Genomic DNA, 72,089 nt, shown 5'->3' with positions numbered 1-72,089 from the left:
ATTCACAAGCACAATATATGATTATAAAGGAACCAGTAATGTGGATGAGCTTATAAGCATATAGAAAACATACATCTCTATGTGATAATGCTATAGCTTTGTGATAAGTGCATGGTTCTGCACGTAGAGATCCCAGGTTTGAATCCTGGAAGAGACTTACATTCTCTCTCATTTAACTCATAAAAAAATAATATATATATATATATCTATATATATATAGATATAAATATATACTAAAATATATAATAATCATAAAAGGCCTTACTAGATTGAGAAGTGTGTGTTTTTATTCTTTTTTGCTTAGAAACCTGAAAACTATTGCTGGTTTATTCACGGGCACAATAGGTTTTAGGTCTTTACCCCTAAGAGAAAGTGAATAATGATATGACTGTTATGTGCTGCTGTCATTAGATTGTTCTGTTGCTTCAGCCATATAAAAGAACTAACACTAGGAAGAAAAGTTTTGAATAATATAGAAACCACATGGAATGGTTATAGATACCATAGCTCCAAGGAGAAGTGTCAGAGGCTGCTTTCTACAGTCCAAGAGTCATTGAGGCAGCAAAGGAGGGAAACTTCATGTATATGAGAGAGAAATAGAGCTGCTAGAGGGGCTATAGGCAAAAGGAGTTGTTATTGCAGATGGAGCCACAGGATTGAGAAGTTGAATCTGCCATTCAGGGAGCCAGGTACACGGAGAGAGTAACGGGTCATAAACTGGAGCAATGAGGGTGCCGGGCCAGAAACTTTGGAGATCCACAGGTGGATGGAGGTAAGGGGGCTCCCCTCTATCATTGTTAGATACCACCAGATGAAGAAAGAGCACACACCCGGGCCTGTGCATCAATCACTGGGAGCTTGAAAGGATACATGACTGAGCAGTTGGAGAAACCCAAAGCTAATGAGCACACTGGGACTAGAAAAATGCCTTTGGCATACCCATGCATCAGGGTTTGGTTGCTAATTTATGGTAACCAAGGACTGAGCCTAACTGAGAAAATGCAAGGAGAATGGACAGTGTAAATATGTAGATGAAACAACCATGCTTTATATGCCTGAGTACTGAGTAAAATATGTTACGTTTCCGCATATGAACTATGCCACTTGCCATTTATTTCAAGCCATTCAAAGATCCTGCATGAAACACGGGGGGTTGCACATATTACATATTAACATACTTTACATGGCAATATACTATGTACCGTATGTTAAAATTGTTCTATGATGACAATATATCTTTTAAAGAGCATAACTAGTTCACAGCCTTTTGCTAAGAAATAATCATGCATTTTGTACCATATTTTTTTTTCTAGTAGATATAAATGCCAGCACCTTTTCCTGTTTAACTTTGAACATTTAACTTCTATCCTATACAAACCCTTACTTAAGCTGCTCCCTAATCCTGTTATAAATTCATTCCCTTTCATTTTATTTAAATCCTTCAATTTAATTCTATCCTGTACAGACCTGTCAACTGATTTATATTGGATGGCCACACAAGGACTTAATTTGCTACTTTTGACTGTTTTCTACAACAGTAGACATATGGATCAGTAGCTATGTAGTAGATAAGCTTTTTAGGTGCAAAAGTGCACACGACTGCAAGAGTCAAAGCTCAATCACTCATGAAGGTTTGGTTGACAATGGGATTAACTACCTTAAGAAGTGCATTGGTCTACTGTTTCTGTCTGAGGACATCCATGCTTCATAGAGCAATGAAATATTACATTATAAATTAACTTTGTTTATAATTTTGTCTAGTATAAAAAGTTTGGAATAACTCAAAAGGTTTTATGTTTTTTTCAGCATTTATCTGCTTCCTTTATTTTGCAAAACAGCTTTGCAGCCCTAGGGTCCTGGGTTGAAATCTGATCAAAGACAAGATCTGCATGGAGTTTGTATGTTCTCCCTGTATTTGTGTGGATTTCATCTGGGTTCTCCAGTTTCCTCCCTCACTCTTAAGACTCACTGATTGGGAATGTAGATGGTGAGCTCCACTAGAGAGAGTGAGTTATGACAATGTCTGTAAAGCGCAGCAGTATACAGTATGTCACAACTATATAATCAAAATAAATAAACTTATAAAAGTACTGGTACATTGGCCAAATATTGTAGAAATCATAATAAATGTTCTCCTTCTGAGCGCTCACAACTTTGCAGGCAGTTTTTGCTTGTAGAATCTAGCTTGTAAATGTCTTTAACACTTTCCAGAGTTATGAATGACTTGTTTGATCTTACAGTGAAGCCCATTTCCACTTGTGCTAAGTACAGTTTTCATATATTAGCTGTGCTTGCAGAAGCATTACTAGAATCCAGAAACATGCCTACTTCAGGACTGGTCATCAATATCTGATCGGCGGGGACTGGACTCCAAATACCCCCACCGATTACTTTAATAAAAAGGAGCCATCCCAATGAATTGAATGGGATGGCTAAGATGTAATTACACCTGCTCACTGCTACAGTTACGACAGTGAGCAGGTAAACAATAAGGAGAAGGCAGAGTTTGTATGAGCTGATCGGCAGACGCACCGGGAGTTTGACCTACACTGATGTGATATTGATGACCTATCCTGAGGATACAGTAGGTCATCAATATTAAAAAAGCAAATAACCTACTTAACTGCACATTAAAAACTAGATCATAAGTAGACAAATTTGAAAAAGGATTCTGGAGACAAATAGAGGTCCTCTTTTCAGCTCTTCTTTATTAAATATTTCTTAAAACCGACATGGTCACTGTCCCCACGGCATGGTCGCTGACGCGTTTCGGGTAGGTACCCTTAGTCGGCCCTGGAACACTCCCCAGGGCCTCTGGAGCCGGGACTATATACCATACCAAGGTGAGCTGGATAAAAGTTTTTCTACTAGATCATAAGTAGTAGGCAAAGTTGTATCACCAAAGTGCGAAAAAAAAATAGGGGCTTAAAGGGCATCTGTCATGCTACAGTGTGGGAGGGAAACACCACACCGAGCATAGAAGGGAAGAGGGAAACAGGGAATCAGGCCTGAGAACTAGGTGTCACATGCCAGAAGCCCAAGGCAGACCTCCGGGACGTCATGCAAACAGGACATGGCAAAACAGACCAAGGACTCACAGAGAACTTTATTACTCATGTAATAAAATAACGTGACAGTACACAGCAGGTAAGCAATAGTAGTACCACTACCACAGAACCAATTGCACCGGCAGACCTCAGGCAAAACCCAGAGGGCGGAGAGCCAGTGAGCTCCTGGTGGTTGGGATGAACTGGGCCGAGGGCTCACTGGTCACACCTCCAGGAAGGACCCGGTACACTTGGCCCCTACCTGCAAGGAACCAGGAAGGTGCACGCACCAGTGGAACAGAGAGCAACCGAACTGGAACCCATACAACTGCAGCACATGGAACAGACAAAGACAAACGGGAACCAGCACAGAAGCAGATTCCTGGACCCCAAGAGGAATGGAAGCATGGCGGTCTCAATCAGAGCTGCACACAGACTAGAGATACACAGAGGCTAGAGATTCTCCCTCCGGTGAAGCTCTCATGCAGGCAGAACGTACACGGGAAGCAACAGATACCAGAAGGTACAACAGGCAGGCATGAACAGACAAGGATCAGAAGGCAGTAGGCACTGCCAGGAAGGACATGGGACAGAATACATCAGAAGCAGTTCAGCACTGCCAGGCTATCAGATGCAGTTGAGCACTGCAAGGCAAAACAAGAAACAGAAAAGGATAACAACATCATACAGGGCAGGTACAGATCAGACAAGGACATAACCTCAAACACAATCACAGAACAGGTACAGGGGAACAGATAAGGCAATAGCAACAAACACCAATGAAAAATCAGGCAACAACTTGCAGAAGGGTAGATGGTATAAATCCCCTCGGTCAGCAGCAAGGTCTACACTAGCAAGCCACAGAAAGACTGACCCCTGGGTGAGCAGCGAGGTGCTACACCCAGCAAGACACAAGAGACTGACCACAAGCCCCACAGCTCACAGATGTATATAGCTGGATAACAAGGGCAACAGATCAGCCACACCCAGGACCAGACCAGGGAATGTTAACCCCATCAGAACAGAGTACCAGACCCACAGAAACACAAGGGTTTGCAGTGCAGGACATTGCCCTGCAACCACACACATGGAGTCACCGCAGCCAGTATGCCAGAGCACAAACAACCACCACAGACAAACAGAGTAGCAGACACGGGGAGAGCAAACATTCATAGGCAGCAGTTCACAAAAGACACCGCAGCCAGCATGCAGCCCCAAGCAAGCAGCCTGCATCCAGTACACGCAGTGGCGCACCTACAGGGGGGGTCCAGCGGGTCTGGACCCCCCCTAGAACAACCAGCAAATATATATTTATTTTTATCCCTTCCACTGTGGAAGCGTTTATCTCCATATCCATCTGTATCGCCGTCCTCAGGACAGCGATACAGATGCCTGTGCTGCGGCAGGGCAGGGGAGGGAGAGGCGTGTCCCTCCCCTGTTCTTCTGATAGGCCGCAGGCACTAATTCCTGCAGCCTATCAGAGGCCGGCTCAGGCGGCGCGTGATGTTATCATCGAGCCGCCTGAGCCGGGCAGCACACAGCAGGGACACAGGCCGGAAGAGGCCTGCATCGCATCACTGCTGATGGAGGTAAGTATCAGTGTTTTCTTCTTTTTTTTTTTTTCTTTTTTTTTGGAGGGGGGGAGCTGGCACTATGGGGGCATCTGACAATTCTTACAGCCCAATTTTTTTGGGGGGTGGCACTCTGGGGGCATTTCTTACTGGCACATTATGGGGGGGGGGCACCATGGGGGAGAGGAGCACTATGGGGGGCATCTGGGGGCTCTAAAGGGGCTTTTTTTTTATTGACACATTATGGGGGGCACTATAGGGGAGAACGGCACTATGGGGCATCTGGTGGCACTATAGGGGCATTATTTGGGTGCACTATGGGGGAAGTGGGGGTTCTAAAGAGGACTTTTTTTTCTTATTGGCACATTATGGGGGGCATTATGGCATCTGGTGGCACTAAGGGGGCATTTTTTACTGGCACATTATGGGGGGGGCACCATGGGGGAGAGGAGCACTATGGGGGCATCTGGGGGGTCTAAAGGGGCTTTCTTTTATTGACACATTATGAGGGTCACTATAGGGGAGAACGGCACTATGGGGCATCTGGTGGCACTATAGGGACATTATTTGGGGGCATTATTTGGGGGCACTATGGGGAAGTGGGGGCTCTAAAGGGGCCTTTTTTTATTGGCGCATTATGGGGGCATTATGGCATCTGGTGGCACTAAGGGGGCATTTTTTACTGGCACATTATGGGAGGCACTATAGGGGGGAGCGGCATTATGGGGCACTATGGTGGAGTGGAGCACTATTGGGGCATATGGTGGCACTTAGAAGGGGCATTTTTTACTGGCATATTATGGGGGACACTATGGGGAAGGGCGAGAGGAGCACTATGAAAGCATTTACTGGGGCACTATATAGGGGTATTTTATACTGGCATACATTATGGGGACACTAGCTCAACTGTGGGCACTAAGCGGGGTATTTCATGTACTGTCATATTATAGGAAGAATTATTACTACTAGGGGGTATTAGCTTTACTACTACTGGGGGGCTATGAGGAACATGATTACTAGTATGAGCACTATAGGGGTATTATTACTACTAAGTGTGCTCTGGCAGAGAATTATTTCTATTGGTGGGATTTTGGGGAGCAGTGTTACTTTGGGGGGCACCCTGCCACAGTATCAGCTTAGCACAATAATTTTTGGGGGACATTATCTTTATACTATTAGTGTCTGGGCGCAGTTATTTTTTAGAGCACTGTGTGCCAATAATTGTTGAAGGTGGTATTAGTATTTCCAAGGGGATTTTCTCTGCAGTAGAGTATTGGGGGTGACAGGAAAGGGTGTTCAGAAGATGTGAAGATGATGGAAATGTGGGAAACTAATGTCTGTTTGTTAATCTCTGCAGAGACAGGAGATGGCTGAAAAATCATCTAGGCGGTTTCGTCTGAATGGAGAAGATAAAGAAAGAGAACATCTACAACAAAGGTGACATCACTGGATGTAAGAGGTATGGGGCGCTATGTAGGAGAGGAGATGCTGCGGCTCCTCCCCCTGCCATTTGCAGAGGGAGGATTCAGAGCGGGGTGAGGACTGCCAAAAGGGGCAGTAGGCCACGGGCGGGTGGCAGATGGTAGGGGGGAACCACAGTCCTTGAGCAGGATCTGGGGAGGGAGGAGAGCGGAGGAGCTTCCTGGCTGTAGCTTGCTGTATAAGCAGGCAGTGCAGGCAGGACAGACCCTCCCCTCTCTGTATGATGTGTAGAGACAGGCCTCAACAATAGAATTTCAGCTGTACAGTGTTTGTTGGGCGTGGCCTATTATATGTAGGAGGGGCTTTTAATAATGGGCGGGGCTAAAAATGTGGCGCGCTTTTAGAAATGGCCAAGTAAAAGAATAAGCGCAACACAGTACGCCCCCCCCCCCCCCCCCCCACATCTTTAAATATAAAGGGGGCTTTGAAAAATGGGCAGGCAAAAGAATTGGCACAGTGCACTACACATTCCACATTTTTTTGCCTTTCGTACCCGCCCTAGACAAAATTCCTGGGTGCTCCCCTGAGTACACAAGAGGGAATGCAGTAAGCCTACATCGACACAACTGTCACAGTGAACTGCATTGTTTCCCTTGGAAAGGAAGGTGGACACCTCCTAGTGAAAACCCTAACCAAAATCCTGACTGACTACCAGTATGAACAGACAGGTGAGTTCATAAGCAGGAATACCTAGAGTCCTATCTAGCCCTATAGGACCCTGGTACTAATGGCAGGGACAAGACTACCTGTTCCTCCAAAAGGAAGGACGAACAGGAGTCTACTTCAAACCTAATACAAACAATAGGGAAATGCAACACACAGAACCCAAACAAAATACAAAAGGGAAAGAAAAGAATTTACTTCAAAGAGGCTATGGAAGCACCAGGAACTCAGCCGAGATCAAACAATCCACAGGCACAGACGCTATAAACTGCACAGCATAGTGTGAGAAGCAACTATACATAAGGAAGGTTAAATGACCACTAGTGATGAGCGGCAGGGGCAATATTCAAATTTGCGATATTTCGGGAATATTTGGTGGAATATTCGTCATATATTTGGGAATTCGCAAATTCAACATTATTTTCTTGATGGCGAAAAATCGGCAATGTAATAGTTACGTAATGCATGCGAAATACAGGCGTAGGACACTATAGCTACATTTTTCAAGCTGCTAGAAGTTTCCTGAGATTGGAGAAAATGGTTGGTACGGCCGAACATTACAATAGCTTTATATGCAGATAAAGTGCTCCAATATATTTGCGATTGCGAAATCGGCACTAATGATGCGAATAATATGGCGCAATACGTGCAACTTAACATTTTAACAGGTCTGACTACTAATTAGTGACTGGTGCACTAAGTATTGTTGTGAACTTGTGGCATCACAGCACTATGTATGTATGTATGTATGTATGTAGCATACATACATACATACATACAGTAAAGACCAAAAGTTTGGACACACCTTCTCATTCAAAGAGTTTTCTTTATTTTCATGACTATGAAAATTGTAGGGGATTCAATCAGCACAACCCTATATGCAGGTGCACATCGCTATGGCGAAATACATATACAAAGAAAAAGACACAAATGCAATAGCACTCTGCAACCAGCTTTCTGCCCTGCCTCTATGCTGGATGAGGCATTGGTGTACATTTTGGCCAAAGCGTAATAAGCCACTCACCACGTCAAGGTCGCCTCTATGGAGTGGTCCCTAACACTAGTTCCTACCTGTTTATGGGCCATGACAGCCACACAAAGTCCAGGGAATGCAGGTGCAGCATGCACGCCAAGCACACTCTGCTTCTAACCCCATCCGGTGCCATTACAGCTTTCATTGGATCCAGGGATGCAAGTACCAACATGCATGCTGAGCCCACTATATACTTCTCCTGGAGCCAAATGGCTACTGGTAGGTGCTATATATGCAGACTCAGTTTTATACTGACTTTAAAACCAGCCTCCAGGAACAGGTAGGAACTAGTGTTAGGGACCACTCCATAGAGGCGACCTTGACGTGCTGAGTGGCTTATTACGCTTCGGCCAAAATGTACACCAATGCCTCATCAGCATAGAGGCAGTGCAGAAAGCTGGTTGCAGAGTGCTATTGCATTTGTGTCTTTTTCTTTGCATATGTATTTCACCATAGCGATGTGCACCTGCATATAGGGTTGTGCTGATTGAATCCCCCACATTTTTTCTTTTTAGTATATATTGGAGGCGTGGCGATCTCCATGCAGTCATGCACACCTGACCAGTCAATCTGTCCTGGAGGCTGGTTTTAAAGTCAGTATAAAACTGAGTCTGCATATATAGCACCTACCAGTAGCCATTTGGCTCCAGGAGAAGTATATAGTGGGCTCAGTATGCATTTTGGTACTTGCATCCCTGGATCCGATGAAAGCTGTAATGGCACCAGACGGGGTTAAAAGCAGAGTGTGCTTGGCGTGCATGCTGCACCTGCATTCCCTGGACTTTGTGTGGCTGTCATGGCCCACAAACAGGTAGGAACTAGTGTTAGGGACCACTCCATAGAGTCAACCTTGACGTGGTGAGTGGCTTATTACGCTTTGGCCAGAATGTACACCAATGCCTCATCCAGCATAGAGGCAGGGCAGAAAGCTGGTTGCAGAGTGCTATTGCATTTGTGTCTTTTTCTATGAAAATTGTAGATTCACACTGAAGGCATCAAAACTATGAATTAACACATGTTGAATTATATTCATAACAAACAAGTGTGAAACAACTGAAAATATGTCATATTCTAGGTTCTTAAAAGTAGCCACCATTTGCTTTGATTACTGCTTTGCACACTCTTGGCATTCTCTTGATGAGCTTCAAGAGGTAGTCCCCTGAAATGGTTTTCACTTCACAGGTGTGCCCTGTCATGTTTAACAAGTGGGATTTCTTGCCTTATAAATGGGGTTGGGACCATCAGTTGCGTTGAGGAGAAGTCAGGTGGATACACAGCTGATAGTCCTACTGAATAGACTGTTAGAATTTGTATTATGGCAAGAAAAAAGCAGTTAAGGGAAAAACGAGTGGCCATCATTACTTTAAGAAATGAAGGTCTGTCAGTCAGCCGAAAAATTGGGAAAACTTTGAAAGTAAGGGCTATTTGACCATGAAGGAGAGTGATGGGGTGCTGCGCCAGATGACCTGGCCTCCACAGTCACCGGACCTGAACCCAATCGAGATGGTTTGGGGTGAGCTGGACCGCAGAGTGAAGGCAAAAGGGCCAACTAAGCTAAGCATCTCTGGGAACTCCTTCAAGACTGTTGAAAACCATTTCAGGGGACTACCTCTTGAAGCTTATCAAGAGAATGCCAAGAGTGTGCAAAGCAGTAATCAAAGCAAAAGGTGGCTACTTTGAAGAACCTAGAATATGACATATTTTCCGTTGTTTCACACTCGTTTGTTATGAATATAATTCCACATGTGTTAATTCATAGTTTTGATGCCTTCATAGTCATGAACATAAAGAAAACTCTTTGAATGAGAAGGTCCAAGTGTGTCCAAACTTTTGGTCTGTACTGTACATACATACAGCACTATGTATGTAGCATGTATGTATGGACAGCAGATCCTATCAGCTACACTATATCACTATCTAACCTACACTGACTATCTCCCACTAACTATTTGTATTATATATATAAGCTAACTAACTACACGTAGCTATCTAATGTAATGACACAGGAAAGCAGAGAGCACAGCAATAACACTGCTGTCTCTCTCAGATCTGCAAAATACTGTATACAAGGGCTGCTGGGGAGGTTCTTATATAGTAAGGGGTAGGCAACTTTCCTATTGGTTGCTAGGGATGTTGCTAAGCTCAGATAAAGACATTGCAGTCTTCTCATTGGCCCACAAGCAAGAAAGGAGGTTACTGATGAAAAAAATTCTAGAATATTCAAAATTATGAATATATATCACTATATTCTAAATATTCGCGAATTCTCGAAGTGCCGATATTCGCAATTAATATTCACTATTCAAATATTTGCGCCCAACACTAATGACCACATAAGCAACACCTGGAGGCAAGGGGTGTGGCCATTACCAGAAACAACACAGACATCTATTGATCCACAAGGAAAGCCTGTCAGATCAAACCACGTGTTGCCAGTCTCACAGATCTCCTGCCACTCACCGTCACCGGGACGTCTCTATACGTCCGTGACAGCCTCTGTCAGAAGATTTTTACCTATCAAACTGGATAACCTGCTGAGAACATCATCACACCTGGACCTGTCAATCAAAGTGTAGAGGGTGCAGCACTTGCAGAGACAGCAGAGCCTCTAGGTGTACCGGCAATGCCCTTGTTGCTCTTAGAAGCTCATTTGTATATATTGAAACATTATTTTTCTTAACAATGCGGACACATATGAACATGGGACCAAAACAGATGCCTTCAGCTGCCAAGTGCACATCCAACAGGTCAGCCTGTTTCATGGGTACAAATCTGCTAACAGATGCCCTTTAACTTACAAAAATTACAAATCGTTAAAAATACCGTTCCTACAATACCACTTCTCTACTTTACCTTGTGTTTCTCAATGCATGGGACCATCACTTATAATGACATTGAGCCACATGACTATGGTGGCTATTTGCAATGCATAAGATCAGCATCACATCTGCAGTCTATAAAGACATTGACGCTGAAACATTGTACGTAAATGTGTGAATGACATTCATGTTTATGTTACATTTGGAGTGCTAGGACTTCATCTATGGTGGTCTATTAGCTGCATAAAAAACTATTTCTCTCAAACTGTGCAGACTACAATATAACTATTTAATCTATTGTTTATGAATTGTGTAATCTAAATGAATTATTTATATTTTGCTTAAACCTTTTCTCATTCTAATGAATTTGTCAAATATTTTTTTTTCTTTTACTTTATAGAGGTTATCTCCTAATGATAACCTCTGTGCATATGCCCTATTCTCATCTTCAGTATAAAAGGGGTTGTTGCATGAGTCCCTTTAACAAAGGGAACTATTTTCTTCTAACAGATTTTTTGATCTGACCCTTACCTTCCCTTTAATAAGTATAAACAAACATTAAGAGAAACCTTCAGAGAGTGAGAACAATGATTATGATTTGCATTCTCCCACCAGCAATATTGACATTTATGTGGATGGTTATATAAATGAATGCAAGGTTTCCATGACAACACTGCACCTGGCAGAATACTGGGATGAATGTTATTAGAATTTTGCATTTTTTTCCACATTTTAATGTAACCTGCAAGACAATTTTTAAATGGTTGTTGTCGTTTAACACACCAATGCATAAATCAATAGTACAGGCGAATATAGAAAGACTTTTCAAGATCGTAGAGAAAAATAGCTTGTTCTCCAGCTATCTGCTGTTTTCTTCGACCCCATTTTTCTAAACTAACTTTCTGAAAATAGTGATGTCAATGTGATAACACCAAGAGGACTTCCTGCTTACTGAAGAATTACAGTACATGCTAGAAGTCTATAGAAAGTGGAAGAAGAGCAGGAAGGAAGTGCAGTGAAAAACAAGTAGACAGAAAGAGACTAAGCATTACAACTAGTGTTGATCGAGCACCATAGTGCTCGAGTGCTCTGGCCGAACACATCGGGATGCTCGGGTGCTTTACCGAGCACCCGAGTATAATGGAAGTCAATAGGAGAACCCGAGCATTAAACCAGGCACCCCATGCTCTGAAGAGGGGAGGGTACCTGGTTCATAGGGAAAGGTCAGAAAATAATGGAAACACCACCTAAATGGTTCGGGAACAGCATGGGGAGGATGTCTGGATGCATCTTGGACTCCCAGGTCGCTGCTGGGAACAATGTTGTCCGAGAAGAACGCCACTTTTACAGACTGACAATAATATGCACCAAATCGAAGATAAAATAGATTTTGGAGAAAAAAATTGTTAGGAAACATTCTTTCCTGTATATTTACTTGTATATAAAGTGCAAGTACTGCCAAAAATTACAAGGAAGAGAAGGAAGAGACACTCTGATGCAACCTGTATATCACATAAAGGAGGGTCTCATTCACATTGTGGTACAATTGTTCAGGTAGTGGGACTCCTACACACATAAAGCCTATGCACTAAGTGAAAGGGCTGCCAAAAATTACAAGGAACTGGCACTCCAATACACCCTTTGTTACACATAAAGGAGGGCATCATACACAGCCTTGAAAAATTATGATTGATGGCCTGCTGGTGACCCTCAAAAACATTTGGAGCAAGGGCTGGTGATCTGACCATCTAAAACATTATGGGCGAGGGCCTGCTGCCACTTTGGTGACTCTAGATAACCTGGGGCTAGAGTTGAGAGAACCCAAACTGTAAAGTTGGGGTTCGTACCGAACTTTAGGTTTTTCGGCCCCGGACCCGAACCCGAACATTTCCGTAAAAGTTCGGGTTCGGGTTCGGAGTTTGGCGCTTTCTTGGCGCTTTTTGAAAGGCTGCACAGCAGCCAATCAACAAGCGTCATGCTACTTGCCCCAAAAGGCCATCACAGCCATGCCTACTATTGGCATGGCTGTGATTGGCCAACTGCAGCATGTGACCCAGCCTCTATTTAAGCTGGATTCACGTAGTGCCGCCTGTCACTCTGCTCGGATTAGTGTAGGGAGAGGCTGCAGCTGCTGTCAGGGAGAGATCAGGGAGAAATATTATCAAGAACTGCCTTTTTACTCAGCGATCTACATCAAATGTGTTTTGTGGGTGCAGTGCACAATTTTTTTAAGCCTGCACTGAGCCAACTACTGCTGAAAACGAACTTTTTTTTACTTCAGTTTGTCAATATCAATACATTATCGGCAGCCATTTTATGCAATGATAGTGCACCAGCAGTATCTATCTGCATGTCTGCTTGTCCAGAAATACAGCGTTTTGCTTACTGTGCTTAAAAAAAACTTTTTTTTTTTATGTATTGCACATCTGTGATTACACTTGCATAGGTGATTGTCATATTTAGGCCACAAATAAGGCTTTTAGGATACTGTGGTGAAAAATCCCTCTGATATACTGCACATCTGTGATTACACGTGCATAGGTGACTGTCACATTTAGGCCAGAAATACGGCTATTAGGTTACTGTTGTTAAAAAAAAAACTTTTTTTCATATACTGCACATCTGTGATTACACGTGCATAGGTGACTGTCACATTTAGGCCACAAATATGGCTATTAGGTTACTGTTGTTAAAAAAAACTTTTTTTCATTTACTGCACATCTGGGATTACACTTGCATAGGTGACTGTCACATTAAGGCAACAAATACGGCTTTTAGGTTACTGTTGTTAGAAGAAACCTTTTTTTCATATACTGCACATCTGTGATTACACGTGCATAGGTCACTGTCACATTTAGGCCACAAATACGGCTATTAGGATACTGTGGTGAAAAAAACAACTTTTTTTCATATACTGCACATCTGTAATTACACGTGCATAGGTGACTGTCACATTTAGGCCACAAATACCGCTGTCATATAGAGTTAAAAAAAAATATAGAGTGCAATACCCTACATCAGGGTTTATATTGGCGGTTAATTATTTTTAACATACTTAACCACTTTTTACTTTGCTTTGTGAACGCTAACTATGAGACAAACATCTAATTAGGGATGCGGTCATGGTCGTGGTGGTGGTGTTGGTGGAGCCTCTGGTGCAGGGAGAGGACGTGGCCGTTCTGCCACAGCTACACGTCCTACTGAACCTACTACCTCAGGTCCCAGTAGCCACCAGAATCTACAGCGATATTTGGTCAGGCCTAATGCCATTCTAAGGATGGTAAGGCCTGAGCAGGTACAGGCGCTAGTCAATTGTGTGGCCGACAGTGGATCCAGCACGTTCACATTATCTCCCACCCAGTCTTCTGCAGAAAGTGCACAGGTGGCGCCTGAAACCCATGACCATCAGTCTGTCACATCACCCCCGTGCATATCGGGGAACCTGTCTGAGCCTCAAGCCATGCAGCAGTCTCCTATGCTGTTTGAAGACTCTGCTGGCAGGGTTTCCCAAGGGCATCCACCTAGCCATTCCCTAGGGGTGGAAGACATAGAATGCACTGACGCACAACCTCTTATTTTTCCTGATGAGGACATAGGAATACCACCTCAGCACGTCTCTGATGATGACGAAAAACAGGTGCCAACTGCTGCGTCTTTCTGGAGTGTGCAGACCGAAAAGGAGGTCAGGGAGGAAGACTGGGTGGAAGACGATGCAGGGGACGATGAGGTCCTAGACCCTACATGGAATGAAGGTCATGCCACTGACTTTCAGAGTTCGGAGGAAGAGGCAGTGGTGAGACCAAGCCATCAGAGCCTGAAGCGAGGCATTAATGTTCTGAACCTTAGCACAACCTGCATGACCAGGCATCTACATGCGATACACGGGCTGCAGTGGAGTAAGCACCTTCAAAACCAAGAAAGGGCTCAGGTCCCTCCTGCTCCCTCTTCTGCTGCTGCCTCGGCCTCTTCCTCCGCCTCTGGAGGAACGTTGGCACCTGCCTCCCAGCAAACAGAGGATGTGCCACCAACAACACCACCTCCATCACCAAGCATCACCACCATGTCACACGGAAGCGTTCAGCTCTCCATCTCACAAACCTTTGAGAGAAAGCGTAAATTCCTACCTAGCCACCCTCGATCCCTGGCCCTGAATGCCAGCATTTCTAAACTACTGGCCTTTGAAATGCTGTCATTCAGGCTGGTGGAGACGGACAGCTTCAAACAGCTCATGTTGCTTGTTGTCCCACAGTACGTCGTTCCCAGCCGCCACTACTTCTCCAGGAGAGCCGTGCCCTCCCTGCACAAACAAGTATCGGATAAAATCTTGGTGTTTGGCGCACGTCCTTCTGCTGCCTAGGATTGCAGGGCATCATTCTTTGCCTCCTGTTGCCTCCTCTTCCTTCTCGGCTTCCTCCTCCTCTTCTACCACCTCCTCATCCGGTCAGCGACAGACCTTCACCACCAACTTCAGCACAGCCAGGGGTGAACGTCAGCAGGCCATTCTGAAACTGATGTGTTTGGGGGACAGGCCCCACACCGCCCATGAGTTGTGGCGGGGTATAGAACAACAGACCGACGAATGGTTAGTGCCAGTGAGCCTCAAGCCCGGCCTGGTGGTGTGCGATAATGAGCGAAATTTCGTTGCAGCTCTGAAACTATCCGGTTTGACGCACATCCCTTGCATGTACTGAATTTGGTGGTGCAGAAATCAATTCACAACTACCTCGACATGTCAGAGCTGCTGCGTAAAGTGTGGGCCGTCTGTGCGCGCTTCCAGCGTTCTCATCCTGCCACCACTCGGCTGTCTGCTCTACAGCGTAACGTCGGCCTTCCCACTCACCGCCTCATATGCGACGTGCCCTCCAGGTGGAACTCCACCTTGCACATGCTGGAGAGACTGTGCGAGCAGCAGCAGGCCATAGTGGAGTTTTAGCTGCAGCATGCACGGGTGAGTCGCACTGCGGAACAGCACCACTTCACCACCAATGACTGGGCCTCCATGCGAGACCTGTGTGCCCTGTTGCGCTGTTTCGAGTACTCCACCAACATGGCCAGTGGCGATAAGATAAGATAAGATGCCTTTATTGTCACTGTAAAATACAATGTAATACAATGTACAATACAATGAAATGTTGTTTGGAGCAATCCTAGATGCCATGGGCAGAGGAACAAGAACTGACATTTAAACTAAAAGTATTACACTAGAAAAACAAAACAAAACATTGCACTAGAAAGCATTACTATTCACAGTTCACAGCATATATATACACACTGATCAGACACCACTGCAGACAAGAGCTCATCATGGGTTCATGAATGCAGCAGTCACTTTCAGTCTGTGTTAGTTTCTATCCTTGGAAGGGGCAATAGTCTCTGAGCATTTAGGAGACTGATTGCTTTGGGGTAAAAGCTGTTCTTCAGCCTAGTCGTGCGGGCATGTAGGGCTCTAAGACACCTACCAGAGGGTAGGGGAATGAAAAGGCTGTGGCCGGGGTGAGTTGGATCCCCGCAGATAATTTTTGCCCTGTTGCTGCAGCGAGCAGTGAAGATATCCTCCAGTGATGGTAGCTGAGTACCAGTGATTCTGCCAGCCATTCTGATGATGCGCTTGAGGGTCTTCTTGTCCTCAAAAGAGCAGCCAGAGTACCACACTGTAATGCAGTATGTGATAACAGATTCTATGGTGCACCTGCAAAAATTGACTAGCAGCGGCTTTGGGAGTTGTGCTTTCTTCAGACTCCTCAGAAAATAAATTCTCTGAAGGCCTTTTTTGGTAATTTCTGTTGTGTTTTTTTATCCATGACAGGTCCTGACTAGAGTTGAGCGAACACCTGGATGTTCGGGTTCGAGAAGTTCGGCCGAACTTCCCGGAAATGTTCGGGTTCGGGATCCGAACCCGAACCGAACCTCGTCCCGAACCCGAACCCCATTGAGGTCAATGGGGACCCGAACTTTTGGGCACTAAAAAGGCTGTAAAACAGCCCAGGAAAGAGCTAGAGGGCTGCAAAATGCAGCAACATGTAGGTAAATCCCCTGCAAACAAATGTGGATAGGGAAATGAATTAAAATAAAAATAAAAAATATAAAAATGACCCAATATCAATTGGACAGAGGTCCCATAGCAGAGAATCTGGCTTCACGTCAGCAGAGAATCAGTCTCTTCATGCCATAGCAAAGAATCTAACTTCATGTCAGCAGAGAATCAGTCTCTTCATGCCATAGCAGAGAATCTGGCTTCATGTCACCCACCACTGGAAGAGGCCACTGTCACATATTTAGGCCCCGGCACCCAGACAGAGGAGAGCGGTCCCGTAACAGAGAATCTGGCCATATGTCAGCGCAGAATCTGTATTCATGTCATAGCAGAGAATCAGGCTTCACGTCACCCACCACTGGAACAGGCCACTGTCACACATTTAGGCCCAGGCACCCAGGCAGAGGAGAGAGGTCCCGTAACAGAGAATCTGGCCTTATGTCAGCACAGAATCTATATTCATGTCATAGCAGAGAATCAGGCTTCACGTCACCCACCACTGGAACAGGCCACTGTTACACATTTAGGCCCAGGCACCCAGGCAGAGGAGAGAGGTCCTGTAACAGAGAATCTGGTCTTATGTCAGCGCAGAATCTGTCTTCATGTCATAGCAGAGAATCAGGCTTCACGTCACCCACCACTGGAACAGGCCACTGTCACACATTTAGGCCCAGGCACCCAGGCAAAGGAGAGAAGTCCCGTAACAGAGAATCTGGCCTTATGTCAGCACAGAATCTGTCTTCATGTCATAGCAGAGAATCAGGCTTCACGTCACCCACCACTGGAACAGGCCACTGTCACACATTTAGGCCCAGGCACCCAGGCAGAGAAGAGAGGTCTCGTAACAGAGAATCTGGCCTTATGTCAGCGCAGAATCTGTCTTCATGTCATAGCAGAGAATCAGGCTTCACGTCACCCACCACTGGAACAGGCCACTGTCACACATTTAGGCCCAGGCACCCAGGCAGAGAAGAGAGGTCCCGTAACAGAGAATCTGGCCTTATGTCAGCGCAGAATCTGTCTTCATGTCATAGCAGAGAATCAGGCTTCACGTCACCCACCACTGGAACAGGCCACTGTCACACATTTAGGCCCAGGCACCCAAGCAGAGGAGAGAGGTCCCGTAACAGAGAATCTGGCCTTATGTCAGCGCAGAATCTGTCTTCATGTCATAGCAGAGAATCAGGCTTCACGTCACCCACCACTGGAACAGGCCACTGTCACACATTTAGGCCCCGGCACCCAGACAGAGGAGAGGTTCATTCAACTTTGGGTTGCCCCGCAATATAATGGTAAAATGAAATTAAAAATAGTATTGAATGAGGAAGTGCCCTGGAGTAAAATAATATATTGTTAAGGGGAGGTAGTTAATATCTAATCTGCACAAGGGATGGACAGGTCCTGTGGGATCCATGCCTGGTTCATTTTTATGAACGTCAGCTTGTCCACATTGGCTGTAGACAGGCGGCTGCGTTTGTCTGTAATGACGCCCCCTGCCGTGCTGAATACACGTTCAGACAAAACACTGGCCGCCGGGCAGGCCAGCACCTCCAAGGCATAAAAGGCTAGCTCTGGCCACGTGGACAATTTGGAGACCCAGAAGTTGAATGGGGCCGAACCATCAGTCAGTACGTGGAGGGGTGTGCACAGGTACTGTTCCACCATGTTAGTGAAATGTTGCCTCCTGCTAACACGTTCCGTATCAGGTGGTGGTGCAGTTAGCTGTGGCGTGGTGACAAAACTTTTCCACATCTCTGCCATGCTAACCCTGCCCTCAGAGGAGCTGGGCGTGACACAGCTGCGTTGGCGACCTCTTGCTCCTCCTCTGCCTTCGCCTTGGGCTTCCACTGGTTCCCCTGTGACATTTGGGAATGCTCTCAGTAGCGCGTCTACCAACGTGCGCTTGTACTCGCGCATCTTCCTATCACGCTCCAGTGTATGAAGTAAGGTGGGCACATTGTCTTTGTACCGGGGATCCAGCAGGGTGGCAACCCAGTAGTCCTCACACGTTAAAATGTCGGCAACTCTGCTGTCGTTGCCGAAGTTACGCTGTAGCGCAGACAGGCGAGCAGCGGCAGGGTGTGAACGCCGGACGCGCGAACAGATGGCCCGCACTTTATGCAGCAGCTCTGACATGTCGGGGTAGTTGCGAATGAACTTCTGCACCACCAAATTCAGCACATGCGCCAGGCAAGGGATGTGCGTCAAACCGGCTAGTCCCAGAGCTGCAACGAGATTTCGCCCATTATCGCACACCACCAGGCCGGGCTCACCGGCAGCAACCACTCGTCGGTCTGTTGTTCTATACCCCGCCACAACTCCTGTGCGGTGTGGGGCCTGTCCCCCAAACATATGAGTTTCAGAATGGCCTGCTGACGTTTACCCCGGGCTGTGCTGAAGTTGGTGGTGAAGGTGTGTGGCTGACTGGATGAGCAGGTGGAAGAAGAGGAGGAGGAAGCTGAGTAGGAGGAGGAGGAGACAGGAGGCAAAGAATGTTGCCCTGCGATCCTTGGCGGCGGAAGGACGTGCGCCAAACAGCTCTCCGCCTGGGGCCCAGCCGCCACTACATTTACCTAGTGTGCAGTTAGGGAGATATAGCGTCCCTGGCCGTGCTTACTGGTCCACGTATCTGTGGTTAGGTGGACCTTGCCACAGATGGCGTTGCGCAGTGCACACTTGATTTTATCGAACACTTGTTTGTGCAGGGAAGGCACGGCTCTCTTGGAGAAGTAGTCGCGGCTGGGAACAACATACTGTGGGACAGCAAGTGACATGAGCTGTTTGAAGCTGTGTGTGTCCACCAGCCTAAATGACAGCATTTCATAGGCCAGTAGTTTAGAAATGCTGGCATTCAGGGCCAGGGATCGAGGGTGGCTAGGTGGGAATTTACGCTTTCTCTCAAATGTTTGTGAGATGGAGAGATGAACGCTGCCGTGTGACATGGTTGAGATGCTTGGTGACGCAGGTGGTGGTGTTGGTGGTACATCCCATGTTTGCTGGGCGGCAGGTGCCAACGTTCCTCCAGAGGCAGAGGAAGAGGCCGAGGCAGTGGCAGCAGCAGCAGAAGAGGCCGAGGCGGCAGCAGCAGAAGAGGTAGCAGGGGGAGCCTGAGTGACTTCCTTGTTTTTAAGTTGTTTACTCTACTGCAGTTCATGCTTTGCATGCAGGTGCCTGGTCATGCAGGTTGTGCTAAGGTTCAGAACGTTAATGCCTCGCTTCAGGCTCTGATGGCACAGCGTGCAAACCACTCGGGTCTTGTCGTCAGCACATTGTTTGAAGAAGTGCCATGCCAGGGAACTCCCTGAAGCTGCCTTTGGGGTGCTCGGTCCTAGATGGCGGCGGTCAGTAGCAGGCGGAGTCTCTTGGCGGCGGGTGTTCTGATTTTGCCCACTGCTCCCTCTTTTGCTACGCTGTTGGCTCGGTCTCACCACTGCCTCTTCCTCCGAACTCTGAAAGTCAGTGGCACGACCTTTATTCCATGTGGGGTCTAGGACCTCATCGTCCCCTGCATCATCTTCCACCCAGTCTTGATCCCTGACCTCCTGTTCAGTCTGCACACTGCAGAAAGACGCAGCAGTTGGCACCTGTGTTTCGTCATCATCAGAGACGTGCTGAGGTGGTATTCCCATGTCCTCATCATCAGGAAACATAAGTGGTTGTGCGTTAGTGCATTCTATCTCTTCCACCCCTGGGGAAGAGCTAGGTGGATGCCCTTGGGAAACCCTGGCAGCAGAGTCTTCAAACAGCATAAGAGACTGCTGCATAACTTGAGGCTCAGACAGTTTCCCTGATATGCATGGGGGTGATGTGACAGACTGATGGGCTTGGTTTTCATGCGCCATCTGTGCGCTTTCTGCAGAAGACTGGGTGGGAGATAATGTTAACGTGCTGGATGCACTGTCGGCCACCCAATTGACTAATGCCTGTACCTGCTCAGGCCTTACCATCCTTAGAACGGCATTGGGCCCCACCAAATAGGGCTGTAAAATCTGGCGGCTACTGGGACCTGAGGTAGTTGGTACACTAGGACGTGTGGCTGTGGCAGAACGGCCAGGTCCTCTCCAAGCACCAGAGGGTCCACTAACACCTCCACGACCATGTCCACGTCCGCGTCCCTTATTAGATGTTTTCCTCATTGTTCCCGTTCGCCACAATTTCGAGAATGGCAAATTTGGGAATAGTTTTTCAACCCAGAACAAAAAATGTGCTTTTACGGTCACTACAAATAACTTGACCAGCTAAAACAGTACAGATTTGGTTGAATAGAAATGTCAGGCCTGTTTTTTTTTTGCGCTGTGTGACAGGTATAGGTTTAATCACAGAATTAGACTTCTATCTGCACGGTAGCGTGTGTCTTAGGTTTTTCTGAATGACACTATCAGCACCTTCAATGTAAGATATCCGTTTTGGGATAGCTTTCAAGTAGGCCTCATATACCAGAAACTAGTTATTTTGAGAATGGCAAATTTGGGAATAGTTTTTCAACCCAGAACAAAAAGTCTGCTTTTACGGTCACTACAAATAACTTGACCAGCTAAAACAGTACAGATTTGGTTGAATAGAAATGTGAGGCCTGTTTTTTTTTGCGCTGTGTGACAGGTGTAGGTTTAATCACAGAATTAGACTTCTATCTGCACGGTAGCGTGTGTCTTAGGTTTTTCTGAATGACACTATCAGCACCTTCAATGTAAGATATCCTTTTTGGGATAGATTTCAAGTTGGCCTCATATAGCAGAAACTAGTTATTTTGAGAATGGCAAATTTGGGAATAGTTTTTCAACCCAGAACAAAAAGTGTGCTTTTACCGTCACTACAAATAACTTGACCAGCTAAAACAGTACAGATTTGGTTGAATAGAAATGTGAGGCCTGTTTTTTTTTTGCGCTGTGTGACAGGTATAGGTTTAATCACAGAATTAGACTTCTATCTGCACGGTAGCGTGTGTCTTAGGTTTTTCTGAAGGACACTATCAGCACCTTCAATGTAAGATATCCTTTTTGGGATAGATTTCAAGTAGGCCTCATATAGCAGAAACTAGTTATTTTGAGAATGGCAAATTTGGGAATAGTTTTTCAACCCAGAACAAAAAATGTGCTTTTACGGTCACTACAAATAACTTGACCAGCTAAAACAGTACAGATTTGGTTGAATAGAAATGTGAGGCCTGTTTTTTTTTGTGCTGTGTGACAGGTATAGGTTTAATCACAGAATCAGACTTCTATCTGCACGGTAGCGTGTGTCTTAGGTTTTTCTGAATGACACTATCAGCACCTTCAATGTCAGATATCCTTTTTGGGATAGATTTCAAGTAGGCCTCATATAGCAGAAACTAGTTATTTTGAGAATGGCAAATTTGGGAATAGTTTTTCAACCCAGAACAAAAAGTGTGCTTTTACGGTCACTACAAATAACTTGACCAGCTAAAACAGTACAGATTTGGTTGAATAGAAATGTCAGGTCTATTTTTTAGGCGCTGGGTGACAGGCTCAACTTGCCCCTGATGTAGTATATGGCCAAAAAATAACCACACTGTTGATGGTTAAATGCACTTGGGTGACACAGGCTCAGCCTGCACCAGATGTAGTATATGGCCAAAAAATAACCAGACTGTTGATGGTTAAATGCACTTCGGTGACACAGGCTCAGCCTGCAGCTGATGTAGTATATGGCCAAAAAATAACCAGACTGTTGATGGTTAAATGCACTTCGGTGACACAGGCTCAGCCTGCAGCTGATGTAGGATATAGCACAAAATAACCACACTATTGATGGTTAAATACACTTGGTGATAGCTTGTGCTGGCACACCACAAGTCACAAAATGGCCGCCGATCACCCCAGAAAAAAAGTGATCTAAAAACGCTCTGGGCAGCCTCAAAAAAGTGAGCAAGTCAATATTAGCACTTCAATGATCCACAGCTGCAGATCGATCACAGAATGAAGTCTTTTGGAGGAGTTAATCTGCCTAATCTCGCCCTAACGTCGCAGCTGCAACCTCTCCCTATGCTTGAATCAGCAGTGTTACGTGCAGCGCAACGTGACCCAAGCTTATATAGAGGCTGGGTCACATGCTGCACTGGCCAATCACAGCCATGCCAATAGTAGGCAAGGCTGTGATGGCCTCTTGGGGCAAGTAGTATGACGCTTGTTGATTGGCTGCTTTGCAGCCTTTCAAAAAGCGCCAAGAAAGCGCCGAACACCGAACCCGAACCCGGACTTTTACGAAAATGTTCGGGTTCGGGTCCGTGTCACGGACACCCCAAAATTCGGTACGAACCCGAACTATACAGTTCGGGTTCGCTCATCCCTAGTCCTGACTAATATGTACTCCCAAGAATCTGAAACTTTGAACTATCTCCACGTTTCCACCATTAATGCTAATGGGATGGTGTCCATTTTGTTTCTTTTTCCTAAAATCCAGATGACGCCGTTATCAGCGTTACAATACCACTTTTATGTCTCCTTGAGAAAACACTTAAAGCAATGATGGAAGAGCATGTGGCCCAGGAAGAGGAGGAGGAAGATGGGTCATCTCTAACACTTTCAGGCCAGTCATTTAGAAGTGGCTCAGAAAGAGGTTTTTTGCAACAGCAGAGGCCAGGTAAAAATTTGGCCAGCCAGGGCCCACTACTGGAGGACGAGGAGGAGGAGGATGAGGAGGAGGATGGTAATGAAGCATGTTCACAGCGGGGTGGCACCCAACGCAGCTCGGGCCCATCACTGGTGCATGGCTGGGGGGATACGGAGGACACAGGCGATATGCCTCCCACAGAGGACAGCTTGTCCTTTCCTCTGGGCAGCCCGGCACACATGAGCGACTACATGCTGCAGTGCCTGCGCAACGACTGCAGAGTTGCCCACATTTTAATGTGTGCTGACTACTGGGTGGCCACCCTGCTGGATCCCTGTTACAAAGACAATGTGCCGTCCTTAATTTCCTCACTGGAGCATGATCGGAAGATGCGCGACTACAGGCGCACGCTGGTAGACGCGCTCCTGAGAACATTCCCGACTGACGCCGGCGGACAAGTGGAAGCACAAGGAGAAGGCAGGGGAGGAGGAAGAGGTCGCCAATACAGCTGTGTCAGTGCCAGCACCTCAGAAGGCAGGGTTAGCATGGCAGAGATGTGGGAAAGCTTTGTCAACTCGCCGCAACAACCGGCCCCAACTACTGATATGGAGCGTGTTAGCAGGAGGCAGCATTTGAACAACATGGTAGAACAGTACCTGTGCACACGCCTACACGTACTGACTGATGGTTCTGCCCCATTCAACTTCTGGGTCTCCAAATTGTCCACATGGCCAGAGCTTGCCCTGTATGCCTTGGAGGTGCTGGCCTGCCCTGCAGCCAGTGTACTCTCTGAACGTGTATTTAGCACGGCAGGAGGCGTCATTACAGACAGATGCAGCCGCCTGTCCACAGCCAACGTGAACAAGCTCACGTTCATTAAAATGAAACAGGCTTGGATCCCACAAGACTTGTCTGTACCTTGTGCAGAATAGACATTTATACCACCATCAAACATACAATCTTGTACTCAAGTCAAGTGCAATGATTCTTTGTTTTATTTTTTTTATTTGTCCCAATATTTTGGGGGCTACCTACCCCAATAAAAAAAAAAAAAACATTGTTGGCTACATCCTCCTCCTTTATTTCTGCCTCCTCCTACAACACCACATTCACCGCCTCCTCAACCTCCGACTCCATATCCACCTCGTTCTCTGAGTTGCAGGTTAATAATTTGTAATTTTTTGTTATTTTATTTTATTTTAAGTTATTTCCCTATCCACATTTGTTTGCAGAGCAGTTGCCATGCTCTTAAGCACATTTTACTGCTTTTTACATCCCTCCAGCCTTTTTAAGGACTATTTTAGAGCCATTCTAATGCAAAAAAGTGCCAATTTTAGTGCCCTAAATTGAAAAAACTCTTATTTTCAATTGTAGGGTGACATTTTCCCATTTTTGGCGTATACAAACCCCTGCTGTGCCTGGGTGACAGGGGTCTAAATCTCTCAAAATCGTCTGTTCTATTGCTGGGTGCCATGAACCCCCTTTTGCCGTGAATGAACTCCTGCTGTGCCTGGGTGACAGGTGCCTAAATCTCTCAAAATCGTCTGTTCTATTGCTGGATGACATGAACCCCCTTTTGCCGTGAATGAACCCCTGCTATGCCTGGGTGACAGGGGCCTAAATCTCTCAAAATCCTCTGTTCTATTGCTGGGTGACATGAACCACCTTTTGCCGTGAATGAACCTCTGCTGTGCCTGGGTGACAGGGGCCTAAATATCTCAAAATCGTCTGTTCTATTGCTGGGTGACATGAACCCCCTTTTGCCGTGAATAAACCCCTGCTGTGCCTGGGTGACAGGGGTCTAAATCTCTCAAAATCGTCTGTTCTATTGCTGGGTGACATGAACCCCCTTTTGCCGTGAATGAACTCCTGCTGTGCCTGGGTGACAGGTGCCTAAATCTCTCAAAATCGTCTGTTCTATTGCTGGATGACATGAACCCCCTTTTGCCGTGAATGAACCCCTGCTATGCCTGGGTGACAGGGGCCTAAATCTCTCAAAATCCTCTGTTCTATTGCTGGGTGACATGAACCACCTTTTGCCGTGAATGAACCTCTGCTGTGCCTGGGTGACAGGGGCCTAAATATCTCAAAATCGTCTGTTCTATTGCTGGGTGACATGAACCCCCTTTTGCCGTGAATGAACCCCTGCTGTGCCTGGGTGACATGTGCCTCGTTCTCTCAAAATCCTCTGTTGCATTGCTGGGTGACATGAACCCCCTTTTGCCGTGAATGAACCCCTGCTGTGCCTGGGTGACAGGGGCCTAAATCTCTCAAAATCATCTGTTCTATTGCTGGGTGACAAGAACCCCCTTTTGCCGTGAATGAACCCCTGCTGTGTCTGGGTGACAGGGGCCTAAATCTCTCAAAATCATCTGTTCTATTGCTGGGTGACATGAACCCCCTTTTGCCGTGAATGAACTCCTGCTGTGCCTGGCTGACAGGGGCATAAATCTCTCAAAATCGTCTGTTCTATTGCTGGGTGACATGAACCCCCTTTTGCCGTGAATGAACCCCTGCTGTGCCTGGGTGACATGTGCCTCGTTCTCTCAAAATCCTCTGTTCTATTGCTGGGTGACATGAACCCCCTTTTGCCGTGAATGAACCCCTGCTCTGCATTGCTGACAGGGAACTAAATTTAGTGAAAACATCTGTTACTGATGCGAGACTACAAGCGCATGCTGCTGATGGCATTCCCACCTGACAGCGGGGGCACAGTGGAAGCACAAGGCAAAGGCAGAGGAGGAGGAAGAGGTCGCCAACGCAGCTGGGGCACCGCCAGCACCTGAGAAGGCAGGGTTAGCATGGCCAAAATCTGGAAAAGCTTTGTCAGCCTTGGAGGTGCTGACCTGCCCTGCAGCCAGTGTATAGTGTGAACGTGTGTTTAGCACGGCAGAGAGCATTATCACAGGCCACAGCCAATGTGGACAAGCTTACGTTTATTAAAATGAACCAGGCATGGATCCCACAGGACTTGTCCGTACCTTGTGCAGAATAGACATTTATACCAGCCTCAACCATCCATTCTTGTACTCAAGTGCACTTATTCTTTGTTTTATTTTTTTGTTATATGTCCCAATATTTTGGGGGATACCCCAATTTAAAAATAAAAAATAACACAAATCAGTGTTGGCTACCTATTCCTCCTTCACCGCCGCTTCCACCTACACCGCCACTTCAACCTACACCGCCACATCCACCCATCCACCACCTCCTCAACCTCCTACTCCTAGATCCAGATTTTTATTTTAAATTTTTCTGTATTTTATGTTATTTTAAGTCATTTCCCTATCCACATTTGTTTGCAGAACAATTGCCATGCTCTTAAGCACATTTTGATGCCTATTTGCAGCCCTCTAGCCCTTTCCAGGACTATTTAGAGCCATTTTACTGGCCAAAAGTTCGGGTCCCATTTACTTCAATGGGGTTCAAGTTCGGGTCAAGTTCGGGTCCCGAACCCAAACTTTTTTTTCAAGTTCGGCCGAACCTGCCGAACTCGAACATCCAGGTGTCCGCTCACGTCCCCATGACGGCAATGATCCATTTGGATGTCTGCCCTATCAACTTTCGATGTTATTTCAGCCCAAACCATGTAGACCATGGGTAACGGGGGAATCTTGGTTCGATTCTGGAGAGGGAGCCTGAGAAACAGCTACGGCTGCCACATCCAAGCAAGACAGCATGCGTGCAAATTACCTATTAGGTATAATTAGGTGAGGGCCTGCAGGTCAGCTGACCCTGTAAAAGATTGTAGGTGAAGGCCTGCTGGTGACCCTCAAAAACATTTGGCGCAAGGGCCTGCTGATCTGAAAATCTAAAACATTACAGGGAGTGCAGAATTATTAGGCAAGTTGTATTTTTGAGGATTAATTTTATTATTGAACAACAACCATGTTCTCAATGAACCCAAAAAACTCATTAATATCAAAGCTGAATATTTTTGGAAGTAGTTTTTAGTTTGTTTTTAGTTTTAGCTATTTTAGGGGGATATCTGTGTGTGCAGGTGACTATTACTGTGCATAATTATTAGGCAACTTAACAAAAAACAAATATATACCCATTTCAATTATTTATTTTTACTAGTGAAACCAATATAACATCTCAACATTCACAAATATACATTTCTGACATTCAAAAACAAAACAAAAACAAATCAGTGACCAACATAGCCACCTTTCTTTGCAAGGACACTCAAAAGCCTGCCATCCATGGATTCTGTCAGTGTTTTGATCTGTTCACCATCAACATTGCGTGCAGCAGCAACCACAGCCTCCCAGACACTGTTCAGAGAGGTGTACTGTTTTCCCTCCTTGTAAATCTCACATTTGATGATGAACCACAGGTTCTCAATGAGGTTCAGATCAGGTGAACAAGGAGGCCATGTCATTAGATTTTCTTCTTTTATACCCTTTCTTGCCAGCCACGCTGTGGAGTACTTGGACGCGTGTGATGGAGCATTGTCCTGCATGAAAATCATGTTTTTCTTGAAGGATGCAGACTTCTTCCTGTACCACTGCTTGAAGAAGGTGTCTTCCAGAAACTGGCAGTAGGACTGGGAGTTGAGCTTGACTCCATCCTCAACCCGAAAAGGCCCCACAAGCTCATCTTTGATGATACCAGCCCAAACCAGTACTCCACCTCCACCTTGCTGGTGTCTGAGTCGGACTGGAGCTCTCTGCCCTTTACCAATCCAGCCACGGACCCATCCATCTGGCCCATCAAGACTCACTCTCATTTCATCAGTCCATAAAACCTTAGAAAAATCAGTCTTGAGATATTTCTTGGCCCAGTCTTGACGTTTCAGCTTGTGTGTCTTGTTCAGTGGTGGTCGTCTTTCAGCCTTTCTTACCTTGGCCATGTCTCTGAGTATTGCACACCTTGTGCTTTTGGGCACTCCAGTGATGTTGCAGCTCTGAAATATGGCCAAACTGGTGGCAAGTGGCATCTTGGCAGCTGCACGCTTGACTTTTCTCAGTTCATGGGCAGTTATTTTGCGCCTTGGTTTTTCCACACGCTTCTTGCGACCCTGTTGACTATTTTGAATGAAACGCTTGATTGTTCGATGATCACGCTTCAGAAGCTTTGCAATTTTAAGAGTGCTGCATCCCTCTGCAAGATATCTCACTATTTTTGACTTTTCTGAGCCTGTCAAGTCCTTCTTTTGACCCATTTTGCCAAAGGTAAGGAAGTTGCCTAATAATTATGCACACCTAATATAGGGTGTTGATGTCATTAGACCACACCCCTTCTCATTACAGAGATGCACATCACCTAATATGCTTAATTGGTAGTAGGCTTTCGAGCCTATACAGCTTGGAGTAAGACAACATGCATAAAGAGGATGATGTGGTCAAAATACTCATTTGCCTAATAATTCTGCACGCAGTGTATGTGCGAGGGCCTGCTGCCGCTTTGGTGACTCTAGATAACCTGGGGCCGATCGCATGTCCCCGTGACGGCGACGATACATTCTTATGTCTGCCCTATCAACTTTCGATGTTAATTTCAGCACAAACCATGGTGACCATGGGTAAAGGGGGAATCATGGTTCGATTCCGGAGAGGGAGCCTGATAAACAGCTACGGCTACCACATCCAAGCAAGGCAGCATGCGCGCAAATTACCTAATAGGTATAATTAAGTGCGGGCCTGCAGGTGAGCTGACCCTGTAAAAGATTTTAGGTGAAGGCCTGCAGGTGAGCTGACCCTGTAAAAGATTGTAGGTAAAGGCCTGCTGGTGAGCTGACCCTGTAAAAAAATGATATGCGAGGGCCTGCTTGTGAGCAGACCCTATAAAAAATTATATACAAGGGCCTGCTGGTGAGCTGACCCTGTAAAAATTGTAGGTAAGGGCCTGTTGGTGAGCTGACCCTGTAAAACATTATATGCAAAGGGCATATATGTGAGGGCATTATATGCGACAAATAAGCATGTGTTGATATGATGGAAGAGGAGAAGGAGGATGAGAAAAGGAAGATTCAACCATATACCCTTGTTTGTGGTGGAAGGGGTGCATGGGAATACAGTGTATTCAGTAAATTATAAGCAACACATATAAAGTGCCTTTATGTTCATCAGCTTTCCTCTGGTGGAGTCGATAAGTCATGGACAATCCAGGCTTTGTTCATTTTTATAAGAGTCAACCTGTTAGCAATTTCAGTCGACAGGCGGATACCCTCATCTGTTATAATGCCACCAGCAGCACTAAATACCCGCTCAGACAAAACGCTGGCGGCAGGGCAGGCCAGCACCTCCAAGATATAGAGCGCCAGTTCTAACCATGTGTCCAGCTTGGACACCCAGTAGTTGTAAGGCACTGAGGGATCATTTAGTACGCTGACACGGTCTGCTACAGATGTAGTAGAGTTAACACTGATAATTTATGAGACGTGTTATCTAAACTAAATGTGTTAAGCAAACAACTATAATTGCTTTTCAATGGCTTTTATCTCAAGATAACTCGATGAGTTAGGAAATTTGAGTTAAGAGCTTGAGTGCTAAACCTGCTAAATCTGTATGTACTCCTTCACCATCTTTCAAAAATTTTCCCTCCTTGTGACACTAGGCCACGCATCAGTGTGAGGGTGCTGGCAGGGTGTCATGAAACTGTCCCAGGCTTTGGAGAGTGTTGCCCTGCCTCCGTTGGAACTGCTATGTGTTCCCCATGTCTCCCCTCCTCGGTTGGCCAAGGAACTACGGACTCTGCCGCCAGCATTATCAGATGTACATTTTTGGAGCAATTTTTCAACAAGGATCTTCTGTTATTGCACCGTTTTGCTTGTCCCCTCCACCAAAGGAATGAGAGATGAGAAGTTCTCTTTGTAGCAGGGGTCAAGAGGGGTGAACAACCAGTAATTTGTGTTGTCTAAAATGCGTATAACGTGAGGGTTGTGGGAAAGGCAACCTAACATGAAGTCAGCCATGTGTGCCAGAGTACCAACAGGCAAGACTTCGCTGTCATCATCAGGAGGATCACTCTCAACCGTATCCTGCTCCTCCTTCTCCCTCCTCTTCATCATCCAATTCTCGCTGAGAAGACATACTGAGGGTGGTCTGGCTATCACCCTGGGTAATGTCTTCCCCCATTTCCACCTCTTCCACATGCAAAGCGTCATTCTTAATTGTGATCAGCGAGTGTTTGACTAGACACAGAAGTGGGATGGTTACGCTGATAATAGCTTTATCACCGCTCACCATCTGTGTTGGTTCCTCAAAGTTTCTTAAAACCTCACAGAGGTCAGACATCCATGCCCACTCCTTGCTTGTGAATAGCGGAAGCTGACTGGAAATGCGACGACCATGTTGCAACTGGTATTCCACTACTGTCCTCTGCTGCTAACAAAGCCTGGCCAACATGAGAAACGTGGAGTTTCAGCGCATGCTCACGTCGCACACAATAGCCAGTGAGCTGGCAATTTTAAGCGCTGCTGCAGCGTTGACAAACCGGGTGAAGCTGTCGATGACTTGCAGAAATGTGCACACATGCGACACACTTTCACCAGTAGCTCAAGCAAATTGGGGTAGGTTTTGAGAAACTGCTGAACCACAAGTTTGAACACGTGGGCTAGGCATGAGATGTGTGTGAGCTTGCCGAGCTCCAAAGCTGCCACCAAGTTACGGGCATTATCAGACACAACCATGCCTGGTTGTAGGTTGAGTGGCGAGAGCCACAGCTCAGTCTGGTCTCTTATCCCCTGCCACAGCTCTGCGACGGTGTGCTGTTTATCCCCTAAGCATATCAGCTTCAGCTTGGCCTGTTGCCGCTTCCCCACTGCAGTGCTACACTGCTTCCAGCTACCGACTGATGACTGACTGGTGCTGCACGTGGATAATTTGGAGGTGGAAGTAGAGGAGGAGGCAGGGAAGAAGAAGTATGGTTTGGAGCCACTAACGTACCCTGTTTCCCCAAAAATAAGACAGTGTCTTATATTAATTTTTGCTCCCAAAGATTCGCTAGGTCTTATTTTCAGGGGATGTCTTATTTTTCCATGAAGAAAAATACGGTACACATTTATTGTTGAACAAAAAAAAGGAAATTTATTACGTACCTGTATACGGTACGGTAGTAGTTGTCATCACAAACCAGCATAACCAGACAAACTGTGAATCCTACGGTATCAAGAATTTCTTGTTACTACAGTGCCATTATTTCCATGTACAACAATCTATGGTACATTTACTGATACTGATACTGATACCGGTATTTACCGGTATGAACACAAAGGAAGATTTATTCAATGACAGTCATGTCATCATCTTCTGGAACATCATCATAACAATCCAAACCCTGAATTTCCTGGTCAATTTCTTGTGACTCCATTTCTTTCAGAATCAGTGGACCAAATCTCTCATGTTTAGCAATAGCACTGTCCTTAAATGAGTACTTCTTGTCAAGGTAGCCTGCTCGTGCTGCATTTGCAATGCAACTGTCAGTGATTTTCTCCCATGAATTCTTCACCCAAGTCACAACCTCTTGCAGTTTAGGTTTCACAAAGTTTCCACGCGGATTTCTCTCCATTCTATTTTCAATGTAGTCATTAATTTCTAAGCGCAAATTGTCCTTGAATGGCTTGTTTATTGCAATATCAAGAATCTGGGGATAGGCCGTCATTCCTGCAGGAATCATTATTTGATCTATTTTTCTTTCGTGAAGAAATTTCTTCATGTCTTTAGCGCGGTGAGTGCTGGCTGCATCCCAGACCTGCAGACCTCTTTGGCCACCCCGCAAAACAAGTGGCAGCATTAAATCGACCCACTTCCTTATAATGGCTTGTGTGGCCCAGGCTTTTTCAGTTTCAAGAATAAAAATGCCTGAAACAAGTTCAATATTTTCCTTCTTGCCCTTAGAAATGATTAAAGGTGGGATTTTAGTGCCATCAAGACGAATTGCCAAAATACAGGTAACACGTGCACTTTCGTAAGCAGTGGAGGGAATGTACACTGAGGAGGCACCCCGCTGTTCAATTGTTGTTTGAGATGATTGGCCCATAAACACTGCAGTTTCATCCATAGCAATCATGTTGGAAAGATTGTATTTAGAGAAGTCAGCATCATCAATAAATGACTTGAATGCAAGTGCTCGCTTAATAACTTGAGCATCTTCCAGACTAAACAATGTTGTGGATCTTCTTAAAGACAGTTCGCTTCGCTGAAGGAAATTATCCAGCCAGTGTTGTGATGCTCTGAAGTCTTCGGGGGCTATGTCAAACTGTGGTGCCATTGCAAGGGCAAATTCTGGAATCTGAGCCCTATTCACAACCAAAGCTTTTGCTCTCCTGTCAACAACCCATTCACAGATGAGATCTTCCAGCTCGGAAAATAATGGTTGCCGACCTGATCCACACTTGCGCTTTTTAGCATTTCCCTTCTCCACATGTTCAATGAGGTTACCATACTCTGCTTGCCATTTTCGGACCAATCGGATACTCAACATCTTCTCTTTGCAGAAAGCAGTAAGATTTTGGCCCCAAGAGTCTTCCACAATTCCTTTCTTATACTCTATGGAGTAGCTCTTTCTTTTTGCGCTCATGTCTAGGGGTAGAAAAAAAAGAAAATGGCACAGGGGTATCAGGGTGGGGAGGGGATCACTTAAAATGGCACAGGGGTATCAGGGTGGGGAGGGGGATCACTTAAAATGGCACAGGGGTATCAGGGTGGGGAGGGGGGTCACTTAAAATGGCACAGGGGTATCAGGGTGGGGAGGGGGATCACTTAAAATGGCACAGGGGTATCAGGGTGGGGAGGGGGATCACTTAAAATGGCACAGGGGTATCAGGGTGGGGAGGGGGATCACTTAAAATGACACAGGGGGATCAGAAGGGGAAATTAAAATGGTACAGGAGAATCAGAGGGGGGGGGGGATTACTATAGCATTTTAGTACCCCCTTCTGATCCTCCTGTGTCATTTTGATTCCCCCCTCTGATCCCCCTGTGTAATTTTAAATGATCCCCCTCCCCACCCTGATCAACCTGTGTCATTTTGATTCCCTTCTCTGATCACCCTGTGTCATTTTGATTCCCCCCTCTGATCACCCTGTGTCATTTTAAATGATCCCCCTCCCCACCCTGATCACCCTGTGTCATTTTAATTACCGTTTTTAGTCCCCCCCCACCTTCACCAGACATCCCCCACCTTCCATCACATATTCCCCCCCCCCCACCTGTCACCCTGTCCCCTGTGTGTCCATGCCAGCCAAGTTGTCAGGGCAGAGCGAGCAGCGGGAGGAAGAAGGCGGAAGCTTGTCCTGTCTGCGGCGTGGGCTCTGCGTCCAACGGCCAATCAGTGAGCTGCGTGGCGGCACCTGTAGGGTCCAGAGGAATAAGACTCCTTACGGTAGGGTAGCGGGGTCCTTACATTCTGGGGTGGGATGCTTTATAATTGGGGATGCATTATTTTCGGGGGGTGCTTTATAATCTGGGAGGCCTTATTTTCGGGGGGTGCTTTATAATCGGGGAGGCCTTATTTTCGGGGGAGGCTTTATTATCTGGGAGGCCTTATTTTCGGGGGGGATGCCTTATATTACAGGGATAGGCAAAACTAGAGGTAGGTCTTATTTTCGGGGGATGTCTTATTTTCGGGGAAAGACGGTAGGTGCTGGCGTAAACCCTGATCAGCGTAGGCCCCACAATCCTTGGCATCGATAGCACCTGTGCCATCCCAGGGTACGACTCGTTCCCAGCCTCCACAACATTCACCCAGTGTGCTGTCAGGGAAATGTAGCATCCCTGTCTGAATGAACTTGTCCATGTGTCCGTGGTTAAGTGGACCTTCCCAGTAACTGCGTTGTTCATTGCACATGTGATCAGGGGCGGACTCAGAACCCTCAGGGACCCAGGGCAAAATAGATCAAGGGCCCCCTTTCAGGCCCCACCCAGGTTCCGCCTCCAGCCACGCCCATGTTCATACTCCAGCCACACCCATATCCCACCTCACCCCCCGTCGCGGTCGCACCGCGATCGTTACGCCCCTGATCCCATCACTACAGAAATACAGCACCCCATACCTCTTACATCCAGTGACGTCTTCTTTGATGTAGATGTTTTCTATTCTCGTCTTCTCCTTTCAGACCAGACCATCATTTTGTCTGCATTTGCAGGTTGAAAACAAAAAAAAAATATCTTAGTTTACTACTTTTCCATCATCCTCCCATCTTCTAGACAAATAATCCTACTACCCCCAATACTGTACCACTGTGCTCCCCAATACTACTGCATAAACAGAAAATATCCCTGATAATACTAGTAACACACAGAGCCCCCCATATTAAATATCCCTTATTTGGGGCCTCAGTAGAAGCCTCCATGGTGCCCCATAATAATGTGCCAGTAACAAGTGCCCATCATAGATGCCCCCAATCATGTGCCAGTAACAAGTGCCTCTCCCCCCCATGTGCCAGTAACAAGTGCCTCTCTACCACCCCATATGCCAGTAACCAGTGCCTCTCTTCCCCCATGTGCCAGTAACAAGTGCCTCGACCCATGTGCCAGTAACAAGTGCCTCTCTCCCCCCATATGCCAGTAACAAGTGCCTCTCTCCCCCCATATGCCAGTTCTTTCCCTCCATGTTCCATTAACAAGTTCCCCCCCCCCCATATGCCAGTAACAAGTGCCTCTCCCCCCATATGCCAGTAACAAGTGCCTCTCTCTTTCCCACCATGTGCCAGTAACAAGTGCCCCCCCATGTGCCAGTAACAAGTGCCCCTCTCCTCCCCCCCCCATGTGCCAGTAACAAGTGCCTCCCCCCCCCATGTGCCAGTAACAGATAGTCCGGTATAAAAAAACAAACAAAAACAAAACACTTTTACTTACCTCCGCTGCGATGCAGGCCTCTTCCGGCTTATGTCCCTCTCTGTACGGCTCAGGCGGTGCAATGACGTCATCGCGCTCCTTGCACCGGCATAGGCTGCGGGCCTTACTGCTCAGTCCGCCCCTGCGTGTGATGTTACGGGGCATATGTTGGTGTAAGGCGGGCACGGTACACCTTGAAAAATAGCGGCGGGTGGGGATGCGTAACGCGAGACGGTCACAAGCCTAAATGGCAACATTTCCAGGGCCAGTAATTTGGAAAGCTGGGCATTTACTGCTATGTCCTGTGGGTGGGTGGCTGGGTATTTTCGCTTGCGTTCAAAGGCCTGCGGTTTGGATATTTGGGGATATTTGGGGATGTTTCGACAGGGGATTGGCCAGCACGTAACATAGGGGAAGAGGAGGCAGTGGTGTGACCCACAGACACAGATTGTGGACCCAGGCATTCGTCCCACTTATTATGGTGCTTGGATGCCATGTGGCGGATCATGCTGGCGGTGGTGAGGTTGCTTGTGTTCATGCCCCGGCTCATTTTCGTATGGCACAGGTTGAAAACTACTATTCTTTTGTCGTCCTCACTTTCCTCAAAAAAGTGGCATACTGCGGAACTGTGCTGCAGATCTCTCCCCCTTTGTACTGCTATCCTCGCTTGGCTTTCCACCTTCCCAGGTTGGGTCAGTGACCTCATAATCCACCACCTCCTCTTCCACTTCCTCACTCTGATCATCCTCCTGATTTGTTGACCTAACCACAACCTCAGTGATTGACAACTGTGTTTCATCCTCTTCATAAACCTCTTGAGACAGTAATTGCGGTTGACTCATTGGCAACTGTGTTTGATCATCATCCACCTCATTAAACACTAATTGCCATTCCCCACCATCATGTTCTTGTGACTGTGGATGCTCAAAAGGTTGGGAATCAGGGCACACAATCTCATGTCCCTCTTCAAGCGTGCTTGGCGAGAGGACCAAATCAAGTAATGGCAATGAAAAGGTATCACTTGTTTGGCCAGACTGTACATGGATCAGCGTGAGGATTGTGTTGACCAGACTCCTGGCTACTGAGACTTGACTTGGTGGAAGACAGGGTGGTGCTTAACCTACTGGAAGCATTCTCCGCTGCAATCCAACCGACCACCTGCTCGCACTGGGCTGACTTCATGAGCGTTGTCCTGCGCTGTCCTGCAAACTGGGATATGAAGCTAAGTATTGTGGATGATAGTTTTTTCTTGTGCTCTGGCAGCAGGCACAGTTTCTCCACGGCCCAGTGACACGGCCTCTGCGTGCACCATCAGCATCACTGCCACTTCCCAGTCCCTTACTGCTCGCCTTCTTCATTTTAAATGTGATATATATGCTTGAAAGTATGTCACACGTGCAGTAGCGTAGGATATGGAAGTGTATGCACAAATTTTTTTACAAATGTATTTGTGATGAGGAAACGGTATACAGGACAGGTACCACAGGTAATGACACTGTTTGCAGTTTCTATGGAAACAGTACACTGGATGTCACTGATATTTTAGGGATGCGCACACTTTAAACAGGAGATGTGGCGCAGATAATTTAACTGTCCGCAGAGGACACCATCTAAGGAAAAAGTACACTCAATGTCACTGATATTTTAGGGATGCTCACACTTTAAACAGGAGATGTGGCACGGATCATTTAACTGTTCGCAACGGACACCATCTACGGAAAAAGTAGACTGGATGTCACTGATATTTTAGTGATGCGCACACTTTAAAAAGGAGATGTGGCACAGATAATTTAACTATCTGCAGAGGACACAGTCTATGGAAAAAGTAGACTGGATGTCGCTGATATTTTAGGGATGTGCACACTTTAAACAGGAGATGTGGCACTAATAATTTAACTGTCCGCAGCGGCCTATTACACGGTATTTAGCGCAGGATGCGCTAAAAATATATATTGCTGCTGTCACAAACAATAGTTCTTAAAAGGAGTTTTGGGTCTCTGAAAAGTTTTTTGTATGAAAATCTTCTTATTACACTCCCTACACTGTCTGTCCCTTCCTATGCACAGCTCTCCCTAACACTGAGCAATTTAGCTCAGGTTGCGTTGCAAACATATATTACTGCTGTCACACACAATAGTCCTTTTGTACATTTTTGTACAAAAAATTATTCAATTACACTCCCTACACTCTCTGTCCCTTTCAATGTTCAGCTCTCTCTGACAACGAATGAGCTGAACGCACGTCATCGGGTGCTATATAGCACCAGATGACGTGTTCCGGCCAGCCAATCACTGTAATGCCAGTAGCCAATATGGCTACTGGCATTACAGTAAGGGCAGTACTTACCTGCACGTTTATTGGCTGCATAGCAGCTAAGAAACGTGCGGGGAGGAGACTCGAGGATGGTGCTCGAGCACATGCGGTACTCGGCCGAGTACCGCCATGTGCCGAGCATCAAGTTGCTCGAGCCGAACATGCTCGATCAACAGTAATTACAACTCAACCCGTGTGCTTTATTCACATCTATACTGTTCAGTAGTATTCTATAATGGATAATATGCTGCTTCTATGCAATTATGAGTAAAGGCCCTAATACACAGAGTCAAAATCATACAGATTCTAGTGCATGTTTGCGAAAATGAACGAGAATCGTGTGAAGTAATTATGTAAGTATGAATGATTTAAAAACGATTGACAAATCATTTGTTTCTTGTGTATTATCTATCTTTCAGCATGCTAAAAATTATTGTTCCTCGTTAATAGAGCCGTTTTTGTAATATGGATTTGTCTACTCGCTAACGATCTCCTTTTGCATTTTAACCAAGCATCTTCTTTACATGCAATAACAAGGAAAGATTCAAAAGCAAATGAGTAACGACCGCAAGTATTATCTATGTCTATAATTAGCAAAATTTTCATTGTTAATGAGTCGCTACTTCTATCTTTTATCATGATCTGTCATGTAATCATCTATTATGTAATAGTACCTTAAGTGAGTAGGAGAGAATTAGGGAGCAGAATCTCATGTCTCTGTTTCATATATTGAGAGGCATGATAAGCAGCTATTCTCCACCCACCAAACCAAAAATTTGGCAAAGCAAAGAAAACTGCTTAAAGAGGACCTTTCACATTTTTTTTATTCTAGATAAATACCTTTTTTATTTTTATATATAAATCTTTATTAATTTTAACAGATACAAGTATATCAAGAATAATAAACTTTCCCACTTATTCTTATTAATTAACAATATAGTAATAAACAGCCATGTATAACTATAAGTGGTAAACAGCCATATATAATCACATAACCCCTTGTACCTTCCTGTTGCTTTGTCTTGTGCTGGTGGGGGCAGAAAAAACAAACAAAAAAAAAACAACCCCACCTCCCACCAACCTACTTTCTCAACCATTTCTGCCATTTTTGGGCAAATATATGTTTTTTCTTAATAGATACGAAGTGAAATTCCTCTCTAGCCAGCGAGAGTCTAGTCAAATTCTCCCATTCATTAACTGTTGGTATTGTCCTAGTTCCCCAGTGTGCTACAATGGTTTTTCTTGCAAAAAATAGGAGTCTGGCTGCTACTTCTCGGTCTTGAACAACATCTAATTTATCCATCACTCCCAAGATGCAAACCTCAAAACAATTTGGGATTTTAAACTCATGGTACTTCTCTATTTTTTCATTCACCACCCTCCAGAATTGCTGGGTTTTTATACATGTCGAAAGTATATGGACATCGTTTACTCCCTCTTCTCCACATTTTTTACAATAAAATTGTTTAGTTTGTAGCATTTCATTAATATCTTAGGGGAGTAATATAAACTATATAGTATGTTACATTGCATGATTCTATAAGAGAAGTTGCTTGATACGCTATTTTTGGACCGTATAGCCTTTTCCCCAAATTCTTCCTGTTGCAGGTTAAGTACCTCTTGCCACCTATGCTTTAGGGTAATAACAGCTCTTTTTTTGTCTTCTGGTAAAGTAAGCATCCATATATCCTAGAAATTTCTTCCCTGCAACTAACTTAGTGATATTTGCTAAGGGTATTGGGAGGGGGCCGATTTGAGTTTCTTTTCCTATCGCTACTCGTACCGCTTGTTTTAATTGATAATAGAAGAAGCTCAAGTCTTTATTTCCAAATAAATATTCCTTTTTAAGATCTTGATAGGTAATTATATCTCCCTCTTTCCATATCTGGCCCAATTTAAAGATTCAATTTTTCCACCAGACTTTTTGTTCTATTGACTTAAATTCCCTTAGATGAATATTATACCATAGCAGCGTATCTGAATGTGGGCCCTTCTGGCACCACAATTCCTTTGCCCTATTCCAGGAACTACTCCACAACTCAAACAGGGGTAGTTCAGAAACCTGCCTCTAGTAGTTGAAAATACTAAAATTTTCCAAGTTTTTATTAACCCCCGCTATCATGCTCTTATAGCTATGTGACTTACTCCACATTATCATATTTTTAATCTGACCAGCCAAGAAATAGAGGTCCAAATCGGGAACCGATAATCCACCCTCTTTCTCATTGATATTCAATATCTGTGTTCTTATTCTTGGTTTTTTCCCTCTCCATATAAGATCAGTTATTAAGGTGACTATTGTTTTAAAAATTCTCTTCGGGATTATTATCGGGGTATTCCAAAATATATAGTTCAAGTAGGGTAACACACACATATTCACAAGTGAGATACGTCCCGCCATCGAAATGTGTATTTTTTTCCAAACCTCTATCCTTTTACGCATCTTGTATATTTTTGGGAGTACATTCAACTGTGCATAGTCCCCAGGATTAGATGTTATCTGGATGCCTAGGTACTTAACCGATTCCTGCCTTCGTTTAATTTCGAGTGGACCCGGTAGAAAACCATTCAAGGGATCAATCGGAATACAAGCTGATTTCGACCAATTTATATTCAGTCCCGCATAATTGCTATAATCTTTAAATACTTGAAAAATCCTCCCTAGTGAGCCATGTGACCCCACAAACAACATGATGTCGCCTGCGTATAAGGAAACAATTTCTTTATCTTGTCTAATCAGATCGGCTAAGGGTTCCTTAGCTATAGCGAAAAGCAAAGGGGACAGGGGACAACCCTGCCTGACCCCTCTGCCGATACTTATTTTATCCAAATATTCGCCATTCAATATTACTCTTGCAGAAGCCTCAGTATACAATGGCCTGACCCAATCTATAAAATTATCTTCAAATCCCATTCTCATCAATATAGCAAATAGAAAGGCCCACTCTATCGCATCAAAGGCCTTGGATGCATCTATAGTTACAATCATGCGTTCTCCAACATTTGTGGACTCCAACTGGGTACTCATAAATTATCTCATTATGTTGTCAGTTGTAGTTTTACCTGGCATAAAGCCCGATTGATCCTCATGAATGATCCCCGGAGCCACTCTTCTGAGTCGGTTTGCTAGAATCCTTGCTAGTATTTTATTATCGGTATTTATTAATGAAATAGGGGCGGTATGAGTCCAGTAATGTTGAATCTTTCCCAGATTTTAAAATAAGTGTTATCAAGGCCTCTCTTACAGAGTCTGGGAGTTTCCCTATCTCCCACAAGGTGGTCCACATTGTAGGAAGTTTCGGGATCAGTATCTCTTTATATTGTACATAAACTTCAAATGGGATCCCATCTATTCCTGGGGTCTTGTTCTTGGTTATCCTTGACAATATTGCCTCTACCTCCACCGAATATATAGGGGCTTTTTGATCAGCTGTTAACATAGAAATTTTACCCAAAAACTGTTGTATTTTCCCCCACTCTTATTTATCTTACTACTGTACATATCTTCAAAGTATTCCTTGAGAAGGGTTATTTTAGCTGATTGTTCCGTAATTTTATGGCCAGATTTATCTATCAAAATATGGATATATTTATTTATAATAGGAGTTGCTACCAATGCTGCCAACTTCTTGCCCGGTATATGTGCATGTATAAAATTATCCCTTACATAGTTGTCTTTCTGTTGTTCAGCCGTTAGGAGCAGCTCCATCTCAAATTTGGCTACTTTGTCTATCCACTCTTTATAATTTTTGGCTATAGGGTCGTCTATATATCTTTTCTCAAGTTTTTCCACCTCAGTTTCTAAATCCATAGTCTTTTTCTTTATGCTCTTCCTATATATCATGGTGTATTTGGTGACAATCCCTCTTATGAAGGCCTTTGCGGCATCCCATACTATATTATTATTAGTTGAACCCTCATTAATTTCAAAGTATTCCCTAATCTCTTTTTTTATCTTATCGTGAACTCCCAATATATTAATCCAACCTATACTTATCTTCATCCCTCTAATTTTTTTGTGTGTTTTTATCTTTATAATAATTAAATTGTGGTCCGAGATCCCTCGTCTTCCATACTTAACCAGTTCTACCTCTTGTGCTCCTTTATTATCAGTGAAAACTAAATCAATCCGTGATAAACTCCTATGTGTCTTGGAAAAGCATGAATATCTTTTTAACTTAGGATTCATCTCTCTCCAGATGTCAATCCAACCCAGCTCTAATGTAATATCTCTTAATTTTGACCCAGTTTTAATTAGTTGAGTATTATTTAATTTACATCTATCCATCTGGGCATCCATTATGTTATTAAAATCTCCCATAACTTAAAGTGGCTTATCTCCCACTCTATGCACAAATTCAAAAAGGGGGGGGGGGGATATATACATTCGCTATAATCCATGGTCTGCCTTCCAAAATGCAGTCGATACATACATAGCAACCTTCCTCATCTATAGCTGTATTTACTATTTTAATATATATATTTTGATGGATCAATATACTTACTCCTCTCGCATAAGATGAAAAAACCGAATGAAAGGCATGTTGTACCCATGGCTTGTTAAGCCCTAATAACCTCTCACCTGTCAGAGGTATTACCTTAGATTCCTCTAATAAACAAGTAGGTTCCTCCTCTGGAATTTGCACTATATTATCCTTCCTTCTCCTAGGAGGGCTAATCTGTCCACTTGCATTAATCAACATTTGTTGTTTCGGTCTATCTACCCTTTTTAACGTGGGAGAGATCGAGGTGTTTAATTCTAGCTGGGTTCTCCCCTTTTTGCCCACCCCCTGTTTCCCCTTTTCTTTCCTCTTTTCCTTCCTTTCCTCCCTCCCTTCTTTCCCTTTTTCCCCTCTAAATATCAGTCTTATATCTCGCCCAGTAATTCAGGCCCAATATGACCAGACGTCCACAAGCGTTATAATATAATGGTCAATTAATATAAGATAATCCTCCTTAAGCTTGTTGGACGGCTGTGCACAGTGCCCAACTTTTTGCAACGCGGTCTATTGGGAATTATATCCATACATATTTACACATCCAAAACAACTCTCCTCTTATAATTTAGGACATGATAAATTTGCCGTTATTTCTCCAGCAGTCCGTTAATAATTTACTCCATGCCACTCCGTTAACGTCACTGATACATGAAGTCGCAGACCTATATAAATATACTAAACACAGATTCAGGCTCCTGCCAGTTAGTAAAGTTAGTAGGGCTATAATAACAGTTCTTGAAGAGAGGGAAAAAAGGTACTTCCTGCTTGACCGGTCACCATACCGTAACCGCCGTCCCCCATACCAGTCACTTCATTCGTACAGTTCAGGGAGAGAGAAGGGGGAACAGAAATACACACAAATGGGGGCCCAAGGAGGAGCGGGGTCAAGCGTCTTCCAATCTTCCGCTTGTTCCAATCCCAGCAAACAAAATAAATATTAGTGCTGTGTCCTAAACAGAGGAATACAGAGAGGGCACAAAAATCCACACTCAATGTCCATGCAGTCCCTCTCCAACCAGGGCCACACCAGCGCCCCACCTTATCTGCGGGATTAGTATAGTGTTAGTATAGTGTTAGTCTGGCGCTGTCTTTAACCCTCTCCTTCTAGTTTCGCGGTGCAACCTCCAGGCTCGTATTCTAGGGCTGTGCTTCAGAGGGGGGGTGACAACAGCTCCCATACAAAAACTTTAGAGCCATATTACTGGCAGCCCCTTCTACCCTCCATTCCCCTCTTGCAGATAGTGCACACTTGCCTCACCTCAGTACAGGAGGGTATCCAGCCCGTGGCTCAGTCCAGCAGCATTCCGAATGGCCTCTCCTCTCACCCTGCTTCCTCACATCGAAGCGGGACTTTCAAAACGGGACATCAGCCTTCCGCCCGACGACTCCAACCCCCATCTGCAATGCGGCTCCCCTCTCCATCCAGGCAATGACCATTCAGCCACTCGGATGCCCACCACTTCTGTAAGGTCCGGGGAGGCGGCGGTTCTCAGCAGGGGTCAGCATTCAGGAGTTGCAGGGAGGTCAACAGCTGAGGAGGCAGCGTCTCACGTGGGTTAAACGATCACCATTCGAGAGGGAGGTACGTGCGTCACCAACATGCGCGTGCACACATGCTTAAATACCTTTAATTGCGTGGTACCCCTGCTGATGCTTCCACCCTGCCTGTTTTTTTTTTAAATGTCGCTCCTACGCCCCGATGTGCCCCCCTGTAGTTTTCCCGCTCAGTAGGTTAATACTGAGCATTGGTACAAGGAGAAGGAGATGCCAGGGTTTCTCAATGAGCGTCTCCTTCTCCCTGGCTGTGCCACAATCCAAGCACAGTGGAGAGCGTCACAGCCAGGGAGAAAAAAAAAGCTCACCTTCTCCCTGGGTGTGACACTCTCCGCTGTGATTGGATCGCGGCACAGCCAGGGAGAAGGAGACGACCAATAAGAAACCCCTGGCATCTCCTCCTCCCTGTACCGATGCTTAGTATTAACATACTGAGCGGGAAAACTACAGGGGGGCACAGCGGTGCATAGGAGCTATATTTTAAAAAAAAAGCAGGCAGAGTGGCAGTATCAGGCGGGGGTACCCCACAAGTAAAGGTATTTATTTAGAATAAAAAAAATATGTGAAAGGTCCTCTTTAAAATGCCAAATTCAAGTCATATAATGATCATTTATAGGGCTATCCATCATGTATACACAAGTGGGCAGCTTCCACAAAGTTATCTGAAATTACAAGTAGGCTTTAATATTTCTTATGATCTGCCTACTTTAAACATCATATTGAAGGAGTTATAACTTTTTTCTTATTGCACTACTTTAGTTGAATTTTAGGCCATGTTTTCCTGAAATTCCATGGAATCAGCACCAAAAGAGAAAGATCCAATTTTAATTGCTTTCTGTATCACTGTGATTCATATTGAATCAAAAAAATAGGTTATAAGCTAAGTATCAGTAGTTGCAGATTCCCAAAAAAATAAAAAAATCTCACTGCTATAAATGATTAGAAGTGTTGTACTTCCTATTGTACAACATTACAAGTTGACTGCATTAATTCCTATTCTTGAACGATTCTGCCAACAGAGAGTTCTGTTATTTATTTATTTTTCCATTCACAATTGATAGCACATTCATTGTTTACCAGGAACAACTCCATACTTTTAATGTTCTATTGCTTTGTCCAATTCAAGTAAATGGGGCTGAGCTGCAATATCAGGCACAGTCGCTGCTAAGAGTATGTAGCTGTATCTGGTAAACAATGAATGTGATGCAGTGTTTGCTGGAGGGCCACGGTCCCTTCAAACAGCAGATCAGCAGGTATGCCGAGAATCATGCTCCCCTCAGTCTTATAGCAAAAGCTAGGGTTGAGCGAATCGAAGTATCCAAAGTGGACTTCTATCGGAATTTCAGGGAAAATTAGATTTGCCGCTATGCCGAATTTCCTTTTGCTTCGTGGTAATGAATGAATTTTACCTGAAATGGAGGTAAAAAAGAAATCATACTCGCCTCATCCATTTGAGTGCGAAGAGGCTGTTGCAGCCATTTTGATTGAAGATGCCGTGTAAATTCTCGTTGGTCAGCATGATGACGTCATCATGTAGCACACACGATTTTGTACAGGATCTTCAATGAAGATGGCCGCGGCGACCCTTTTTGCACTCAAATGGATAAGGTGAGTATTTATTTTACTGATTAACCCCTGAAAGCCCTCATTTTTCATCTCAGATTTTGCAATCAGCGATGAACGTGGGGTTTAATGACAAGGGTGAGGGGCACAATCGCCATTCCCTGCCATTGTGCCTGCTTATTAGAAAGAATTGCGCTTTGTGATGAAGTAGTTTGTCGCAAACATATTTTTTTTGTAAACTTCGCTCATCACTACCAATAGCCTATAATGAGGGCAAACAATTTAACTTTTAATAACCATAACTGCAATTACAACAGTACAAATATTTTATGGTTGCAGTCATGCTAAGATGGGTCAACACTCTTAATGATCTCAGATAAGGCACACAAGCATAATGGTTGCAATAACATAAAGGTGGCACTTAGGAATGAACATTACAAAATTTAACTGAACAATGAATAATAACACAAACAATAATCAAACTTTATTCTAACTTTGGTTTACTTCACATGAATTCCACCAAATGACCACTTTGCTTCACATACTATAACTATTTTCCAATTCTCACTGATCATCAAGTAGTATCCTCCCATAAATACCTTTTTTTCTCAGTTATGGTGTTATGCAAGTGGGTGTGCCACTGACTAGATATACTCTGGAGGGGCGTAACTAAGCCACTACCTGCTCTTCACTAGAGCCTCTAATGGTGAGGATAGGCTTGGGCCGTTAGGGTAGTTGCCAGGGGCTACTCCATATCAGTCCCCGAGTTAGTGGCAGCTGACCAGCGGGTCAGAGAACTTGAAACAAGCACAGAGGGGACTTGCGTGGCCAAGAGGTTCCGGGTCTGGACAGGTGGCAATCATTCGGAGTCAGTAAGCAAAGTCCGAGGTCAGAGGCAGGCCGTAAACAAATAAAGTCCATAAATGAGATCCGAGGTCAGGGGCAGGCGGCAAACAGGCAAAGTCCAGGAGTTCAATAAGCAGGGTTCGGTACCCAGCGAAGCAGACAAGAGAGACACCTTAGCACTTGGAGATAGACAAGCTAAAACCAAGAGGTTGCTCAGGCATCTTCCTGTAGTAGGAAGTGCCTTTAAATACCTGCTGCAATCCAGCCATAGGCTGGTGAGACAGAGGGCATGTATGTGTTGCCTCATAGGTGAAGAGAGACACACCCACGCAAGCTCAAACACTAGTGCAAGTCTCCAACAGGAAGGAAACTCTGGCATGGAACACAGATAGCATAGTTAAGCTACCTGCTAATCGCGTTTGTCAGCATAAATATAGACCTTGCAGATTCTTAGTACTACATGCTCCTAAATACTCCCTGTAAGAGGTGCCAGGCCCAATTTTCACAAAGGGCAACAGCAGCTCTAATAGATATATCACAATGTCCATACATGCTCTCATCCTATTGGTGCAAACCCATCTCTTTTATTATCGGCATCTAACTATTCCTCCCAGTGTGTTGGTATTAAGAACTACACACATTTGTCAAGTAGGCCAAGTCTCTTCCTGGGCCTCCTCAACATCTATATATCCCTTTATTGTGGCTAACAACCAAGAGGACCATCACTCTAGTAGCCAGTCACTGCAGTCAATGGCACTGTAGGCATCCTAACCTGCAGTCCAGACAACCTGTAAAACAAAAGCATCCAAAACAACATAAATATGGATCAGTTCTAAACTTGAGTATGATATCATGATGCAGTGAGATAAAAAAAAAAAAAACATTGAAAGCCATTGTTTATTTAACTTGATGAGGATCAAGTTGAGAATCACTACATCTGTATGCGCAGTATACACAGTACAGTTACACAAATACATTGCAATTTCACATAAACTTCAGAAGTCTTCAAGCCAACTACTCCAATGAAAGAAATTTGTAGCCAATAGTAAAGAAACAATTGTAGTCTGTATGGTACAGAAGTGGTAAATATACTGTATAGGAATGGTAAAGTATAGTATGGTAAAGCATTTGTAAGTCAGACGGGATGACGCGATGACGCAGACGTAGTGCGTCACGCTCTCCTCTCTCCCCACAGCTCGCCTAACCCCGCTGCTCCTGGTGTCTCTGCTGCTGCTTTGCCTCCATGGTGCCGTAGCCTCCCGATACCGCTAGCGGTGCTTGCTTCCCCGGCTCTCCTGATTCCCCGTTTCCCCTACCTTACTTTTGTGTTTTACCTCGCCTGGACTCGTTTGGATTGGGGATTTCTGGACGCTATCCTGGAGCCTTGCCTTGTTTGTTCCTTGCTCCCCTGACCGGCTGACTTGATCGGAGGGTTCCTGTTGCGCCTGGGATCCTGGATGCTTCTCTCCCGGTGTGTCCCCTGACTGTCTGTTTCCCGTTGGGGACGGGGCTCTTCTCCCTCGGACGGGTCTGCTTCGGACTTTACGTCCTGACACTGGAGCCTGGCCGGCCGTTCCTCCTGCGCGGGATACTTGGCCTCTACGTTGGCGGTCTTCTCCTTCTCCTCCTCTGTCGCCCCTGCAGCGTCTCTGGGACCAAGTGGCGTCCTCGGTCATCCAGGTGTGACCCTTGTGGATATTTGGACGGCTGAAGAATTGAAAAGATGGTGAGATTGCTCCTTTTTTTCCCCTCTTTGGCTCCCCTACGCCCTCCGTTTTTCTATATTAACTGTATTAACTACTAACAGAGTGACTAAAAAGAATTAAAGCATACTGAAGTACACTTAATTTATCACTATTGAGAGAGAATAAGAAGGAAAAAAATCTTTAAAAAAAAAAGGAACAGAGGGAAGAAGAGAAAAGGGGAAAAGAAGAAAAAAAAAAGGTAACACAAAAGGGAAAATAATATAAAGAAAAGGAAAAAAGGGGAGAGGGAAAAAGAAAGGGGAAAAAAAACAAAAAACAGCGGGGAATGGCTCCTAAAGCTAGCAGGCGCTCGGCTGATCTTTCAAGGTAAAAAGCGGGTACCAAAACCTTTGAAGCACAGAAAATAGACCAATTCTTGAAGTCTCCAAGGGTTAATACGAGGGGAGGTCAAAAGGATATTGGCCCTAAAAAATTTGATAACTGCGAGGAGATGGAGAGAGAGCCACAAATTCAAAAAGTCCCTGGACACCCTCAAGGGGAGGAGGGAATGGCGGGAGAAGATACACCCAGTGCTAATTCCTCTCCGCTAAAAGAAATACTGCTGGCGGTAAAACAGAATGGGGATTTAATACAGGGTATCACAACCCAACTCAGGTCTATCCAAGTAGACGTGGGATTGATCAGAGACGATTTGTCAAAAATGCAAGATAGAATTAGTAATGTGGAGAGCGCTATGGCTCTTATACAGAATGAGTCCCAAAAAACAAACTCTGGAATTTCTTCATTAAAGATAGAGGTCAATCTTTTGAAGAAAAAGGCGGTGGATCTGGAAGATAGATCACGAAGACACAATGTGAGAATTCTGGGGGTCCCAGAGGGCGCTGAAGATAAGAACCCTACCCAATTTATACAGATGTTAATCCTGGAGAACTTTGGGAGGGATTCGTTCTCTCCAATTTTTATGATAGAAAGAGCCCATCGGGTACCAGGTGGCAAACCAATCCCTGGGAGACAACCTCGGACACTCATTGTTAAAATGTTGGCTTCTAGGGACAGAGATATGTTACTAAGAAGGGCAAGGGAATGTCCACCTGTTGTATATGAGGGAGGCAGATTGGCCATCTTCCCCGATTTCTCGAAAGATGTCCAAGAAAAGAGACGCTCGTTTATGATGGTTAAAAAGAGGCTAAGAGATAGGGATATTAAATATTCCCTTATGTTGCCTTCAAAACTTCGAGTTATTTACAAGGACACAATCTTATTTTTTGATACCCCGGACAAAGCCGCGGACTGGCTGGAATGAAAAGATATGTGATCGAAGTGGTCCTAGGGTCCATGGGGAATAATAATTGGCAGAGGGTGTCTATATCTCTAATTTCTGCTGATATCTAGCAGGGAGGTGCTGAGCAGGGGGGAGTGTGGGAGGGATGGTCATAGGAGAGAAATTTACTACAATATGTGGTGGATTATCTGTATGGGGGGTGGGATTTGGGCTGTGGTGCGTCTTTTTTTTTTTTCTTTCTTTCAGTTTGTTTCTTTTTTTAATTTCCGTCCCCCATTTAACTGCATTTCATAATGTCGGTCAAAATCTTTGCCTGGAACGTACGGGGTTTGGGGGATAGAAGAAAGAGACAAGTGGTCTTTGATCTGACACGGACCCATCTCCCCGCAATAGTATGCTTGTTGGAAACGCACCTTACTGGGGAGACCTCCGGGGCGGTCGGCAGGGGATGGGCTGCGCACACATATCATTCCACCTTTTCTAGTTATTCTAGGGGTGTCACTGTTTACATACATAGAACGATTGACTTTGTGTGCGAGGCATCCTCTGTCGACCAGCAAGGGAGATTTGTTTATCTATACTGCAGGTTGATGGGGAGGACATGTATTTTGGCCTTTGTCTATATTCCACCGCCATTTTATTTTATAGTTCTTAATTCTCTATCATTTATGGATAAATGGCCAGAGTGCCCAACATTGATTATTGGTGATTTCAATTGTGTTATTAACCCTGTGTTAGATAAGGTTTCTACGGGGGTCAAGGGAGACACCCCTCAGGGGTCTCCCTTGGCGCGGTTCTGTTCTGAGGCCGGGTTCGAAGATCTCTGGAGGTATTTAGGTCATGGGAAAAGGGCTTATTCATGTATTAGTAAATCAGGTAAATCTATGTCCAGAATAGACCTTGCCTTGATGAATAGAAAATATGTGAGACTTGCAAAACGAATGAAGTACGAAACAAGGTCATTCTCGGATCATTTACCCTTATTCCTTGAACTCTGTGTGATCCAGGAGAAATATATAGAGAGACTCCCATTCAGACTAAACCCATATTGGTTATCACTAATAAAGAAACATGAAATAATACTAAATGAAATTGACCAATTTTGGGATAATAACTATGGTTCAGTTAAAATCCAGGTGGTATGGGACACTTTTAAGGCCTATATGAGGGGGATAATGGTTAGTAATATAGCGAACCTTAGAAAGGAGTATGGAAAAAGGGGATAAGGGGAGAAAAAGAGGCTATCAAGTATATGGTGTTTACACTCAATTTCTTGTTCACTGTAATCTTTTTGATATACTAATAAAGAAACTAAATTAAAAAAAAAAGCATTTGTAAGTCAAAACTATGTGCAGTTTCAAACAGATAAAGCTACAAATCTTTACATTATACTTTTTCACTCTAGGTTTCGCTCTCGTTTTTAGCCCACAAATACTGATACAAAAAATAATTACCAAAATTCTGCCATCTGAAAGTCTTATTCACATAGAGCATGGTGGATAGTCCCAATCATCTAAATGAGGTTTGTTGAAATACATACGGTACATATGCTGCAGAAACAACCGGAGGTAGATGCATGAAAATGTTAGATTGTATGTGAACATTTCTTTACCCACCTATAGTTTTTGTTAGGCCATGTTGACATGTACCAGCTACATTATGTGCGGGATGTGTTTTTTTTATGCAATTTTCTTCAATAGTAGTAAAACCCAGCTTTTTTCTGTGCTTTCAGAAAACCTCAGCAAAAAAGTATACTGCTCAACATGTAAACACAGTCATGTAGTTATGTTCTATATGATTAGCAATAAGCAAATTTACAAATAGATTCCCTTAAAGGGCTTCTGTCACCCCACTAAACAGTGCGCCTGCGCCGATGACGTATTCTCTTTCGGTGACGTCATCGGCGCAGGCGCACTGAGTGAGTGCTGAGGAGGCGAGCCTCCTTATCTCAGAGCGCCTGCGCCGAATGAACACAGGCGCGCAATTTTTGAAATGCTGACAGGGGGAGGAGATTGCGGCTGGCCCTGTCAATCAACAGAAGGAGGGGGAGGTTTTCTGCGGCTGATACCAGCAAGTAGACGCCCTACTTGCTGGTAGAAAGGTAATTAGCATATCATAAAAGTAAGTTTTTTGCTAAATCTACTGAACAAAAATTATTAATAACATAATGTATGGCAATATGGCGGGATGGGGATTATAAGTACACAAAAAAAAAAAAAATTGAGTTTAGTGGGGTGACAGAAGCCCTTTAAGATTTTTCTTCTTATAAAAAGTCAAATGAACAGAAGAAAACTAGGTGGGCAACTTCAATGCAATTTTTGTAATTATATTAATAAGTACAAATATACCTCAAGAAATGTATAATTTTTTTAGGACAATACAGTTGGACTCTACATTTTGGGTCTATTTTAGTTTTAATGAACACATTATAATTTACAGGTCAGTGCAACAGAAATACTTTAGTACTGTTAAGGTTTATTAACTTCTCTAATCATTAATTCAGTCTGTGACTCATTTCGGTCACAAAAAGTAATTGCCATAATTGAATACCATGCATAATTACAATGATTAAAATATGCTCTTGGTGCTGTAGACTGTAAAGGTGTGTTTTTAATCATGTCCAAAGAGTTATAATATTGAGGCCTCTTAAAATTGTCGCATGCCCTTCCTCTTGCTAATATAAATTATTCCAAAATTCAAAGTATGGCAGTATTATTATTTCATATTCAAATAGTCTGCAAAAGAAAGAATATACAGTAGACCATCTGAATAGTCTATCCCTCTATCTACTGTAACCTTCTATCTGTCTATCGAGCTGTATCTATTGCTCTCACTTTCTATCAAGTTTGTGATGTCAAGTTATTTAATTTTCTTAATACATAGTGTATTGTGGGTGTCAGTTTGTAATCAGAGCTTCAACGGTCAGGATTTTACATGTCAAGTTTTCAGTAATAGCAAAATAATACTAAAATCAATTAAGTACATACAATAGTGTCCGTTTTGTGGACTGCAAACCACACATCCACAAAACATGTATCCCAACCGTCAATGGATTTGTGATTTGCAAGATGCGGTAAAGAATAGGAAACGTTTTATATTTTTCAGCGCATCTGCTTGGACCTGGAAGCATACGCAACTCTTCTGTGTGCTTCTGGCTCTGGGTGGCCAGACACGGTCGTGTGAATGAACCCTAACCTCAAGGACATTTATTTTAAAAATTAAAAGTAAAGAATAAATAAGAAGATGATCTTAAGAACTCACAGTACCTGGCTAAGATTACATTACTGAGTCTAACACAGAATGCATTTGCTCAATAGGCCCATAAGTGTTTGGGAATAAAAGGATGTTTTGATGGCATTTTAAGATAATACATCCCCTTGTGCAGACAGCCTACACATCAAAATTTATAAGGGGCATAAAACATCCCTACCCCATTTAATGCAGATTAGAGATGAGCAAATCAATTCTAACAAATCAATTCATCTCATCAACAGGGCTTCTTCACCTGTGGTGCGCTGTTACTGCAAGTAAAGAAGTGCCCACCTGCGACAATATTTACTGCGCAGCTGCCCCAATTACCAGAACAAGGGCACAAGCTCTGCTTTGGCTTCAAAGCAGTGTCTATACAGAGCTTATGCCCTTGCTCTGCTAATCTGAGCAACAACGTGGGCAGGAATGTGTTAGAACCGGGCTAAATTGCCGGATTTGTCAGTCTTGCATTAGATGGGAACTTCTTTACCTGTAGGGGCAGCTCCCAATTTAAAGAAGTCCTGCAGATGAGATGAATCAATTCCCTAATCTCTACTGCCATTATCTTTCAAGATGAGTACATGTGAGGACCATCGCAGCATGTCTCGGATGATGATGAAACACAGGTGTCAACTGCTGGGGCTTTCGAAAGTGTGCAGACCGACACGGAGGGCAGGGGTGAACACTGGGTGGAAGATGTGGAAGACGATGGGGTCCTCGACCCCACATGGAATCAAGGTCATGCGAGTGACCTGTGTAGTTCAGAGGAAGAAGAAGTGGTCGCACATAGCCACCAGCACAGCAGAAGAGAGAGCAGGGTGCAAAAGCGGAGCGGCCGTCCCCTAGACAGTACGCCTGCTACTGCCCACCGCAGCAAGGGACCGAGCACACCAAAGCCAGCTCCAAGGAGTTCCCTGGCGTGGCAGTTCTTCAGACAATGTGGTGACGACAAGACACAAGTGGTTTGCATGCTGTGCAATCAGAGCATAAAGCAAGGCCTAAACGTTCTCAACCTGAGCACAACCTGTATGACCAGGCATCTAAGTGCTAAGCACGAGCTGCAGTGGAGTAGACACCTCAAAAACCAAGAAAAGTCTCTGGCTCCTCCTGATTCCTCTTCTCTTCTGCTGCAGTCTCGGCCTCTTCATCCACCTCTGGAGTGACAGTGTGTCACGGGGTTCTGAAGGTGCACTTGGTCCCCCATTGCCCGCAGAACTGTTGCTTAGCTTTTGGAATGAGGTTCTGTGTTTGACCTCATTCCCAGGGCGGCTTTACTAGCTGGGTGGCTCCCTGCTCCTAGTCTGCCTTGAGCGCCGAGCTGATCACTCGGTGCTCGACTGGTTGGTCTGTCGGTCATGTGACGCTGGCCACGTCACATGACCCTCACTCCCCACTATAAATACAGGCAGCCTGCTGGCTACAGGTTGCCTGTTAATTTCTAGGTTCCTGGCTATTTGTTGGACTACTGAATATTTACCTCATCCTGTTCCCTGGCGATCCTCTGCCTGCTCCTCCTGTACTGCGCATACATCCTGGTATTGTGACCTCGGCTCCCACCTGACTACTCTCTTAGGACTCCTTTTTGTACTTCGCTACTCTCCTGGTATTTGACCCCGGCTTCTCCTGACCATTCTTTGCTTAATCCGTTGTATTGCGTAGCTCTCTTGGTTCTGACCCGGTCCGTTCATGTTCCGTATTTTGTCTTGTCTGTCTTCCCTGCACATATCCTAAGTTAGGGACTGCCGTCTAGTTGTCCCCTGTCATCAGGACTCGTGAGGCAAGTAGGCAGGGTCAGGGGTGAGGGGTGGAGCGCAGTGGTCACTACCCTTCCCCCTGTGTGTGTGTGGACGTGACCGTTACAGATTAACAGGCCCAATAACCACTGTATCATGAATCCTCTTACTACCCTGACTGACCATGTCTCTAACTTGACACAGAGGGTGCAGGAGCTAGGAGAGAAACTCCGTTCTTGTGAGTTAGGGCAAGGTTCTTCCACTCCTCTGTCCTCCAGTCCATATTTTGAACCCCAGATCAAGCTCCCAGAACCCTTTTCTGGAGACCGGAAGAGGTTTCTCTCCTTTAAGGAGAATTGCAAACTCTACTTCCGTTTGCGCCCCGTGTCCTCCGGTCCCGAGAGCCAACGCGTGGGGATTATCATTTCTCTACTACAGGGTGATCCCCAGGACTGGGCATTTTCGTTACCTCCTGGGGCCAGTTGTCTAACTTCTGTGGAGGGGTTTTTTCAGGCCCTGGGTACCCTCTATGACGAACCAGACAGGGCCCTGGTAGCCGAGACAGCTCTTAGGGCACTGGTTCAGGGCCATCTCCCTGCGGAGGAGTATTGCACCCAATTCAGACGGTGGTGTGTCCCCTCAGGATGGAATGAACCAGCCCTGAAGAGTCAGTTTAGGTCTGGTCTATTTGATAATTTAAAAGATCTATTGGTCAATTACCAAATTCCTGAGACCTTAGACGAGATGATGACCCTAGTTGTCCGACTTGACAGACGAGTTAGAGAGAGACGACAAGAACGACAGTTCTGTTCTCAGATGGTGGTCCAGCCAGAGACCTTTTCCAGGGACAACACTGAGGTCTCCACCGAGGAACCCATGCAGGTTGGCATGACCCGGAGTAATCTTCGCAGACGCGGAGAGTGCTTCTACTGTGGAGATCCTGGCCATTGGATCAACAAGTGTCCTAAGAGGGACCTCTCTGACAAGTCTTCTAAGGCAAGACAACCTAAAGACCAGGTACACCCTGATTTTTCTAAAGGTAAGCTTTTGGTACCCATAACAATTTCTCTGGGGGTTAATAAGTGGCCGGGTAAGGCCTTTATTGACTCCGGTTCAGCGGCCAGCTTTATTGACTTTGAGTTTGCTTGTAAATTGGGTATTCCAATGTTTGCTTTACCTACACCTATCCATGTCATGGCTATTGATGCTACTCCCCTGATTGGTGGTACGGTGAGGTCATGTACCTCTGAAATTTCTCTGTCCGTGGGTGTGTGCCACTCTGAGAGATGTTCTCTTCTAGTCCTGGAGAACCTACCGGTTGAGGTGGTACTAGGGTTGCCTTGGCTCCGTTTACATAACCCCACCATTAATTGGTGCAAAGGAGAGTTGGTGAAATGGGGACCTAAGTGTGACTCATGCTTGTCCGTGGTCCAGGCTGGGGTTTCAGTAAGGTCTAATACATTACCCTCTGTTATTAAGGAATATTCTGATGTGTTCTCGTCCCTTACTCCAGAGGTTCTACCCCCCCATAGTGTTCCAAAACTTAATGAACGATATTCTTAGGGAGTTCTTAGGTAAATTTATTATTGTCTATCTTGACGACATTTTGATATTCTCTCCTGATTTCGAATCTCATGTGTCCCATGTCAAACAAGTATTAGAGGTGTTGAGGGAGAACCAGCTATCCGCTAAGCAAGAGAAATGTGTCTTTGGTGTACAGGAGATACTGTTTCTAGGGCATGTTTTGACTCCTCACGCCTTTAAGATGGATCCTGGTAAGGTTTTAGCAATTAAGGAATGGGTAAGGCCTTCATCCTTAAAGGCTTTACAACGGTTTTTGGGTTTCGCAAATTACTACCGTAAATTTATCATGAATTTTTCTGTAATTGCTAAGCCATTGACCGACCTTACTAAGAAAGGGGCGGATTTGGAGAATTGGTCTACCAAGGCCATTTCTTCATTTGAAACATTAAAAAAGGCATTTAGTAGCGCTCCCATTCTGATCCAGCCTGATCAGGAGAGACCCTTTATTGTGGAGGTGGATGCGTCCGAGGACGGCGCAGGAGCAGTCCTTTCACAAGGTCCTGCTAGCCTCACTAACCTGAGACCGTGTGCCTTCTTCTCTAGGAAATTTTCTCCCACGGAGAGAAACTACGACATAGGGAATAGGGAGCTGTTGGCCATTAAATGGGAATTTGAGGAGTGGAGACATTTTTTGGAGGGGGCAAGGCATCGAGTAACTGTTGTCACTGACCATAAAAACCTAATGTTTCTCGAGTCCGCTAAGAGGTTGAATCCGCGACAAGCCCGATGGGCTCTGTTTTTTACCCGTTTTGATTTCTCCATTACGTTCAGGCCGGGAAGTAAAAATGTGAAGGCAGACGCATTATCTCGGAGCTTCCATGCTTTTCAACCCACTGAGACGCCGCCTGAATCCATCCTACCAGCTAACATCTTCTTAGCGGCTCTAACCCAGGATATCTCGGCTCGCATTAAGGCTGAACAACATCTGGCACCGGCATCCACCCCAACAGATAAGTTGTTTGTTCCCGTACAATTTCGTCTCCAGCTGTTGGGTGAGTGTCACGATTCTGCCTTTTGTGGACATCCGGGTATTGAGGGCGCTAAGGATCTGGTTTCTAGATCTTATTGGTGGCCCACTCTGACCAGGGATGTCAAGTCCTACGTGTCAGCCTGTGAGGTTTGTGCCAGGTCTAAGACACCTAGGACTCGCCCTGCTGGTAACCTACGACCCCTACCCATTCCCAGTAGACCCTGGTCCCATATCTCGATGGGCTTTATAACTGACCTACCGCTGGCGGAGGGTAAGACTGTGGTTTGGGTAGTGGTCGATAGGTTTAGCAAGATGGTTCATTTCATTCCCCTGTCTAAACTTCTGAATGCTAAAGCCCTGGCGTCTATTTTTGTGAGAGAGATTGTTCGTTTACATGGCATCCCGGAAAATATTGTTTCGGACAGGGGTGTGCAGTTTGTGTCCAAATTCTGGAGGGCCTTCTGTCAAAGATGTAAAATTTCATTGTCTTTTTCTTCCGCCTACCATCCTGAGAGTAATGGGCAGACTGAACGCCTTAATCAGTCTGTGGAACAATTCCTGAGGTTGTATGTTGCTGATGACCAGCAATTATGGGTCAAATTCCTTCCGTTGGCTGAATTTGCTCTGAATAACCGTGTCAATTCTTCTGCTGGGGTCTCCCCTTTCTTTTGTAACCATGGTTTTCATCCCCGTTTTCATTCTGGGTCGTCCGTCTCCTCCTCTAACCCTGAAGCTGATAAATTCTCCTCCGAACTGTGCACAGTTTGGCCCCGGTTTCAATCGAACCTAGAAAAGGCTCAATGTTCTCAAAAACTCAAGGCCGATAGGAGACGTTCAAGGGGGGGTGAACTTTCAGGTTGGGGATAAAGTATGGTTGTCCTCCAAGAATCTATCTCTCAAGGTAGCTTCTAGAAAATTTGCTCCTCGTTTTATTGGACCATATAAGATCACGGAGGTGATTAACCCGGTATCATTTAGGTTGGAGCTGCCCGAGTCATTCCACATTCATAATGTGTTCCATAAATCTCTACTTAAAAAATATTTTGAACCGGTAGTACCATCAAAAGCCTCGCCTCCGCCGGTTCTTGTTAATGATGCTGTCGAGTATGTCGTGTCTAAAATAGTGGATGTCAGGAAGGTGCGTAACTCCTTGCAGTATCTGATTCACTGGAAGGGGTATGGACCTAAAGAGAGATCTTGGGTACCTGGCAGGGAGGTTCATGCTCCTAGACTGGTTCGTAAATTTCATTTAGAACACCCTGAAGTCTTGGGTCCGGTGGCCCCTCGTAAAAGGGGGGGTACTGTCACGGGGTTCCGAAGGTGCACTCGGTCCCCCATTGCCCGCAGAACTGTTGCTTAGCTTTTGGAATGAGGTTCTGTGTTTGACCTCATTCCCAGGGCGGCTTTACTAGCTGGGTGGCTCCCTGCTCCTAGTCTGCCTTGAGCGCCGAGCTGATCACTCGGTGCTCGACTGGTTGGTCTGTCGGTCATGTGACGCTGGCCACGTCACATGACCCTCACTCCCCACTATAAATACAGGCAGCCTGCTGGCTACAGGTTGCCTGTTAATTTCTAGGTTCCTGGCTATTTGTTGGACTACTGAATATTTACCTCATCCTGTTCCCTGACGATCCTCTGCCTGCTCCTCCTGTACTGCGCATACATCCTGGTATTGTGACCTCGGCTCCCACCTGACTACTCTCTTAGGACTCCTTTTTGTACTTCGCTACTCTCCTGGTATTTGACCCCGGCTTCTCCTGACCATTCTTTGCTTAATCCGTTGTACTGCGTAGCTCTCTTGGTTCTGACCCGGTCCGTTCATGTTCCGTATTTTGTCTTGTCTGTCTTCCCTGCACATATCCTAAGTTAGGGACTGCCGTCCAGTTGTCCCCTGTCATCAGGACTCGTGAGGCAAGTAGGCAGGGTCAGGGGTGAGGGTGGAGCGCAGTGGTCACTACCCTTCCCCCTGTGTGTGTGTGGACGTGACCGTTACACAGGGCCACCTGCCACCCCGCAAACAGAGGATCTGCCAGCAACACCACCATCTGGGTCACCAAGCATCTCCACAATGTCCCACGGAAGCGTTCAGCTCTCCATCTCCCAAACACTGGAGCAGAAGAGGAAGTACCCCCCTACCCACCCGCGATCCCTAGCCCTAAATGCCAGCATTTCTAAATGACTGGCCTTTGAAATGCTGTCATTCCGTCTGGTGGAGACGGATAGTTTTAAAGGCCTTATGGCGGTGGCTGTCCCACAGTACATCGTGCCCAGCCGCCACTACTTTTCTAGGCGAGCCATCCCTTCCCTGCACAACCAAGTGGAGGACAAAATCAGGTGTGCACTGCACAACGCCATCTGTGTCAAGGTGCACCTCACTACGGATACGTGGAACAGTAAGCACGGTCAGGGACGTTATATCTTCATAGCAGCACAAGGCGGATAGCAGTTTGGCGCATGTCCTTCCACCACCGAGGATTGCAGGGCGCTTCAGTTTGCCTCCTGTTGCTTCCTCCTACCCCACTTCCTCATCCTCTACCAGCTCCTCATCCGGTCAGCATAACACCTTCACCACCAACTTCAGCACAGCCAGGGGTAAACGACAGCAGGCAGTTTTAAAACTTATCTGTTTGGGGGACAAACCCCACACTCGCAGGAGCTGTGGAAGGACCTTGAACAACAGACCGATGAGTGCTTAGTGCCAGTGAGCCACAAGCTCGGCCTGGTGTTGTGCGATAATGGGTGAAATTTTGTAACAGCTTTGGGACTAGCCGGTTTGACGTACATCCCTTGCCTGGCGCATGGGCTGAATTTGGTCGTGCAGAGATTCCTTAAAAATTACCCCGATATGTCATAGCTGCTGCAGAAAGTGCGGGCCGTCTGTGTGCGCTTTTGGCGTTCTCACCCTGCTGCTGCTCGCCTGTCAGCGCTGCAGCGTAACTTCGGCCTTCCCGCTCACCGCCTCATATGCGACGTGCCCACAAGGTGGAACTCCACCTTGCACATGCTGGCCAGACTGTGCGAGCAGCAGCAGGCGATAGTGGAGTTTCAGCTGCAGCACACACGGGTGAGTCGCTCGGCGGAACAGCACCACTTCACCACCAATGACTGGGCCTCCATGCGAGACCTGTGTTCCTTGTTGTGCTGTTTCGAGTACTCCACCAACATGGCCAGTGCCGATAACGCCGTTCTCAGCGTAACTATCCCACTTTTCGGCGGGTATTGAGGAGAGGGGCTGACACCCTTTTTCATTCACTGATGACCGGGAGACATAGTCTCTAGCAGCGCGGTTCCAAAACCCTTTTGAATTGCCTATATCGGTGTGAACGACCTACCACACTACTTCGGGACCTGCAGCAGCGCAAGTAACTTGTCCGTGTTGGGACACAGGACTGACTTTCTGTTTTTTGTATTTGATCCCACTTTTCTGCCTCCTTGAAAAAACGCTGCTGGCGATGATGGAAGAGGATGTGGCACATGAGGAGGAGGAGGAGAAGGAAGAGGGATCATTTCTTAGGGTTTCCGGCCAGTCATTCACAAGTGGCTTCGAGGGTGGGTTCCTGCACCCACAAAGCCAGGTACACAATGAGGAGGAGGAAGGAGGAGATGGAGGAGGAGGAACCATGTTCACAGCAGGGTGGCACCCAGATCAGCTCATGACCATCACTGGTTCGTGGTTGGGGGGATACAGAAGACACAGACGATACACCTCTCACAGAGGACAGCATTTCGCTGCCTCAGCCTGGCACACATGAGCGATTACATGCTGCAGTGTCTCCGCAACAACCGCCGCGTTGCCCACATTCTAACTTGTGCTGATTACTGGGTGGCCACGCTGCTGGATTCCCGTTACAAGGACAACGTACCGTCCTTAATTCAGTCACTGGAGCGTGATCGTAAGATGCGCGAGTACAAGCGCACGCTGGTAGACACGCTGCTGGTGGCATTCCCACCTGGCAGCGGGGGCACAGTGAAAACAGAATGCGAAGGCAGAGGAAGAGGTCTCCAACGCAGCTGGGGCACCGCCAGCACCTCAGAAGGCAGGGTCAGCATGGCCGACATGTGGAAAAGCTTTGTCAGCCTCAACAACCAGCACCACCAGCTGATATGAAAAGTCTTAACAGGAGGCAGCATTTCACCAACATGGTGGAGCAGTATGTGTGCACACGCCTACACGTACTGAATGACGGGTCTGCCCCCTTCAACTTCTGGGTCTCCAAATTAGGCTCATGGCCTGAGCTTGCCCTTTTATGCCTTGGAGGTTCTGGCCTGCCCTGCAGCCAGTGTATTATCTGAAAGTGTGTTTAGCACGGCAGGGGGCGTCATCACAGACAAGTGCAGCCGCCTGTCCACAGCCAATGTGGACCAGCTCACGTTCATTAAAATGAACCATGCATGGATCCCACAGGACTTGATCGTACCTTGTGCAGAATAGACATGTATACTAGCCTTAACCAGCCATTGTTATACTGCAGCACAATTGCTGATTCTTGTATTTTGGATATTTAACACTCTTTTGGAGTGTACCCTAATTAAAAAATTAAAAATAAATTAAAACCAAAAACCAGTGTTGGCTACCTCGTCCTCCTCCACCGCCGATTCCACCTACACCGCTACGTCCACCGCCTCCTCAAACTCCTACTCCATATGGAACTCTACCTCATAAATCAAATTTTATTTTTTATTTGTACAAAGTTTATTTTATTTTATGTCATTTCACTACTTTGTCTGTTACATTTTTGGGTGAGATTCACCAATTTTTGGGTGTGATGTACCACTGCAATACCTAGTAGACAGGCAAAAAAAGAAAAGAAAAATGTCAGGTACATTTTCGGGTGAAATTCACCAATTTTTGGGTGTGCTGTACCACTGCTATACCTATTAGACTGGTAAACAAAAAAAAAATAGTCAGTTGCACCTCCTTTAACAAGTTGTCCCACATTTGAACTTCAATAACTTTTCCCACATTTGCTCTTTAGTAATTTGTCCCACATTTGCGCCTCAATAACTCTTCCCATATTTCCGTTCGATCCCCAAAAAAATGTATCCATTTATCTCCCTTGGATGTGGTCTCTCTTTCTCACGCTCCCTCTCCGGCTTGGAACCCTGATTCGCCGATAACCGTGATCAACATCGTAGGCTCAGAAAAGAACATCAAAAGTTGATAGAGAAGATATTCAAATGGATGGTGGATGTCACTGGGGCACCTCTGCATAGGTGACAGGAACATAAATTTAAAAAAAAAATTGTCTGGTACATTGTCAGGTGACATTTTTCAAACCCCTGCTCTGCATAGTTGACAGGGAATAAAATGTAAGAAATTCTTTATTAATTGATGCGCGCCACATCTTTTCATTCAATGCTTCAACTTTAAAAAGTTGTCCCACATTTGCGCTTTAAAGGGTTTCTGTCACCCCACAAAACTCTTTTTTTTTTTTTTGGATAGTTAGATTCCTCATAGCGCGATATAGGAGAATATAATAGTCTTACTTACTTTCATGCGGCCGATTCTTTATAAAACGAAGTTTTATAATATGTAAATGAGGGCTCTACCAGCAAGTAGGGCGTCTACTTGCTGGTAGCCGCAGCAGAAAACCGCCCCCTCGCCGTGTTGATTGACAGGGCCAGCCGTGATCTCCTCCTCCGGCCGGCCCTGTCAGTAATTCAAAAATCGCGCGCCTCTCTCATTCGGCGCAGGCACTCTGAGATGAGGAGGCTCGTCTCCTCAGCACTCCCTCAGTGCGCCTGCGCCGATGACATCACCGAAAGAGAAGACGTCATCGGCGCAGGCGCACTGAGGGAGTGCTGAGGAGACGAGCCTCCTTATCTCAGAGCGCCTGCGCCGAATGACCAGAGGCGCGCTATTTTTGAAATACTGACAGGGCCGGCCAGAGGAGGAGATCACGGCTGGCCCTGTCAATCAACACGGCGAGGGGGCGGTTTTCTGCTGCGGCTACCAGCAAGTAGACGCCCTACTTGCTGGTAGAGCCCTCATTTACATATTATAAAACTTCGTTTTATAAAGAATCGGCCGCATGAAAGTAAGTAAGACTATTATATTCTCCTATATCGTGCTATGAGGAATCTAACTATCCAAAAAAAAATAAGAGTTTTGTGGGGTGACAGAAACCCTTTAATACTTTGTCCCATATTTCCACTCTATCATTTTTAATTTGAAGCTATTAATCCTCCCTTGGATGTGGTCTCTCTTTCTCACGCTCCCTCTCCGGCTTGGAACCCTGATTTGCCAATAACCATGATCAACATGGTAGGCTCAGAAAAGAACATCGAAAGTTGATAGAGAAGAAATCCAAATGGATGGTGGACATCACAGGGACGTGCGATCAGGCAGAAGTTATCTAGAGTCAACAAAGCGGCAGCAGGGCCTCTCCTGGCTAACGTTTACAAATAAAAAATACCCCAGTGACATTCCCTATAATTTTTTATTAATCATTCCAATAACAGGGCATCTTAAGAGTCCTGTATTGTTTATTTATCGTCACTACCTCCCCAAGTCAGGAGTGGGTAATTGCTGCGCGCCCCTTCCTTAACTTGGAAGCTTATGCTTTAATACTTTCTCCCACATTTCTGCTCAATTACATTTAATTTCATCCATTGACCTCCCTTGCATGTGATATCCTTTTCTCAGGCTCCCTCTCCAGCCTGGAACCCTGATTCCCCGCCACCCGTGATCCCCATGGTAGGCGCATAAAAGAACATTGAAAGTTGATAGAGCAGATATCAAATTGGATCGTGAACATCACGGGGACGTGCGACATGGTGGGGCAGTAAGTGTGCACACGCCTACACGAACTGACTGTCAGGGGTCAGCCCCTGCAACTTCTTGGTCTCCAAATTGGGCACATGGCCTGAGCTTGCCCTTTACCCCTTGGAGGTGCTGGCCTGCCCTGCAGCCAGTGTATTGTCTGAATGTGTTTAGCACGACTGGGGGGGGGGTTATCACAGGTTATATTTCCCAATGTTTTGGGGTGTACCCTAATTAAAAAAAATAAAAAGTAGAGTTTGCTCTGCAAACAAAAGTGGATAGGGAAATGACTTTAAATAACATAAAATACGTAAAAATAAATAAACAATAATCTTGATCTAGGAGGACGAGGTCCATATGGAGGTTAAGGGTGCGGCGGTGGAGGAGGAGGAGGAAGCCTACACTGCTACCTCCTCCACCGCCGCATCCACCGCCCCACTTGCCATGCTCTTAACCACATTTTGATGCCATTTGCAGCCCTCTAGCCCTTTCCATGACATTTTTTACAGCCATTTTAGTGCTCAAAAGTTCGGGTCCCCATTGACTTCCATGGGGTTCGGGTTCAGGGTCAAGTTCTGGTCAAGTTCGGGTCCCGAACTCGAACTTTTTTGTGAAGTTCGGCCGAACCCGTCGAACCCGAACATCCAGGTGTCCGCTCAACTCTACTTATTACACAAGAAATGCACTTTCAATTGAACTAAAATTCCCAACGGAAATATTTAAAATTTCCCAATATACAGAGGATGATTCCAATAGCAGTAAAATATTTTATTGCATTCCAATAAAAAGCTGTTTTCTCTGATCCCCAATAGAAATTTATAGATGTAATTAGTAGGACTAATAAGGCAACCAACATCAAAATTAATGTATATGCACCAAATTACAACCTATCAATATCATTATTGCTAGAGTTGAGCGAACACCTGGATGTTCGGGTTCGAGAAGTTCGGCTGAACCCGAACCACATTGAAGTCAATGTGGACCTGAACTTTTCGGCGCTAAAAAGGCTGTAAAATAGCCCAGGAAAGGGCTAGAGGGCTGCAAAATGTAGGTAAATCCCCTGCAAACAAATGTGGATAGGGAAATGAATTAAAATAAAATAAATAAAAATTAACCAATATCAATTGGAGAGAGGTCCCATAGCAGAGAATCAGGATTCATGTCACCCACCACTGGAACAGGCCACTTTCAGATATTTAGGCCCCGGCACCCAGACAGAGGAGAGAGGTCCCATAGCAGAGAATCAGGCTTCATGTCACACACCGATGGAGAAGGCCACTTTTACTTATTTAGGCCCCTGATAACCAGACAGAGGAGAGAGGTCACATAGCAGAGAATCAGGCTTCATGTCACCCACCACTGGAACAGGCCACTTTCAGATATTTAGGCCCCGGCACCCAGACAGAGGAGAGAGGTCCCATAGCAGAGAATCAGGCTTCATGTCACCCACCACTGGAACAGGCCACTGTCAGATATTTAGTCCCCGGCACCCAGACAGAGGAGAGAGGTCCCATAGCAGAGAATCAGGCTTCATGTCAACCACCACTGGAACAGGCCACTGTCAGATATTTAGGCCCCGGCACCCAGACAGAGGAGAGAGGTCCCATAGCAGAGAATCAGGCTTTATGTCACCCACCGATGGAGAAGGCCACTTTTACTTATTTAGGCCCCTGACACCCAGACAGAGGAGAGAGGTCGCATAGCAGAGAATCAGGCTTCATGTCACCCACCACTGGAACAGGCCACTGTCAGATATTTAGGCCCCGGCACTCAGACAGAGGAGAGAGGTCCCATAGCAGAGAATCAGGCTTCATGTCACCCACCACTGGAACAGGCCACTGTCAGATATATAGTCCCCGGCACCCAGACAGAGGAGAGAGGTCCCATAGCAGAGAATCAGGCTTCATGTCACACACCGATGGAGAAGGCCACTTTTACTTATTTAGGCCCCTGACTCCAGACAGAGGAGAGAGGTCCCATAGCAGAGAATCAGGCTTCATGTCACCCACCATTGGAACAGGCCAGTTTACGATATTTAGGCCCCTGGCACCCAGACGGAGGAGAGGTTCATTCAACTTTGGGTTGCCCCGCAATATAATGGTAAAATTAAAAAAAGAAATTTGAATGAAGAAGTGCCCTGGAGTACAAGAATATATGGTTAAGGGGAGGTAGTTATAAATGTCTAATCTGCACAAGGGATGGACAGGTCCTGTGGGATCCATGCCTGGTTCATTTTTATGAATGTCAGCTTGTCCACATTGGCTGTGGACAGGCGGCTGCGTTTGTTTGTAATGACGCCCCCTGCCGTGCTGAATATGCAGCACGCCAGACCTGCAGGGTATTGCGATTGTGAGGTCACGGTTCTTGGGCAAGCGAGGGTTACTCAAAGTTTTGTAGGAGAACCCTGGGCAGGCGTACGGCAGTGAAGGAGAGGCTGGCACAGTAGTCCTCTGGGGCACACTCTGTATTTAGGGACCAGGCCTGATGGTGGATGAGGTGCCCTGGATGTTGCCGGTGTTTTATGTGCCTAGGGCACAAGTAGAGCCGTTCGGGTAATCTGCTGAGTGAAAGAGAGCCAAGCCCAGTTCTGGAAAGCAGAGACACGCAGCACTAACATGACTGATAATGCTCTTTTTACTACAAAATCTCAGTGAGATAAAGTTGCCACAGTAATTTTGTAGTAAAAAGATAACAGAGAGGCACGGAGCATTATTAATCATGTTAGTGCTCCGTTTTCTGCTGTCTCTTTCACACAGCGGATTACCTGCACAGGATCCGCTCGTGTTAAAGAGCCCTAAGCCCAATGCATGGCTACACTCACCCAGTCCTAATAAAATCTGGTCCTACCTTATCCAGGTTGTCGCTGGCGTTGGCGTGATGTCCGCTGGTTACAGAACAAGGTCCCTGTGGTGATAGAGAAAAAAAGAATAATCACATAAGGAAGGGATGGTGACTGCCCCCATGAAATCACCAGCAGGGGGCGCTGTGCTCGCCTTTAAGACTGAGCCATGCCAATGTATAGCAGGGTAATCTAGGACATTTTCCCTAGGACAATGCCCACCTTGTGGTCCCTTCAAAATAGTTATGTCCTCCTTGTGGCCCCTCACAGCAGTTATGCCCACCTTTGTTCCTGTCACAGCAGTTATGCCTACTTTTGTGCCCCTGTAGTTGTAGTTATGGGCATGACTGTCGCTGTAGTTATGCCCAGATATGTGCCCCCTCGCTGTAGTTATGCCAGATATGTGTCTCCTCACAGTAGTTATAGCCAGATATGTGCCCCCTCACAGTAGTTATAGCCAGATATGTTCCCCCTCACAGTAGTTATGGCCAGATATGTGCCCCCTCGCAGTAGTTATAGCCAGATATGTGCCCCCTTGCTGTAGTTATGGCCAGATATGTGCCCCCTCAAAGTAGTTATGCCCAGATATGTGCCCCTCAAAGTAGTTATGCCCAAATATGTTCCCTTCACAGTAGTTTGCCCAGATATGTCCCCCTCACAGTAGTTATGCCTACTTTTGTGCCCCCTCGCTGTAATTATGCCCAGATATGTGCCCCCTCACAGTAGTTATGCCCAGATATGTGCCCCCTCACAGTAGTTATGCCCAGATATGTGCCCCTCACAGTAGTTATGCCCAGATATGTGCCCCTCACAGGATCTGAGAACCTGCTGCTGGAGATTTCTGAAGTCGCTATCTTCCAACAGCAGGCCTCCAAGGCTGAAGTGAGCCGGGCAAGCTCTATTATGGCATAACAGACATTTAATAAACTGGAAGATGGTAATAATCTTACTAGGTGGAGGATAGAAAGAACTCTCAGTATAATGATACCAGGAACATCCATGGTGTGCAATTATTCAGATGCTAAGCACAGAATCAGGGGCCAGGATGTACTGGACATCACTATGGCCTACAAGTTACCAGACGCTGGGGATACTCTCCATAGGCTGCAACTAAAATAAAACTAGGAACATTCATCCTGGAGCCAGCATGGTGTTTAATAGGGGTTCTCCAGGAATTTAAAGAAAATACTTACATGCACATACTGCACATCCCACATGTTATTACATACAGAAGGAAAAAAGAAAGAGAGGAGGCAGCGCCTCGTGTGTGGAACCTTACAGCACAGTATATAGGCACAAAAAAGCTACTGATTATGCTTACCAGAAGGGGTTGTGAAAGGTCACAACGCCTCCGAATTGCTTGTCTGGATTTATCCGTCCAGTTTACGGAGAAGAGAAGACTGCGTCTGCTGCCCCTGGTCTGTATCCCTTGCCGTGGTTGCGGTTGTCAGGATAAGTTGTATGCAGAGAAGTGAAGAAAAAGTCGGACCATTCTCGGTGGCGCTGGTGCAGTAAGGACTCGGTGCTCAGAAGGTACCAATAAAGGTAATCTTTTTATTAATAATAAAGTAAGTCTACGCGTTTCGGGGGCAAAACATCCCCCTTCCTCAGGACAATAAAACTTATTACATTAAAAACACAATGTTTCCAGTAGTTTTTATCTACTTAGTTTGGGTGCAAAGTGTGCAAATCACATGGGTGGAGAGAGGGGGCTGGGGGCGTGAGTGTTTTTCCTGTTGCTAGGATACCAAACACTCCCCCAGTGTTCAGTGGCCAATCATATTGTTTTTCAGGTTGGCTTGTGACGTCCTGTGGGCGTGGTGTGGGCGGGGATTATGCTAGTTTGTGCAGTGTCTGTATGGCCTTATTCTGGGGGCGGCATCTGGGTGATGCGGCAAGGAACGCCCCTCTATGATGTCAGTGGGCCGGTATTGCAGTACGGCATATATATCACATGCGGGGAGGAGTGATGCTCGGCTGACGTGTTTGTCTCCAGCCTATCGCTGGTGTAAGTGGGCCGGTCGTTGGATGATGTCATGGCTCCTAGGTTGATCTTTATTGGATCATGCTATAGCAGGCCAAGCCCATTTGATGACCTCAGTGGGCTGGTCTTTCAATGTGGTATCTGGATGCTATTGGGGGCGGTGTTTGCATGCGGTCATGTGATTCTTTGTCTGCCCACATAGTCAGGTGACTGCTATGTGCTCCTACATCCACTGTCATCAGATCTTTATTGGATCGTGCTGTAGCAGGCCAAGCCCATTTGTGACCTCAGTGGGCTGGTCTTTTCAATATGGTATCTGGATGCTATCGGGGGCGGTGTTTGCGTGCGGTCATGTGATTCTTTGTGTCCGCCCACATAGTCAGGTGACTGCTCTGTGCTCCTGCATCCACTGTCATCGGAGGTAAACAGAGAATTTTGTATACACATGAATATATATATATAGATAAATGGATAAATCAATAATTAAATACATAGAAAAGGGTAAAAAGGATTAAATTACTAGACAATTAGCTAAAAAAGGCTGATATAAAAAGACTTAAAAGGCTGATATATGCATACTTATACCCACAGAAAACAACCTGAGTGTATGTGGGAAAGCGCAAACATTTACACTCAGCAGCTTGTAAAAAGTTTTTTTCTAAAAGCATACATATGGATCGGTTAGGGTCTGTATGTATATAGACACATACACACCCATACGCATGGTATACATATATATCTATACACACACATACACACACATATAAGGATGGGAGCCTAGTGTGATGGTGTTTCCTCCCTGTATAGTCATCTCCATCTCCTTAATATGATAATGTTACTGTTATTGTAGTTTTTTAACAGCGTGTGAATACTTGGTACTTTCTTTTTAGTCACAAAATGTTTTGAGGATTATAGAATAGTCTCGCTTATCTCATTCAGACAGTATGGGGTCAGTGTATCTAACTGGTAGATCCAGTAGATCTCTCTCCTCTGGAGGCTGCTGAACCTATTGTAAGGGTTATCTGGGATGAAGTCTATGGGTGTGATTTTCAGTGTATGTTTGCTTTTTTCTGGTGTTGTGGCGCAGTGTCGTGAGATGCTGTGTTTGGGGCAGAGTTTCTGTATGTTGTGTCTGTGTTGGTTGAGTCTACAATGTAATTCTTGTGTTGTTCGCCCCACATATTGAAGTCCACATTTGCATTCTTTGAGGTATATAACATAGCTACTTTTACAGTTTAGATTATGTTTTATGGAGAAGGTGGCCCCATTTTCTGTTGAGCTGAAACTCTTACTGTTGTGTGTGATTGTGTTACAGCAGAGGCACCGTTTTATCCCACATTTGAAACTGCCTACTGGCTCTTTTTTAGGTTCTATTGGTTTTTTTATATTCTTTTTGCTGGGGGCTAGGGTATTTTTTATGGTCGGTGCTCTCCTGTAGGTCACAGCAGGTCTTTTTGGGAGGTATTTTTCAAGGTATGGGTCACTTTTTAGAATATGCCAATGTTTGGACAGGATGTCTTGGACGGCCCTATTTGAGGTATTATATTGCGTTATCAAATTAAGGTGTTTGGGGTATTTTTCTGTTCTTGTGTTTTTTTCTTCTTTTTTGGTGTTTTTCAGGCAATCTATTTGTGTTGTTTTTTTGCTCTTTTGGTAGGCATTCTTTATAATTTCTTTCGGGTAGCCTTTATCTATGAATCTTTTCTGGATGATTTTTGCCTGTTGGATAAAGTCGATGTCCTCTGTGCAATTTTGTCTTATCCGCTTGTATTGGCTGTAAGGGATGTTGTGGAGCCATTTTTTATGATGAAAACTTTTGTAGTGGATGTAGCTGTTGGTGTCTACTTGTTTGAAATACGTTTTAGTTGTCAGGATATTGTTTTTGGTAGTGATGGAGATGTCTAAAAAGTCTATTGTGTTTTTGTTGTAGTTAGGCGTAAAGGTTATTCCCCAAGTTGTCTTATTTAGATTGTCGCAAAAATTTTGTGCGGATTGTTCGTCTCCTTCCCAGATAATGAAAATATCGTCGATATATCTTTTATAATATACAATGTGTTTGAGTGTTACTGTATTCCTGTATATATGTGTGTCCTCAAATTAGCCCATGAAGATATTTGCGAAGGACGGTGCTACCTTCGTACCCATCGCTGTACCCCGACATTGGTGATATGTAGTCTTATTGTAAATGAAAAAATTATTTTCCAAGACAAAGCGTAGACTGTCTAATAAAAATTGGACTTGTGGTGGTTTTAAAGTGCTATCGTTTCTCAGGGTGGTATCCACACATTTGATACCTAGTTCGTGTTCGATATTAGAATATAATGCCGTTACGTCCATGGTCAATAGGGCATATGTGTCTTTCCATTTTATTTTTTCTATTTCTTGAATGAGCTGCCTGGAGTCATGTAAGTAGCTGGTTAGATTGTGAACGTACGGTTGGAGGAAAAGATCAAGGTAGTGAGATGTATTGCTTGTGGATGAGTTTGTATTTGACACTATTGGTCTTCCTGGTGGTTTTACTGGGTTTTTGTGTATTTTTGGTAGATGGTAGAAATATGGGTTAGAGGGAGCTTTTGGGATAAGGAAGTTTTTTTCTTTTTTATTTATGTACTGTTGATCATGGGCATGTTCTACTAGTAAAACATGCCCATGATCAACAGTACATAAATAAAAAAGAAAAAAACTTCCTTATCCCAAAAGCTCCCTCTAACCCATATTTCTACCATCTACCAAAAATACACAAAAACCCAGTAAAACCACCAGGAAGACCAATAGTGTCAAATACAAACTCATCCACAAGCAATATATCTCACTACCTTGATCTTTTCCTCCAACCGTACGTTCGCAATCTAACCAGCTACTTACATGACTCCAAGCAGCTCATTCAAGAAATAGAAAAAATAAAATGGAAAGACACATATGCCCTATTGACCATGGACGTAACGGCATTATATTCTAATATCGAACACGAACTAGGTATCAAATGTGTGGATACCACCCTGAGAAACGATAGCACTTTAAAACCACCACAAATCCAATTTTTATTAGACAGTCTACGCTTTGTCTTGGAAAATAATTTTTTCATTTACAATAAGACTACATATCACCAATGTCGGGGTACCGCGATGGGTACGAAGGTAGCACCGTCCTTCGCAAATATCTTCATGGGCCAATTTGAGGACACACATATATACAGGAATACAGTAACACTCAAACACATTGTATATTATAAAAGATATACCGACGATATTTTCATTATCTGGGAAGGAGACGAACAATCCGCACAAAATTTTTGCGACAATCTAAATAAGACAACTTGGGGAATAACCTTTACGCCTAACTACAACAAAAACACAATAGACTTTTTAGACATCTCCATCACTACCAAAAACAATATCCTGACAACTAAAACGTATTTCAAACAAGTAGACACCAACAGCTACATCCACTACAAAAGTTTTCATCATAAAAAATGGCTCCACAACATCCCTTACAGCCAATACAAGCGGATAAGACAAAATTGCACAGAGGACATCGACTTTATCCAACAGGCAAAAATCATCCAGAAAAGATTCATAGATAAAGGCTACCCGAAAGAAATTATAAAGAATGCCTACCAAAAGAGCAAAAAAACAACACAAATAGATTGCCTGAAAAACACCAAAAAAGAAGAAAAAAACACAAGAACAGAAAAATACCCCAAACACCTTAATTTGATAACGCAATATAATACCTCAAATAGGGCCGTCCAAGACATCCTGTCCAAGCATTGGCATATTCTAAAAAGTGACCCATACCTTGAAAAATACCTCCCAAAAAGACCTGCTGTGACCTACAGGAGAGCACCGACCATAAAAAATACCCTAGCCCCCAGCAAAAAGAATATAAAAAAACCAATAGAACCTAAAAAAGAGCCAGTAGGCAGTTTCAAATGTGGGATAAAACGGTGCCTCTGCTGTAACACAATCACACACAACAGTAAGAGTTTCAGCTCAACAGAAAATGGGGCCACCTTCTCCATAAAACATCATCTAAACTGTAAAAGTAGCTATGTCATATACCTCATAGAATGCAAATGTGGACTTCAATATGTGGGGCGAACAACACAAGAATTACATTGTAGACTCAACCAACACAGACACAACATACAGAAACTCTGCCCCAAACACAGCATCTCACGACACTGCGCCACAACACCAGAA

The sequence above is a fragment of the Bufo bufo genome, chromosome 5 (assembly GCF_905171765.1).
Source record: "Bufo bufo chromosome 5, aBufBuf1.1, whole genome shotgun sequence".
NCBI classification, from domain to species: domain Eukaryota; kingdom Metazoa; phylum Chordata; class Amphibia; order Anura; family Bufonidae; genus Bufo; species Bufo bufo.
Note: the sequence above shows the minus strand (reverse complement) of the source record.